The sequence below is a fragment of the Scophthalmus maximus genome, chromosome 15 (genome assembly GCF_022379125.1).
Source record: "Scophthalmus maximus strain ysfricsl-2021 chromosome 15, ASM2237912v1, whole genome shotgun sequence".
Lineage (NCBI taxonomy): Eukaryota > Metazoa > Chordata > Actinopteri > Pleuronectiformes > Scophthalmidae > Scophthalmus > Scophthalmus maximus.
In genome coordinates this window covers 4,831,907-4,883,816 of record NC_061529.1, presented here as the reverse complement: position 1 = coordinate 4,883,816, position 51,910 = coordinate 4,831,907, and the positions used below count along the sequence as shown (strand labels likewise).

At 43.0% G+C, this 51,910-nt stretch overlaps 1 protein-coding gene across 2 annotated transcripts; it reads right to left on the bottom strand.

Annotated features, from left to right (window-relative positions):
* Positions 1 to 2,868: 2,868 nt before the first annotated feature.
* On the bottom strand, positions 2,869 to 43,527 carry mta1 (metastasis associated 1). Of its 2 annotated transcripts, none has more exons than XM_035610499.2 (18): positions 42,935 to 43,527; positions 31,501 to 31,568; positions 27,958 to 28,051; positions 17,762 to 17,888; positions 15,849 to 15,912; positions 15,414 to 15,531; positions 14,137 to 14,239; positions 13,549 to 13,648; positions 12,858 to 13,046; positions 10,534 to 10,608; positions 10,072 to 10,130; positions 9,516 to 9,787; positions 8,766 to 8,917; positions 8,088 to 8,277; positions 7,850 to 7,939; positions 7,093 to 7,248; positions 4,472 to 4,622; positions 2,869 to 3,536 (listed from the first exon to the last, which is right to left on the bottom strand). In XM_035610499.2, exons 1-17 carry the CDS (start codon positions 42,960 to 42,962, stop codon positions 4,513 to 4,515), a joined length of 1,995 nt encoding a protein of 664 aa, XP_035466392.2. In that variant the 5' UTR covers positions 42,963 to 43,527; the 3' UTR covers positions 2,869 to 3,536; positions 4,472 to 4,512. The 2 variants fall into 2 exon arrangements, with proteins under 2 accessions (XP_035466392.2, XP_035466391.2); XM_035610498.2 differs by having other exon boundaries at positions 2,869 to 3,533; positions 42,935 to 43,526.
* Positions 43,528 to 51,910: the final 8,383 nt, after the last annotated feature.

Below are 51,910 nucleotides of genomic sequence, written 5' to 3'. Positions count from 1 at the left end.
TGAGATGAATATTTCAGTGAGTGTTGAGAAGGTGTGAACTCTCGGAACATATCCAGTGACACGAGGGGACACGACACCTGCACCGACGACAGACGTCAATCAGCGTTGTTAGTGCTGTCCACTTCTGTGACCTCACTATAATCTATACTTAGATATGTTTTCTGTTTCATTGTGCGCTTTTATTTGCATGATTTTATTTAGCTGTGTTCCTGCCAGGCTGTGATTCAAAAAACAAACACCTTCATTTCCCCTTTTTAACTTTGTTTTCTTAGGTCCCATATGAAAAATATATATTTAGATTTTTTTGACTACTAAAAAAAAATACATTCCATATGAAACATATTTTGAATATGATGTTGGAGTGTCAGATAGCGAAGCAGAATTTCCAGATTAAGTTAAAAGTTTATAACTTTCTTCAAGCCCAGACTACACGATAAGACTTTAACTAAGATCTGAGCAAACTCCTGGGACTCTGAAGACGATGCATCTAAGAGAAAGATAAGGAATATGAAAATATTACTTCGTCTTCATTCATTTTTTGAACTGGATTCATTCTTGAGTAACTGGACTGGGAAGGATTGTTCAACGTTCCCTTTTACCGTTTCGTATGTTGTTTTTAGTTTGTCTTTAAAAATCTGTCACTTCCCGAAAACTTTTCAACGTCCCGCATTCAGCTAATTTCCCAGGAGTATGGAAACAAATCAGACAACTTGATGATGTCAATATTGATAGTTTGGAATTCAGTCAAGACTAGATGCTGATGCTTTTTTCCAAATATGGTTTATTAGATTAGAGCCCGACCAAGTCATGGGGTCGCCCGATTTATCGATATGAGAAATTGTTTACTCCCTAATATTGGCATAGGCCCCCAACAATCCATATCGGTCAGGCTTTACTTTAAATATTGCAATTAAACAAATATTAAGGACCCCACACAAAAACAATAGATCCTTGGTTTCATACCTTACTGTGACACTTCACTGAGTCAGTCGACTTCATGGTGGATTCCAGCTGCACCGTCCGCTCTGATAAAGTCACGATGCAGTAAAAACGCACAGACCTGATGAAATATGATAATGTGAGACAGGATGTAAAACTGCATCTCGTTCTTCCAAATGGAAATGTCCTCAACAACAACAACAACAACAATAATGCACGAACGGCCCCCCGGTGATTTGAAGAGCACTGTAATAATGTTATGTTTGCTCGGGGCCATTTCACAATCCAGATATAACTGGACATTAATGTCGGATAACAAAGTACCGTCCACTTTCCGCTCGGCCCCTTCGAGAGACGAGAAGACGAGAAGAGGGACTCACTCAGAATCCTTTATGTCGCCGATCGGCGGAGATGAGTGGACTGGAATAGTTCCTCTGCTATAAGTAGGAGTTGAGATTGCAGATATGATGAATATTGATTTCCGTCCGATACACAAACAGCCAGAGATGGCCGTGAGGAGCAAAAAAATAAATAAATAATTACAAAAGTGCAAAGCTGCCGGAGACAAAGAGGATAAGAGAATTGAATTTAAAAATATCAGTTCTGTCAGTTCGTCTACTGACTTCAGCAAAGCACACTCATGATTTATTAGTGCCAATGTAAGAAACATATATAAATATATATTTTTTTATACTTTGGATTCAATAGAAAAAAGTTCTTAAAAATTTTAAATTGCATACGTGATTTATTTTGTTGCATCATTGATACGTTAAGGATCTATGGTGATTTGTTTGAAGGGTTATTGTTCACAAACCAAAATATACATGAGTATATATAAATATATACACGTGTTTGCATTTGCAATACAAACTATGCGTATATCCTATATATATTTAGTAATATTAAATTACTCCAGAGTGCACACGACGTGAAACCTTTCCATTGTTTTTTGTTGTCACCATTTGTATATTATTTTATTGTTTGGTGCTTTCGTCGTTTCATTCTCTGCGCTGTTGATATTCTGGTTGACATTGAATTTTCCTGCTGAATCGTTTCCATCTTGATTCACTAACGTAATGCACTCTGTAAACGTTTTTAAAAATAATTTAATAATATATGATTATTATTATCATAACTGCTGTTTCCAAAGATCGAGGACAAACCATCCAAGTCAACATCTAAATGGAAAGATACGGTCGCATCAAAAACAAAAGACCAAACTTTCCTCTTTAGCTCAATGAAGCTGCAGCGAACTGCACACACTCAGAGATATTGATCCCTTACATATGCCCGATTGTTTTCATCAAGGTCCATAAAATTTCCCCTGGGAAATCAAGGAAAATGTCAGGGGGGGGGGGGGTAGGGGGGGGGGAAATCTCCCTATCTTGCAATGTAAAAAAAAAGTGATGAAAAATACCTGGATCCATAGTAAAATTGAATGAGTTCTTTCTTGGCATATTTCCCAACATTCTACCAAGTGTTTCGGGAAAATCCGCTGAGTAGTTTTTGTGCAACCCTGCCAACAAACAACCAACCGACAGACAGACAGACAGACAGACAGACAGACAGACAGACAGACAGACAGACAGACAGACATACAGAGGTCAAAACATAACCTCCTTGGTGGAAGTTATTACCGTCGACAGCAGATTCGTTGAATATTGTCATATTTTCTCATAAAACTGACGCTGACAGATCCTCTGATGTTAGTTTCAGTCGTGTATCGTCAGGAGTTGTGTTGTGAAGACGATGCGCCTTTTTTACAGCTTTGTAGACTTTTACTAAAACATGTTTCTCTTTAAACCTTTTCTAATAAAGCAAAATTTTTGGGGGACTGAAACACTGTCGCTTTTTGTAAACACCCTCATTTGATACCGAGAGCAGCGGGCGCGAGATGGGACCTGCGAGCACAGACACCAAAAGAAGAGGGAAAATCAATTGTCTTTTTTAATTATATTATTGAAGCATAGATGCATTACTTGTGAAAAAGGTAGAAAAAACAGCAAGTCTTTCTCAATAAGTTAAACCTCTCTGGCCGAAGAGCAGGGGGCCGGCTCACAAAACCTAAGATTTCCCGTAAAGCGTTTCGAATTCGTCGAAAACAGAAAAAGACGAGGAGCTGACGTGTGTCACTGGAACAGAACAGAAGTGCGTCTCCTCGCTGAATTGAAATCGTTAAAGAAACAAAACAAAAACAAAGAACAAAACGAACAGAGAAGATGCGAGTGGCTTATGTTACAGTCCTTCGACCCTTTTCCACAGGGCGTTGCAAGCTATTTTTTCGCGAAACTTTAAAAGTTCCATCGTTTGATCGACAAACAATAAGCTGATTTATAGTTGGTAAAAAAAAAAAAGAGAGAGAAGAAATTATAATAACAATAACAATAATTACAATGACAGTAATAACAAGAAATGTGAGTAATAAACACAGTCCTGTACAGTCAGTCGTCAGATTGACCACGGCCGAGGTGATCGATTATCGGGCATCGGTCTGAACTGGCTGAAGACGCGTGGCCGATGATCTTGTCGTCGTCTCCCCTCAGCTGCCCTCGACTGTGGTTCACTGGAAAACGCCTTTTCCATTTCATCCCCCTCTGCTGGCGGAGACGAGAAAGAAAGGAAGACTTGTTTTGAAAAGTGGTAATAATCACGAGTACATTAACAAAACACTCACTAATATTAAACTTGGTCAAAAGTACAATAAATAACATAATAATACAATTCGTGATTCAACATGTTCAATGTCGCACCGGTTATCAGGTAAAATCGTGTGGGAAAACTTTTGCAGGGACGTAGTTAAATAATAAAAGACAGTTGATCACTGCTGCAGCAGTCGATCGATTATGAATCGACTACTAAATTAATCGCCAACTGTTTTGATATTCGATTGATCGATTCAAGTCGTTTTTATGGAAAAAATAAGTCAAAATTCCCTGATCTCAGCTTCTTAAATGTGAATATTTTCTGGTTTCTTTGCTCCTCTGTGACAGTAAACTGAACATCTCTGGTGTGTGGACGAAACAAAACATCATCTTTGAGTTTTGGGAAACACAACCAACGTTTTTCACCATTGTATGAACCAAACAACTCATCGATTAATCAACAGTTTAATCGATAATGGAAATAAACGTCAGTTGCAGCCCTAAAAGACAGATCAATAACAATAAGACAAATATGCAGAGTAGAATAAAATGAGAATTTACAAAATAAATATACTGATAAAACGCTCTTCCATTGTGATTTAAAAAAAAAGTAGTTATCTCCATTCTACAAAACAGAAAAATTGAAGAATGAGGAAATTGGTTCTTTATTCTCTATCAATTAATTTTTCTTTTAGAAACCTGGGGAACACCCGACAGTCTTAAGCTGTTTTTACACATGAACCTGCGCACGTGCACAACTGCAGGGACATCTCTGGAATATTCAGACGCAGGCGGCGCCTGAGGAGAGCGCTCCACACACTTGTCTTGAATATTCCGGGAAAACATTCTGCTGTGTTTTCACTCAGATACAATGTATTTGTGGGCGTTACCTGACTGGGGTTGTGCAGTAGAGGTTGTTGGCGCGGAGCGTTCAGTCCAGCTCGTGCACCTCGTCCTGCAGCGAAGCCGAGGGTCGGCCCACCTCGCTCATCCGTTTGGCCATGATGTCCCACTGCGGAGCCAGGATCTTGGATTTAGAGCCTGCGGAGGAGGAAGAGCACAGGATGAGGAGTCAGACCACTGCTGCCACCGGATACACATGGATGATCAAAAAATCTTCTGCCCTCTAGTGGCTACATTAAATACTTCTTATTTTTAGTATCTATAGATCTGCACTATTCTACTTTTATTCTATCCTTATTTCATTTGAAAAATATTTCTACATGTTCCTGAGCATATATAAGTTCATAGCACTTGAAGACATCAATGTCAATCAATTATTTCATTCTTTAATTATTATTAAACATTATGTGATTAGGAGAAAAATTAGTAAAAAATCTAATGCAAATGTTTCCCACACTCCCCCTCAGATGGCTCAACATTTGAAACAGTAAATAAACTCTCCTCAGACAAACTGCAGCCTGTGTTTGTCAAATACCAGTTAACAAATAAAATATTCAGCAAATGATCATGAATATCAAAACTGTTGACTCAGACAAAGCCGATGTTTAAACCATCTGGTTAATCGGCCACGAGGCTCGTTTGACAACAACTAATGCACCTAAATCGTTATTGCTCAAAGTCCAGTCGGGTCTGTTGTGTAAAACGCTGTGTGCTTTGAGTTTGACGTGATAACAAAAGATACAGATTCACAAACAGCGGACGTGGATCCGAACCAAGAGGAAGCAGACGATCTGCTACAATTACAGCAAAAGGCAGATCGACTGCCCCACAGCTGCTCTCAGACATGCACTGAGGTCCAGACATTTGACAGACATTTTTCCGGAGGGGCTGCATGAGAGAATGCAAATGTCTGCAAATGTTCCGGAAAATGTGAATGAGCCCATGTGAGAATAGAGCGGGGAAATCTCAGGGAGCGAGTGGGCGTGTTGATGTCTGTAAACTGAAAGCAAATGTTTTCCGCGGTGGAATTATATTTTTTGCCTCTTCCTGCTCTGCTCAGATGCCACAGAATGTTCTGCAAATGTTGCTGTTGGTGTGTGAACGTGTCTGACTCTGACAATCTGCTCCTGCGTTCGACATATGTCAAAAAGCAAACTCCAGAAAGTGTCCAGACAGAACGTCCAGAGATTTTTCATGTCTGAAAACAGGTTTAGTATCAAGAGATTTAAACAAACAAGTAAACTTTAGAGAGAGTTAACTATAGGTGGATTTCTGAAGCCAGGCTAGCCGTTTCCCCCTCCTTCCAGTGTTTATGCTAAGCTAAGCTAACTGCCTGTGGCTTCACACTTAAAGCACAGAAAGTGAATACGCATATTTCTCAAAATGATTCCTTTAACTTGCAGCCCCTTGTCCTGCAGAGTTGGTAGAAAAATAACGATCGATCAAACTCTAAATTGACATGAAAAAAAAGGAGACTGACATCGACGAAGATGTGAACGAACACTTATTCTTATAGGTGTGAAATTACTTTTTTTTAAAAAAACAGTTTATTTCATTTTCAAACAATAATCCGTGCGACGATATGACATGGGAGAGCTGCCTGGTAATTATCTGATTATTAATAAATAAACATTAGTTGCAGCCCTGCGCAGCTTATTGAACCAACAAGGTTAAATCTACTGATTTAACAACTGAAACAACAGAAATAATCCAACATTGTTACAATTAACACTTGAAGAATAATTTAAAAAATTAATGCCTTTCCACCCCCAGTAGAATTTACCATACTATGAATGACGACGTTGACAAGTTTGTGTTGACGTAAAAATAAAATTAAATAAAAACTGATCCCTGATCCTGGAGTTTGCCTCATTTTCAACCCACATCTGCTCCCGGCGTGTTATTCCCATCCTCGGCCCGAGGTGGACTCACAGACCAGTGGAGATGCTCTCCCCCGGGATACACTTACCCGGCCCTCTTCCTCCTCCTCTTCCTCATCCTCTCTGCAGTTACCATGACAACATAGACTGTAGCCTCCAGCTAAAGCAGCAAGGCCGATCCGATCCCCTCTCTCTCCGTCTTTCTCTGGCATACTCTCACTCTCTTGATCTCTCAGTCTGTCTCTTCCCCTCGCTCGTTTCACAGGGGAGAGGGAAAGTGGGACGTAACCCAAAAAAAAAAGGAGAACCACACTAACTCTTAACCCTTCAGCGGCGGACCTCAACTGTGACTATACTCTCCTCCTTAAATAGCATAATTACCCACGGATAGCAGAGATATTCAACCTTTAATATTTATGTGCAACATAATTTAAATTACGCCCCAATGATTGAAACAAAGTCAGGAAGAACAAATTAAAATCTGTTTAAAAGCTAATGATGTCATCTGTTGTTTTTCTCATCAAGCTGTTTGTGTAAAATTTACACGAGGAGTTCACTCACACACACACACACACACACACACACACACACACACACACACACACACACACACACACACACACACACACACACACACACACACACACACACACACACACACACACACACACACACACACACACACACACACAGTACTGTACTGTACTGTACGTCTTCAGCTCACTCACCATCCATTCCGTTGTGCTGTTCGTAGCTGCGCTTGCCCAGGATGGTGGGGGAGCCGTTGTTGAGGATGGGAGAGGACTTTATGGGCGTCAGGCTGGCTGTGGAGATGGAGCCCCCACGTGTCGGGGGGTCGGGCTTGGCTGGACGGGGATGTGCTTCTATAAAAACATGGAGAGAGAGAGAAGAAGACACAAGGCGGAGAACGGGTTGTTAAGCGGAGAGAGAGGATGACAAAGAGCATAAGAAGTACACACAAAAATAACCCCCCCACCAGACATTAAATCAACAGAAGTGACTCATTAATTTCAACTGCTGACTTGGAATGAGAGGAGAGAGTCATCCTGCAATGTGTTGTGCTGAGGCTCTTCTAAAATATGGAAATGCAGGCGTCAATTTACGGAATTAAACAGTTTCCTCTGATGCTGATTTTGATGGGGCATTTTTTTTTTTTTTTTAAATGTGACACCCTGAGGTCTTTGGGAGAAATGTTGAAATATCAAAAATGTTTCCAAATAATTCAAAATAAGAAATGACTTTTTGATTTTTACACTGGCATATTTCTAAAGGTTGTAAAAATATAGTATATTAACCTTAGTTTGACTCCTTTTAAGAGAGAAACCTGATAAATACTTTTCTGAAAACTTATGTGTTCACTTCAGGCACAAAGTATCACATTATAAAAGCAACAGACAAGAGCCACGTACAACCACACCCAGTTATAATTGACTGAAATGTTAAAACTTGTGAGCTTCCTCTCACCTAAATACCGCACCACAGACTCCAGAGGTTTACGTTCCACAGGTTTCAGTGGCAAAGTCTTTTTTGGCCTTTCTGGCAACCGCAGGGCACCTGGAGAAAATCATTACAGTGAATAAAAGTCCAATGGACGACACAGGAGGTGCAAGGAAAAATTAAAAACTGTGACCTTTGGTAACAAAAAAAGTGCCTCATATATAACACGTCACTGCTTCCTAGTATAGGTGTGAGACTGTCTTACACTCGGCCTTGATGGCTGCTGTGTTGAGGGGGAGGTAGGGGTGCCTGGCCAGATACCGCGGCCGTATCATATCCTGGCAGAGGCGGCGAGTCGTGCGCGTCACCGTGGTGGTCTGCAGGAAGAAGGCCTGTCGCGTCTTCACCGCAAACTTGGGGCTGCCGCTGTGGCGCAGGGGGAGGCCGTGGGGGCTCTGCACATATGACACACCACAACGTCTCCGTCAGACGCCTTGAACGTCGAGTGCTACCATGACTATGTATGTTAGACGTACATTAGAGCTGAAACGATTGTTCAATTAGTTGATTAGTCAACAGAAAACTACCGCTTTGATAACTAATTCATGTTTTAGTTATTAGTTTGAGTTATTTACTGGCCAGAAACCAAATTTGTGGCCGCTTCGAGCTTCTCAGACGTGTGGATTTGATTCTTTTCGTTGTCATGTGATTGCAAACTGAAAGTTCAGAGGCGACAAGTTACTGCCGCCTGGTGGACTGGAGTGGAACTGTTCGTTGTTCATACATCAGCAGGCCAATATGGCTGATCTAAGCCGGCCTTTAGACCGAGGTGGAAACCAGGGGGGACAACTGCCTGCAGGAACCTTTCTGATCCTTGAAAACAGTTCCCGGGTCGAATAGGTTCCCTGAACAGCAAGGTGTGTTCTCGTGCGTCGGTGTGTACCATGCTGCTGCGGTTGGGTCCGGGCCTCTCTCCGTCTAGCCGCGTGGGCATCTTCAGCCCTCCGTACTTCTTCCAGTATGTCCAGCATGAGGCGCACAGGCGACACTGCATGTTGGGAGGTCCCCACGAGTACCACTGGTAGGAGCTGCTGGCTACACACACACACAGACAGAAGAAAGAGAGTACACACTCATGATGATTCGTGATCCACATACAAGCGTGTTTGAGATCTGGTGAGCACAAGAGCGAGCGCACAACCTTTAATCATTCATCACTGAATTAACTACAACCACTAATATAACTTGAACAATTCGTTGCTGCGGGGCATGTAAAGCTGCAACGCTCTCCTCTCTCTCCTCTCCATTTTGAAAACTAATTAAAATGTGAGCCACGTGCAAGCTGTACAGAGTTCATCTGAGCTCGGTAAAGAAACTATTGCATACTGTAGATGAGTCGGAAAAAACAGATGAGGAGAATCCACTTTTAAGATTTATTGAAAAACATAAGTTGGCTGATACATTTATTGTTTAGTCTATTTTGTTGTTGCCAGAGATGTTTACTTATCACAAACACTCATAACTGAAGATACAAGTCTCTTTTATTCCCATTTTTACAATTATTGATGAAAAAAAAGAGGCATTTAATAGTTTTTTAGATTCTTGAATCTGATAATTTTCAATAATCTATTGATTCCAGAAGCAAAGAAACAAGCTGTCATATGATGGTTAGCGACATGTAGAAATGACTTACTGTAGCAGCTTTCACAGGCTCTGCCCAGGCCGGGGGTCTGTCCCGAGCCTGGAGGTCCTGGGACGGCTGTACCCGCGGGACCAACTGTACCCGCGGGACCCACTATACCCGCGGGACCCACTGTAGCTGCGGGACCCAATGTGCCCGCGGGACCCACTGGACCCACTGTACCCACTGGAGCCGCTGTAACCGGTGTACCCACGATACCTGCTGCTCCGTTCACCAGAGCTGGCTTTACGTTGTTACTCAGCTGGTTGGGGTTTGGCTTGTTACTGTCGGGGACACAGAAACAGAGACGGGGTCAGACTGGGTCACAGAGAGAACAGATAACATTCATCAGTCTGCTGCCACACTCCTTCATTCTGAACTGACAGAGAGAAAAGAGGGGTCTGCTCTCTGACAACATCAGCAGACGTCCAGACTTTGACAAAACAGATCAGAACAACTCTACACTTCTCTTTCTATCTCAGTGCAGTCCGATGAGAAAGTGTTGCACAAATGGCATCTGATGGACAGAATTAAACCCAGGCAGAAACTGGAATCTGAAACTACTCACTAGTTCGGGATGTAGACCTGCTTCAACTTGCTCTCTGCCTCGGCCGCTTTTAATCGTTTCTGGAGCGGGGACAGACGTAGAGGTGGAGGGAGAAGTTTGAGAATCTTTGAGTTTAAGACACCGTCGAACAACTGATATATTGATTTTCGACCATTTCAAAAAAAGAATAAATAGGTTTATGATAATGTGGAGAAACAAAGTAGGACAAGGGAAAACAAAAAAGGTGGTGATGCGATCATTTTTGGGGATGAAATGGGGTCATGAGACAGAAAAGGCTGAGAATCCCTTCGCTCAGTTAAGACTTCAGGATTTAAACTAAATCAGGCTTTCATAAAAAAAAAAATTGGAACAGTTATTGGGCTAAAAGCAAATTAAAATCATCATGAACAGATATAGGAAGTTATACATGACATTAAACGTTAGTTTTTTCTTAAACCTTTAGTGTGTAACTGATGTTGTTACCTGCTGTACGTATCTGTCTGTGGTCTTCCACATGTAGTAATACTCAATAATACTCGTCAGAGACTTCCAGGGCAACTAGAGGAGGAGGAGGAAATGGACAAAATAATCATTATTTCAGTGTGGTTGCTATGAAAAGTGGTGGCAGAGGACATCGCTGACAGGTCACCTATTTTCATTCTCCAGAAGAAGAAAAAAAGAAGAAAAAAATGTGGATCAAGGGAGTGAGCACAAAACGTTTTCAACACCGCAGCTCGTAAGTTGTCGACAGGCCTGTGACCACACCACGAAACCTTCACAACGCCTCTTTCAAAACCAAACTATGAATGAACTTTACAGGATCTAGTACAAAATGTATAAAAGCTCACGATTCATCTGCGACAAAAACACACTTTAAATATCAAGAGGATGTTTTTACTTCAAGGAAACATGGTCATTAACCATTAAACAAATGAAGTCAATAAATGATAATAATTTAGGGAATTAATCAAACAATCAAAAATAATTAAATGAATTAAAACCACCAACCCTAACCCTAAATGACATGTCAACGGCAGACTCGATCTACAAACTAAAGATTAAAAATACATTCAAAAACAAAAACATTTGCAATAACCACTTTTTTTTACTTCCTTCTTATTTATATTTATTAAGATTTCATATTTATTTTACTTGGCTGGAACAACTGTAACTAAACCCAATTTCCCTCCGTGGATGAATAAAGTATTTCTGATTCTGATTTGAGGTGTTTTTTTTAATCTGAATTAGTCAAATTGTCCCAGTCTGACGGAGCCTAAAATGTCTTTAGAGAAAAAAGATTCTTCGAATTTAGCCGAATGAAAGTTTCTGCGTAAACGTCCCTCTGAGAAGTTTGAAAAGGAAAATGAGCCGTCAAACGTAGTGGCCCCACCCATTAATGGTGGAGTCGTCCTGTTGTGTGTGAGCAAAGGCCTGAGTGGGGAGAGAGAGCGAGCGAGCGAGCAGCAGCACCGACGGCGTCCGGCCACCAGGTGGTGGAGTGATGCACACGTTGAAGTCGTCGCGTCCACAAAAGGCAGCAGCACCATTCTGCTCCCGCTGTAAGTGCAGAGGACGGCGAGGAGCTACAGCAGACGGGCGACCGTCTCTTGCTATTTAAGTAACGCTCACGCTTAGTTTTTCTATAAAAAATATGTTTGGAATGCTTTGAGAGTTCTCATTCTTGGCAATTTCCCTCTTTAGTTCAGCATTATATGCTTGGACGTTGTATAAAAAAACGGGTAAAATCAGCTAAATGAAGTCTGAGTGTCTGCTGCAGGGTTTCATCTCTAATTCTGTGGTTTCTGCAGCCATACGCAGCAGTAATGGCAGCAGCTGAATACTTACTGTACACATCTCTAAATTAGATTTCAGCGTCCACATAAAAAGCAGGCCGGCTTGATAAGCAGCAAACCGTACCGCGCTCAATATGTCCTCCGCGCATGACTACACTTCACTATTTGGTTAAGCAGAAAAAAGCCCTTTGAAAAGCCCACTACCACCACACAGAGATGAGGTATGTAAAATAAAGCTGTGGCATCTCACCACATTTTGGAAAATATGCTAATAAGTTTCCCTAAAATTAATTTTCAAATCTTTTCATGTGATTAATTAAAATGTCAGTTGTAATTTTTGTTTTTAAATTTCAAAACATATGCTTTTAAACTGGAGGTGGAACAATGAATTGATTAGTAATCGACTACCAACTATTTTGATAATCGATTAATGGGTTTAAGTAGATTTTGTGAAAACTACTTAAACTTAAGTGTGAATATTTTCTGGTTTCTTTGCTCCTCTATGACAGCAAACTCAATATCTTTGGTTTGTGGACAAAACTAAACATCACCTTGGAGTTTGGGAAACAGATCAAACAGATTAATCGATAACAAAAAATGATGCAGCCCTATATTAAATCATTTTCCCTCTCAGATTTACCTTAACACTTAGGGTAGTTCTCGATTGAGATTTTAGATCATTCATGGGCTTTAATGAAGAAAAGTTGTTTGAATAAACCCTAGAACGTTGATTTGGAAATATGCACAGCAGTACCTTAATAACTCTCTAATTAACATGTATTTCATTTGATTAATTTGAATAAATATGGAGAATGAGGGACTTTTTTCGTCAGCATGAGGACGGCTTTGTTTCCCTATGTCTAGTCCTTATACTAAGCCAACTGGCCTGTGGCGAACAGACGGACATGAGAGTGGTATCAATATTTTCATCCAATGCGCAGCAAGAAACCAAATAAGCACATTTCCTAAAATATCTATCGTTTTGTTACGTATGATTTTCTGTTTTTTACTCACAAAATCCTGCTGGATATCGGTGAAATCTTTGCCGTATTTCTCCAGCGCCTCCTCGAACAGGTTGGCCTCTGAGGCGCTCCACTCCTCCATCTCGTCCCTGCAGAGGACGGGCCCGCCCTGGGGCACCAGCGCCGCGATGGCTCGGGTCATGTCGTAGCCCGTGGCGTGGAGCGTGTCCATGGCGTGAAACTGCACACACACACAAAAAAGGAATAGTGAACACGTTTCGTCACGAGAGTTGGTTGTGTTTTTATGAAATTAGTTTTGGCCGAAATTGGTCCTGAAGTTCTGCAAATATTCTGCGGACGTCTTGGGGTGACAATTTTGTTGGCTGAATCCACGGTGTTTATGAGCAGACCCTTGTAAAATGCTTTGGGCTGTGTGTGTGTGTGTGTGGCTAGAAGGCTTCTCTCATCTATGTTTTATATATGAGGATGAGATCTAGGGCAGAACAGACCCACACCAGGCTTCTGGGGCCAAGTGCTTGTTAAGGATAACCAGACACAGGCCTCAGCGATCATTAACACACACACAAACACGCACACACATATGCACTAAAGGCATTTCTCTTTGGTTAACTGCCCCGCTCTTCTCCCCTTTGCTTTTCAACTACGGTGTGATGCCGATTCAACCCAAGGCCACTTTCATGTGTGTGTGTATGTGTGCACATATATATGTGTGTGTATCTCACCAAGGTGATGTCTCTGGAGGCTGCAGCAGCGCTCATGTGAAGGCTGGGCTGCCGCACTGAACTACTGCAGTCCAAGGCTCTGGCAAATGTGCCTACTGACCTATGGGACACAAACACGACCATAAAAGACACAGCGAGAGACGGGGGGTGAAGGAAACCTTGGTTTTGGTGTTCGATACAGTTGCATAGTCTTTTTTCTGAACTGTTTATGCAAAAATGTTGAAAGAAAAATCTGCCAAATTTCCTAAATCCAGTGCTTCCTGATAAAATATTCAGCAATATCGCATTTTCATGATAAACCTCCAGCCAGTGAGCTCTAGCACAAAACTGCTAAGCAACCATATTCAACCTTAAAAAAAGAATCAAGGCTACCTGTTTCCCTCTGTTTCCAGTCTTTGTGCTAAGCTAAGCTTAGCACCTCCTGGCAGAGTATTTACTAGACAGTCATGAGAGCGGTTTCAGTCATCAAGATCTAACTTTTGGCAAGAAGCAACTAAGCAAATTTCCCTAAAATGCCAATCTATTACTGAAGAAAATAATTCATATTTTTCAGTATTTGTATGTTTTTGCTCGTCTGTGTTGACTTACCGAGCAACAACTAAGAACTGGTCGATTTCTTTCTCCGTCAGTGAGCTGTTGGCGTCCCAGATCTTCTCCTCTAGTTTCTCCAACTCTCTGCCATCGCCCTCACCTACGTGGACCCAGAACACGCACAGATACAGACGGTTAGTTTTCTTTCTTTTTTTTAAAGCTTTCATGAGAAAAAGACGGTCTGCCTGCCTGAAACCAACCTGCCTGAGCTTCCAACGCGTGCAGGAATCACATTAACATATATTTGATTACAGAGTTTAGTGTCCCACAGAGCCCTAATTGGACTTTCAGGTTTTCTCGCCTGCTCAGAATAAAATTGAACGAACACAAAAACACCAAAGCCTAAATCTGGCAGAATAGTTGTCATAGTTTTGTCTGCGTAGTCTGGAATAATTCACTCCTCTGTTCCCTCAGACGTCCACGTGGTCGCACTGGGTGACGTGTGCCTACATTACGATGAACCCGGGCACTGTAGTTTATTTTGACTCGGTCCCACATGTGCAGTCCCCACTGCCATAAATACTCACTAAATATGCATAAATGCATGACTGAAAATAGTTTCCACAAAACACACTATTTACTCCGGTTTGAGTGACGTTTGCTAAAAACCTACAGTGCTCAGCTGTTTTAGGAAGTGATTTACTCTCCTTTGAAGAAAAAATGAAACTACATGTATATAGTATAGAGTTCCAGGTACCAAAGACAGGTAGTAAGTAAAGAAAATATTGAGGGATTAAGTTTGTTGGACTATTTTTTTAAATACTGGTTTCGTTCAGTGAGAAAAATAAAAGAATAACTTCATTGTTATCCTATAAAATAAGCTTCTATGTGAAAACTATCATTGTGTAATATCATATTTCTGTACATGTTGCATTATATTTAGCTGCCTGTATGCCTCAGCGTTTCTATATTCTGTTGGTGACAGTACAATGATCAGTCGTGCAGAACATAGACAGTAATCCGTTATTCTACATGCTCTTGATTATTGTCATGGAAACTTGGTTCAGTGGTATTTTTTTCCCTTTTCTTTACTTGTAAAGTTATCACTGGCTAGGGGCATGAAAAAAGTCGTCTAAAGTTCATGAAGTGTCCCTGAGAATTGAGCAGTTTGGAAACCATGAAAAGTTAAATCGTCTACAATGGATCAGACAGAAAAACTGCTGTAGATAAAAATAAATCTCAATGGGTTAAAAAATCCCCCTTAAAGAAGACGTGAATGTGCAAAACATCTCGAAAAACGTGTCAAATAAAACACAATTTCAGCGACAGTGTACCGTCTTTGAGGAGGTCGGTGATGTCGGCCTGGTACTTGTTCCCGACGCGGATCTCCCCCTTATCGGCCAGCAGAGTCTTCTGCTGAGGGTCATACACCAGCGAGTAGAAGAAGGCATCCTGGGAAATACAGATGGCAGGAAGAGGGGTAAGGATGCAATGAAAGGAACAGGAAGCGAGATTGGAGAACGAGAGAGACGAAAGAGGAGTGTATCTGTCTCGTCATGAGTGTGTGCGTGTGTGTGTGTGTGTGTGTGTGTGTGTGTGTGTGTGTGCGTTTCCCCTCTGCGAATCTCCCGTCTCCTCATTACTGTGTGTGAACAGAACAATCTGGGTCAACACGCTGAATAATTCATCTTGAAACAAGAATCTCCGAAGTCGTAACTCCGACACGTCTAATCACAGTTTAGGACACGGCATCGCGCTGTTGCACATACGTCTCTGTCCAGGTAGGACGTCAGGGCTTCTGTCTCGTTCAGCAGCGTCACGCAGCACTTCCCTCTGGAGTCCGGCGAAAAAAGACAGAAAGGAGGGAACGAAAGGAAAGGGTGAAGTGGCAAGAGAGGACAGAGGGTAAAAATAATTGAGTTGAGATGAAGATAGAGAGGCAAAGACAGGTGGGACAAGTCAAGAGAGAGAGTGAATATTTAACGTGAAACAGAATAAAACAGACAAAAATTAAAGTCCATGGGATAACTGGTTACATAAAGTACAAGATGAGAGTCTGGACCAAACTGCTCTCTGCTGGAGAAACTGTCTGAAAGCGAACTTTGATGTGAATACATCCCAAAATTCTGCAACGATGAAACTAATTCAGCTCCAGTTGGCACAGCCCGTTATTTGACGAATCCTGGTCCAGCACTCCTCTTCAGTCTGGATTCAAAATTGGTTACCAGCTAATTACTCAAACCTCGCTAGTGTGACGCAAATCCAATTGGCAGGGTGATAAAACTCACCGTGTGTAACCTCGCTGGTGTTCAGACTGAAAACTTTGGAGCTTGAATTTTGCACAAAAACAAACATCTCCGTCAGTTTCCTTGTCACAAATGTCAAGTAATAATGCGGTGATGATTATGTGGGATCGCCTGGAGCTCACTTATGAGCAACGGTAGTTCTATATGTAGAAATGTCTTTCAGCGCTCGACGTGCAAACCGTATATAAGTGCCCGACGAGGTTAGTTTGAACCACATGAAGTCGGTTTTCTGTGAAAATGGCTGCTTCGAAGCGCCACAGCAGACTGTGGGTGAAGCACTCCATGTCCTCATTTATCAAATTAGTCAAGGCACAGTTTTCGAAGCAACAGGTAGAAATAAGCTTTATAAACACGAAGATGGGTTCATGGGTAAAAAGTCTGTCTAACTGTTTGATTAAATCTCTGGACAAAAATAACAATAGGATCGGTGTCCAACATGTGAAACACTTTTTAGAAGCATTTAGTGCAAAGAAATAATGATGCTCCCTTCGAATACTTAGGGGTAAGTTCAAAGCAGGTGCTCTGCCACTGAGTTTCCTTTTTTACCTAAAACATTGAGTTTTAATGTGGTATTACTTGGAACAAGAAGCTCGTAAATAACAAGGCGTGTGAGATTAAGTGGTGTACGTGTCAGACACACTGGCCGTTTAATCAACGTTAAAGTGATGTAAATTAAGAGGGATCTGACTTTTCATTGGCAGATACCCAATTTTAAAAGCCTCAGATGGGAGACAAAAGAAATAAACGTAATTAACTTAATTACATGACTCCTATTAATTCATAAGTAATAAATATATTATGTTTAATGTTGTAGTAGAGACACTGAAATTACAGCGCGTCTCAGAGAATGTGCCTGGATGCCGGGGCTTCAACTTCATGACTTTCAGCCACCGGTGATAATACAATGACATTGTCCAACTCTAAGTCTAAATAATTATTCATAGGGGCATCACGACAGCAGAGTAGTTAAGGATCCAGCCAATCATGTCACTCTCTCGCCTTTTGTTTCCTGTCTGCCTCCATCCTCTCTGCTACTATATAATGATGCAAAAATAATGAAATATATATATATACACTTTGGACCAGTGGGGGAAAAAAATGCTGCAGTCGTTTTTGTATTAATTAAAGCAATTTCTTAGAAATCGGCTTTAGTTTTTTTTCTTGTTTTGAGAAAACTGGGATTTTTCAGACTCGACAGCAGCTCAAAGGAATCATTTGAGGCTTTATTCACAGCCTGAGATCTGTATTTGCTGTCAAAACAGTGCGCTGCGCGAGAACAAAAATTCTTTGTAGGGAAGACTTGCACAAAAAGCTGGAATCAAAAAGAAAGGGACTTAAAACTTCCAACACATCATTTAGTGGGATAATGTGTGTACCTGATGTGTGTGGCAGGTAAAGACTCCAGTTGGCGGGACAAGAAAAGCTCTCTGTGTCTGAGCTGGTGTTTCTGTTTCTCGGGGAGGTCGGCCATCTCGGGATTCTCCATCTCCTCCTCCAGCTCCCCTGGGTGGGGGGGGGGAGAGGGCAAAGGTCATACGTACATACGTACATCAGATGAGGCGGAACAATGGCGACCACGGGGGGAAACTGCCGAATGTATCGGCTCTAGCCACACACACACGTGCGGATGCACACTTGATGAGCCAGAACAATGACGTCCCCGGGGAGGAGGAGATTTTATGTAAACAGTACATACACAGGTATTTTACATCTCACCGATTCCCGTCCACATGATGCCTGCAGTATGAATTCTTCAGCACCAGGCTGCGGTTTCCTCTTAATTATGCTTTTCAAGCCTTGTTACAGAATTCTCTCAGGATTCTACATTATTCTAATGCTTCTCAAACACCTTTTCAATTGATTATTGTCTCTGTAAAAGAGAAGCTTACAAAAAAGAACCTGAAAGGAACATAATTCAGAGCTGAAACGACTCGTCAATTTATTGAATGCCAGAAAAATTCAGTAAAAATGCCAAACACAAATTTCCTGCAATTTAACCCAAAATGAAAATGTTTGTTATTTGCAACCCTGAGAGTTCACTCCCCTCTGCTGTCCCAATAGAGGACTAAAAAGACACAGTTGGCAAATCTATGGAGCCAATTTAGCAGGGAGGTCATGACCTCAGTATTTTTTTCTAGTATGTTTTATAATTCAAAGTTATAATGTTGGTTTTTAAAAGATGGATACTAGTATCTATGTAGATTCTCTCTTAAAATTTGATGAAAATACATACAAGAATGAATGTGACAGCTTCACAAAATGTACAGCCATAGCAAATTAGCTTTGACATTGTAAATCAGGTAAACTACTCTGACACAAAAAGCTGTTACCAAATAAAAAAATTTAAAATACAGAAGCAGAACTGATAAACAAGAACTTCTAAAACAAAATGTTGGGTCTTTCTTTTTCTTTGTTGTGATTCAGTAAACAAAAGAATTGTGGTGCAAAAAGTCAGTGCAGCAAGATTCGAGATATCCCAACTTTTAACTAATAGTATGGGCTAAGCGCTATAAAGGCTGGAGCCCACGTTTCCAATAACTCAACCAATGAGACATTTCCGTCACACAGCCTCCCGGCATGTTCTACACCCGTGTCTTTAGAACTGCTCACGCCCACTTTGTAAGGCCGCCCTCGTGCTGCGATGATAACATCACCGCTACGTCCTCAGACTTGACAAAGAGCCTCCGGAAGCACAGAAGACATAATACTATTGTTTATCGCAGGCTGAGTCGTAACACCGCTCGACAAAGTAAATCGACCTTTACGTGTCAAACTGCTGGAGTTTCTCTTTTGGGCTTGTGTTGTTGATTGAGCCGAGTCTGTTTTCGGCAGGTACGGGCACTGAGTCTGGGGAGAGCAGCGATGCAGATCCTTCAAGATTTTTTCCTTTCATCAAGCGTCTAACCTTGAGGACCCTTGGTGCCCTGGATTAAAAGGAAAATCTCGGAGAATCCCTGTGCCTCACGCACACACACAGAACACACGCACACACAGAACACGCGCACACAGATTACGTCCAGGAAAAAAAAAGTAAGATTTTTAAGGCACTGGGTGAAAAACAGTCCAATGAATGAATGGACAGAGCAACTGCTGAAGGGCTATCAGCACATTTGAGTAGGTCATGTGTCTGAGTCATTCTGAAGAATAGATTCAGCCGCTGCCGATCGGCAACATGTAGCTACTCTGCGTGGTTAAGGACGGAATTAAGGAGATGGGAGGAGAGAAGGTGGGGAGAAACAGATAAACAAAGAGACGAGATAAAATAGGCGCAAAAAAAGAGGGGGAGAGTGTGACAAAAGTGATAAAGAGCAAGGAAGCATGTGATGAAGACAGAGAGGACGTGAAGACAGACATTGAGCGGGAGGAGAGGAGGGGGAGAGGAGGAAGGGGAGCGATGAAGAAATCAGCAGGGAGAGCGAGAGGAAGAGAGACACTGACGGGCACAGAAAGTGGTAGAGAGAGTGAAAACGGCGATGAGAACAGAAGTTAAACGGGCAGAGAGAGAGAGAGAGAGAGAAAGACAGAGACAGAGAGAGAGAGAGAGAGAGTGAGAGAGTACGACACAGACAGAGAGAGAGAGAGAGAACGACACAGACAGAGAGAGAGAGAGAGAAAGACAGAGACAGAGAGAGAGAGAGAGTGAGAGAGAAAGACACAGAGAGAGAGAGAGAGAGAGAGAGAGAGAGAGAGAGAGAGAGAAAGACAGAGACAGAGACAGAGAGAGAGAGAGAGAGAGAGAGAGAGAGAGAGAGAGAGAGAGAGCAGTCAGTACGTGCTCCAATTCATTTGGAGTTTCATTAGAGGAAGCGAGACAGAAAGAGGGAGACGGGGAGCAGAACAAAAGCAATCAAGGGATTTTCAGGAGAAGAGATGTGTGGCCAAAATCAATAAGAACTCCTTCACTCCCTCACTCTGCCCAGCACTCAGCAGGCGCGCACGCACACACACGCACACACTCACACTCACACTCACACTCATCCTCTGCCGCGTAAAAGCAACAAAAAATATAGACTGAGATTATTAATACGAGGAAAACAAGATTAAAGGGAATATGAACCGAGCTGGGAAGTTGTAGGAAGGTGAGCGAGGAGAGACTAAAAAAGTGTGTGGATGTGTGTTATCATAACAAAAACAATATTCTCCAATATACCTCCGACATGGTGTGTATGTACATGTGTATTTTCTTTGACATCTTAATGATGCTCCAGTAGTAAAAGAAATAAAAGCGATGCTGCTGCTGCTGCTGACTGTGTATTGAAAAAAAGGGAAATGCATGTTTTTACTGTGAAAGAGAAAATACTCACTCACTGCAAAACAAAACTTCTTTGAACCAGGATATTTTTCACTGCAGATTGATCGAAAGGAGAAAAAAAATGACATACAATGAACTTGACAGCAACACGTTAAGGAGTGCAGAGGGAGGATTTTAAGAGCTGCCTTTAGAATAACAAGGTCAGGTAGGTAATAACTGGACAGACAATAAATAATATAGATATTTGGAAACAAAACAATAAATCTAATAAACACGTATTGGCTGATATTTTTTTAAACATAATGAATATATAAATAAACACAACATAACCAGTCTATACATTTTTTTTTCAAATTACTGCAACAAAGAAAGATACTAAGATGGAAAGATTTCGTAGTTAAAGTCAACCTGAAAGTTTCTCTCTGCTGAACCGAACTAACGGTGACTCCGTTTCTAAATGATCACAAAACTAGTTTAGCATTTCTGTGCAGCACTTAAAGTAACTGTACAGTAACTAACAGACCCACACCTACACAGGGATTATAATATAGCCACAATAAGCTCATATCAGCCTTTACATCAGCCTGGGCGATTAATCTGACTAGTAACATCACAGAAGCTGTTTGTGTTAGTTTTTTTGAGCTACACAAATCAAACCAAACCTCCAAAGCATTCACTGACTCGGACAATCTCCCGCTGCGTTCGTCATATGTGAAAGGAATACTCCGGAAAATATCTGGAATCAATTTCCCAGACATATTCCAAATTTCATGTCTGACGCCCCCAGGAAACTTGTTAGCGGGTGGTATTAAGTGCTGCCCACTTCTTGCAACTAATCAACTATCATTGTCCTTAGCAATTAATCTGCCAATTATCTTAATCAAGTTTATTCTAGCCTTTTTTAAGACATTTCAAGCCTTTATTTGATAGCGACAGTTAAAATGGGCAGGAAAAATGGAGAAGGCCACAAACAGTCCACTCGCTGCTCATTAGTGCCCATGTGGCTTTGCACCCTAACATTTCTTTTTAATTCAGTGGATGAAATGTCAAGAGGCCCATTCAATCTCCCCCCACAGCCTCGGGTGATGTTGTCCGGTGACGCAGCAGCTCTGCTTGTTATACCTGAAGCTTAACAAGCCTAATATTTGATTTCATAAAAATGTAATGAGGTGCACTTCTTTTTTCCCTCCCCTCCCGGGCAATGCAGTGTTCCTCCACTATACAGCACTGCAGGAATGTGGTCATCGGGTTCAATAGTTCGAGCGAGCTCTCAAAATATACAAATGACGAGGAGCTCTGGCATAAAACTAAACAAATGGAAGCTTAAGAGATGAAGGGGATATTATTCCAACATCCAGAGAAGACCTTATTAAAAAGCGAGGAAATGAAAGACACATGAAAAGGAGATATGATTTAGTGTACCAGTTTCTCTCCTAGGAAGAAATTAATTTTTAGGCTCCAACAAAAAAAAAAGTCACATGTTCTGTAAGAGGTTTAAAAAAAAAAAGTGAACTTGAATCCCTGCGAACCCTAACCAGGACTTGTCCAACCTTAACCCCTGACCCAAAACACACACGTGACTACGAAGTGGTCCATCAGCAGACCGGTACCTTCCACATGCCCCCCCCCCCCGGCTGTGTGTCCTTGAGGAGCAAGTCAACTCCCCAGCTTCAGTCCTCCTCGGAGCCAATCTCCTGGCAGTGCACCCACACCGTACTCTCTACAAATTGCCTCTCCATCTCACCTGTCCCAGCCAATTATCAATTATTGATGAATGGGTCGCCTTACTGGGCAGAGAGACGGTGGTGGCGGCGGCGGCAGGGAGGGGAAAAGCATGTGGAACGAGCAGGCCCGAGGGCGAGAAGAGAGCGCAGCGGACTGTTATTACCATAACAAACTGAGTACTCCTCTACGATCCAGAGTGTGTGTGTGTGTGTGTGTGTGTGTGTGTGTGTGTGTGTGTGTGTGTGTGTGTGTGTGTGTGTGTGTGTGTGTGTGTGTGTGTGTGTGTGTGTGTGTGTGTGTGCGCGCGTGCGTGCGGAGGCCGGAATGGAGGCTGAAGCCGACGAACATGTAGCTTCTCCTTAAAAAGTCTATGGTCAAAAGGAAAGTAACCGTTTTTTTTATGAGTAATTACCACTGAGATCAATCAATCAATCCAGAAAAATCAATACCGTGATGCGAGTTTGTTTGCGGTGATATTATGACATGACTTAAATATTGTGTATCTTAAAGGCTGCGTTACATGGAACTTTTTAATTTTTCTGAAATACCCAACTACCAACACGTCTTTCTTCTATATGATTAAATTACCAACCCCTATAAAAAAAAAATATGTAAAAAAACATCACCACAATAAACAGAGATAACAGTTTTGTCAATATTGTGTGTAATAATGCAACTGTGGCTTCGCATCTGTCGGCTAAACTAAAGTGCTTGCTGGTACAAGGACACGTTTTAAAAGAGAGGAGAAGAGGAAAATTATCTAAAGTGTGATGTCATTCCACCGCAGACAAGTGCATCAGGAAACATATTTACTCTTCATTCTCAGCACATTCCCCAACTAGAGTAAGAACAAGACCAGCACAGTCAGGGGAAAACAATAACAGCAAAACAAAACAATGTGGTGCTGTTTCGTTTTTTCGTGTATATGGCGCCAATGGGACTTAAGAGTCTCGTCTGCGTCGAGTTGTTGTCGTCCTGGAGTTGGAACCGCAGAGCTACACGGGATGTTGTTCAGTTCTCAGAGTGCTGGTATGAAGTTGTACCTAAAGGTAAAACCTTGTAAAGGAAGTGTAAAAAGTTCAGCAGTCGGTGCAGATCTACGAATTTAAAACAGTATATTGCAGTAGTACAATTCTTGACTGCCATAATAAGCAAAATCAAATAATTCTTTCTTTTGTTTTGGTTTGATTGCCCGTCCCAGTCTCAAAATAATATATCAATGAAGATTCTCATATTGAAAAATGTGTGTGATATAGGAGTCATATAAGTCAGCTTAATGGACAATTGTGTGTAAACATGAGTTTTAAAGTAAGTTGCCTCAGTTTGTGAACATGTTGTCAGATGTTGTTACTGACTATAACCAGGTTTCTTCAGTGCACATACACATAATCAAAAACCATAAGAGAGGTATCTCAGCATCAAAAAGCAATGACCGGTTAGGTTTCAAGCAAGTGCCAACACTTAATTAAACCTCACCGATGACGAGCACACTGTACTGTATGTTTGTACACTGGTACTTTTTTTTTGGTCCCCGGCATAATTTTCTCCGTTCCTCCCCGACTAACCGTGTACGTGAATGAATTTTCCAGAGGCCAAATGTAATAAGATCAATCAGCTGCTTCACATTTATCAGTAAGAAATCTGTGCTCCATAACGGGGACAACAGTTCAACACGGAGCGACACCAGGTGAGGCTGCATCAGCTCACAAAGGTCTGCAACCTGGGAAGAAAATGAAAAAAAGAAAAATCTATCCCCTCACTGTGGGTCCTAGTTCCACTCTTGCATATCAAGACTCCTGTCAAACAGTGGGTTGTGTAACTCAAGTGGTAAAACATGGCACTAATACAGGCAGGGTGAAGCACTTAAAGAACAGTTATCCGGAAAAAACAAAACAAGGAGTGTGACAGTGTGGACGCATGATCCGCTTCGGAGCACCGGGCAAAACACGACCAGCTTGACTCGAGCTACACCGATTCCGTGCACATCAGTTCTACTGGCAGCATTGTTGTCTATTGTTTATGGGAGCTAGGAGCCGCATGTCAAAAATAGGGTTTGAGTCACGGCAAAGGGTTTGAGTCATGGCAAATTCAAATGTCTAAAGGGAGGAGCCAAGGGAGTTGAAATGCCAAGTCCGCCGCCGAGGCCGACCACTCGGGAGGCTGCATCGCTCACAGGGGAGGGGCTAATGGTGGAGCTGGAGGCCCCAGTTGAGGGAGTATTCCGAATCTCTGCAAGCAAAATATTTTATCAATGACTCACAGCAGTCACGCATAAAGACACACAGGCTCATAAGCACACACACACACGACGGTCATTCTCCACTGATCCATAACAAAACTGAATTAAATGTACCCATCCAGCAATTCCTGTGGCAGGGCCCAAAGCTAAAAAAACTCAAGTTCATCAAGGAACACATATACACACACACAGACACATGCACATACACACGCACACACTGTGTGGCTGCAGCTACAGAAACAGGATATAGCCCACACCCATGCGGTGTGCAGCCATTCCTGCCATGCATTTTTTACATATTGCAAATGTCTGGAAGCCCCTCTCCGAACTGCAGCTGGCAGAGCGACACAAACATCATCCCAGGTCCAGAAACAAACGCCCGGCTGCAACATCCGTCAGTGTGCCGGTACGACCACGGGTTTATTGTATCCGCGTTTTAAGTTTTAGTGAAGTGAAATAGTCATGTTTACTTAGCAAGCAGACTTGCCACCAGCAGAATAACCAAAACTACAGAAAAAGGTCCTGTGCAGATAAAGCAGCATGTGTACAAACACTAGTCAAAAATAATCACAGACTTTCTTTTAAAAAAAAAAAGGGACATGCACAGGGGGAAACTGATGCTGTGTGGTCCAACAGAACAAACAATCCCCTCCTGGCACAGATACACACACACCCCTCAGGCCACCTCTATGGACTCTGTAGTTAAAACACACACACACACACACACACACACACACACACACACACACACACACACACACACACACACACACACACACACACACACACACACACACACACACACACACACACACACACACACACACACACACACACACACACACACACACACACACACACACACACACACACACACACACAGGCTAAGGTGAGGTTGGCCACACCCAAGCAAAGTCTAGTGGCTGGTTTCGCCTGGACTATATGACTGCAGTGGTTCTGCCTTTTAGAGTGACAACACTGCTGCTGGAGTGAGCTACATCAGGATGTACCAAAAATGTTTTTGGATTGATGCAATTAGGCTCATATCAGGGGGGAGGGGTTCTGTTTGGTTTAAGCAAACTTCAGATGTCAAACAGCGGGTCGACTCCTGGCGGCATGTTTGTGCACAGGTACAGGAACCGATTAACCACGGGTCAAAAGTGCCCTTTAAGCCTACATAACCATAAACTGTGTCTGTTGACATTTCTCGTGCAGCATCACACATCACAGACAGGCTGGTCATCTCAGAGCAGATGTGGAACAAGCACAGTGCGCTCGGTCGTGTCACTGTGAACTCGGTTATGTGATTTCAAAAAACAGCCGTGGCCCTTTTTTTCCCCCCCTTTTGCACCTGTGGTCTTTTAACTCTCACCATGCGACAAAGCCTTGTCGTCGTAGAACATCGTCATGTTCAGTGGATCGTGCAATGTGTTTTTAAAAAAAAGGCTCTGGTGTGCGTTTGATAATATCTGCAACGTTCTAAAACCATCAATCTGACAACCAGATCCAAAACTGTAAACTCAGTCAGAGAGTTCACACAGCTGACTAGGACACTTTTTGTGTGTGTTCAACACCATGAATCAGGAGAGAGTCTCTTTGAAAGTAATCATCACTATTCCTTCCATCCATCCATTTTCTTCCGCTTACCCGAGACCGGGTTGCTAAGGCAGCCAGCTGAGCAGGGTGTTCCAGACATCCCTTTCCCCAGCCACGCATTCAAGCTCCTCCTGGGGGATCCCGGGGGGGTTCCCAAGCCAGATAGGATATGCAGTCCCTCCAGCGAGTTCTGGGTCTACCTCTATAGGTCCCCTACCAGTTGGACGTGTCCGGTAAACCTCCGAAGGAAGGCGCCCAGGTGACATCCTGACAAGATGCCCAGACCAGCTCAACTGACCCCTTTCGACGCAAAGAAGCAGCAGCTCTACTCCGAGCTTCCTCCGGATGTCCTCACCCGATCACTAAGGCGGAGCCAAGCCACTCCGAAGCAAATTTCGGACGCTTGTATTTGCGATCTCGTTCTTCTAAATCTGAAGGTCATCTGAAAACATTCACTGCACGTCACACATAAAGAGGTCGTCCGACACTTTTAAATACACTCATTATACATCATTTTATGTGCACACTAGAGAGTCTGAGAAGAGCATTACGAAAGACAGGATTCACTCAAGGGTTTGTTTTTTAATCCTTTTCCAACTTTCATTACAGTAAAAAAAAAAGACGGAAAAATAAAAATGTGACTGGTGAGACTGGCGGTAAGATTATACTCCGGATGTAGCAGGGTATGGACAACCAATGAACAAATTCTGCCAATCTTCCATCAATTAAGAAATGCTGTTAAAATACATTAAAAACCTTCATTTCAGAATCAAATACCAAACATCTGGTGCACTTGTGGCAGGAAGACGAGGTTTACAATCCATCCACTGTGTAGAGTTTCATAAGAGTCACTTTTCAAAACGATCTTGATGCCTCCTTAAGTGAATGTCCTACAGTGGTAATAAAACCACAGCGTCCTTCCTTTACTTCTTTACTCTTTGAATTCTAGCGCTCTGGGCCCTGAAGGCATCATCTCTGAATCACCACTGGGGAGGCAAGTCAGGAGACTCTGGCTCTGGCCTATAAGCGACACACTTTAGTGACCTGGAAGTCAGTCTTTTTCCACCCACTTTCTTTTATCACTAACCATCTCAGTCGCTGTATTTTCCCCTCACCCTTTTCTTTCCAATTGCCATTTTTTAAAATCCATTGTTTCACTGTTTTTCTCCCTGAAAAAAAAAACATCCTGGTACCTTGAACGTTAAAAAAGTGCTGCCTGAGTCCATTCAAAGTCTGCCAGCTGTTCCAGATACTGCAGGGCCAAAGCTCCGAGCTCTTAAGAACAGCATCGCATTGGCGCGCGCGCACGCACGCACGCACGCACGCACACACGCACGCACGCACGCACGCACGCACACACGCACGCACACACAGGAAGAGCGCACATGCATAGACACATGCAGGTGTCGTCATATTGACACATCCAGCAAATCGAAGGCCGTCTGAAATCAGAACCTATCAGAGGAGGAGAGGGGCTGCAGTCTGGAAACGTTTCTCTCGGCTCGGTAACAGCAGACAAACTATTTAAATTTGTATGAATCCCTTGATATTTAAAAAAAAACGACTGGTTTGCAAACAAGCCTCATAAACAAATAGCTGTATTTTCCAGTTAAGAGGAATCCTCTTCGATTGGATGCCTGTGCAACGTTGCGGTTGAAGATAACTGCAGAGGTCTGCCAAATGAAACGTTTTTTTAAAAACATGGCTGGGGTGTTTTGGGGTGGTTTTTCGTGCTGCCTGGGTTATGGTTGGTCACTCACTTGCATGTTTGTCTGCCAGGGCGATGAGAGTGCTGGAGATGTCCCTGCGCCGGTAAAAACACACCACTTTGGCCTCCACGTTCCCATTGGCTGTCTGCAAAGCAGAGACAATCGGCGTTACCACGGCAACAAGTGGTGCTGCACACAGAGCACCCACACACACACACACACACACACACACACACACACACACACACACACACACACACACACACACACACACACACACACACACACACACACACACACACACACACACACACACACACACACACACACAAGCCTATTAATGAGGCTAGTTTTTCTTTGGCAAAAAAAAAACGCAGTGTGAGACTACAGCAGTGTTATCCCAAAATTACAATAAGTGTTGCAGTTGTCAGGACAGGGAAGGCGTGTTGGGAGTTGTCTGTGCCGAGTTTTTTTAAGATTAATTTCTTCCCAGTAATATTACGTTGGTATTTTGATGCAACGCTGCTTTTAAATTAGGAGCTTGCATGACAACGTTTTTGTCGAATACTAACTGAAAAAGGGGAGAAAGAATCGACCACTCTGGGTGAAATAACTCATTTAGAAATTGATTTGAAGCTTTTACCTCTTTTTTTCACTCCATACACATAAAGGAATAGGATAAATTTCAATATTGATATAACTGTGATTCTTTAAAGTGTTGCAATCATAATTGTACTCTATTATAAGCCGACCATATTGGATTAGGAAATCTCTCATAAATCCATCCAGTACTGTATAAAGTGAGAAGAAGTTGGGAGGAGGGATGATGGAGAACAAACGTAGTGAAAACATTTTTTTTTCTTCTAGATTCTGCAGACATTTTATTTCAGAGTTTCTAATTTGCCAATTATCAAATAATCAAAAACTAAATTTCGCACAATTACATGTTTGGAAAAAACAGGGCTCCAGAATAGGGGAATAAAAATGATTGTTTTTTTAGAGCAAACTAACACTTTCCTTACATATATATCATATTATAGTTTGTTGCATGACACACGTTGACATTTTTAAGCAAGTACTGCTGGAGCTGCAGCTAATCTGAGGATGAGGCAGAACGTATCAGAGGATAATGAGAAAAAGAAGCGACAATGGGAAAACTATTCACAGCACTTGAAATATGGGTGTAAGGAAAACAAAAGGCGTATGCTTATATCTACGAACATAAGGAGGCATCAAGGTCAATTTTAAATGTAGCAACCAAGCAGCAGAATTAAGAAATTTATAAAATTCTTGATAAAAAAATATTTTTAAGCACTGCCATTTTTCAAAACCACTTTCATGCAATTTGTTTCACAGTCATAGTGGCCGAAGATTGAAAGATATCAATTAAAACCAACATGTATGACTAACACTAACATTACTGCCTATGGCAGAAAGAAAAAAAAGACATTTGTAATTTCACTTTAATACATTTTATGTTCAAATGCATTTTTTGTTGTTGAGGAAACTGGAATAGACACATTTTAAGATTTTCCCGGGCCAACAGATACCTTCACTGCATGAGGTTTCCGATTTTATTTTTAGTTAAATCACATTTTTCGATTTTTTATATTTCAAAAAAAACCCAAGGCAATCTGACTGAATTGAATTAAGTCTGTGATTCCTTTAGCATTTCCATTGTCAGTTTATAAATATGTATATGTTACAAGTTAAAACTGTGAACCTAACTTTGTCTGCAACCCAACGGATACAGAGCAGAACAGAGAACGATATAGAGAGAAACTGCAGAGAAGGATCGAGGAAGGACGATGACGTGACTATAATGTCTATTATGATAAAATGGATGCATTAAGGTACTATAACCATGTGGCAGTCAAAGCACAAGGATGATTAATATTCTGTGAGAAATTTCCTGACCTATTTTAAGCAAGTGAACATTTTTTACATTTTTCTTTTAGACCTGAAACAAATGATTGATTCAAGTGAAATTAATCAAACTAATTTGACAACCAAGTAATTGTAAGAATACACCATTTCAATTGTGAGCATTTTATGCTTTTTTGGGGGTTTTATGATAATAAACTAAACTGGTCAGATAAAATAAATAATCTGACACCATCATCTTGCTTCGGAAAATCACTGAGCTATCTTTTTTTACTTTTGTCTTCAACGTTATGGACCTAAAGAGTGATCGATCAATAATCAGCAGTGTAATGAGGTGATGAAAGAATTATTAGCTGACTTTTAAATAATCATTTGCACTTGCTTGATTTTTAAAGTAGCCGTCTTTTACTTAGCATTGTATACACAGGCTGTTACAGCCTAACTCTTTTATTCCTCTATATTTCTGAGCAGCTGGTGGTTGTCAACATTTTTCCTTTAAAACTGTTCTATACTTTCTAGACATTTTTTTTCAATCTCAAAACTTGCTGCGGAGAAACCTCAGTGGTATCAGAGGAGCAGAGAGGCTGACAGTGACAGGCAGAATAGAGGTCTCACTCTGAGCTCCGTGTCAATCACATTAAACAGCCTCCACATTATCCAGCAGCGGCCTGGGACAGACGAGCACCTGTGACTAGTCTGCCGAGACGCGACTGTCTCTCTGATCCTTGGACTTGAACAATGTACCAGGGTGCATGCTGGGATTTTTCAGACACCTTCTGCAGCAACAGTACCATCACACTTATGTGATAATACAATTGAGTATTTACTCCCTCCAGAGCAATAGGGATGTACATTATTTGAGCCACATATTTCACATTTCAAATTCCAGCAACTACCAATTATCATTATTGTATTAATATATTAGCAATTGTCAATGCTGGATTCATGATAGCCGTGTCGTGTAAAAAATATTGTTTCTTACAAAAATAATAATCTCATCATTAACTCATTTACTTTTTTCTTTCTAAAAATTGAAGAAGTTTCCCACAGACCAAACTGAAATTGTCAAACTTCTTGTTTTGACAGATCAATACTCTACAACCAAAAGATATTCAGTTTCAAAGCAACAGTTGGCAGTTTCCTAGAAAGTATCTTAATTTATAAACTGACTATCAAAATCGCTGTCTACTAATTTTCTTTTCTTCAACAAATCAATTAAATAGATTATTTATTTTTAGGACTACACTGGACTGAATTCTAGAACTTTTGAACAAGCACAAAGCAGAATTGTTTAACCATATTCATTCCATTTATATGAGCATATTGTTTAACGAAATCTGTTTTTAATAACCTTCACAGTGATAAATATAATGATGCTGAGCCTCATAGTACACATGAAGCAACTGAAAAAGATTAGTATTAATATTTTACCTTCAGATGAATGGAAAGGTTTTTTTAATGAATAACGGAGGATGTAGAAATTGTAAAGTAGCCTCCAATTATGACAAAAAACAGCCAAAATAAGGCTAAAAGCTACATTTAGATTTTTGCTTTAAAGATGAAATCAGGCACATATCTAAGAGTTAAATGAATATCAAGAATAAAACTGATCTCGTTGTTTTAAGTCAGACTGAAGACGGGTGGGTGTGTAGGCCGGATCTGTGCTGCATTCAAGGGTACAAATTTAACCTCAGACACGCACACACTCACCTTGTTTAACTCCTCTATCCTCCTGATCAGCAGTGGGTTACTGGACGAGTTCTCAAAATAAACATAATCTGCAGAGGAACAGCGAGAGGGAGGAAGAGGAAGAGAGAGAGAGCGGAGAATGGAAAGAGAAAGAAAAAGAAATGTCAGTCAACATTGCAAGGTCGTCCAAATATTCAGTTGGCATTTAGTTGGCATCGAGCACAAAAAACATTTTTGCTTGGGAGAGGTGGAAAAGTCAGATTATTGATAAAAGGTAAATGGGACTGAGTGCAATGGAAACAGATTTATGACGATATGTCACATGACATATATAACTCAAGCTTTTGCTCCACGAGAGAGAAAAAATGGAGGCGAACGAAAACATCAGCTATGTGTGGACCAATGAGAACACTGCACCGCCCTCTGAATTAATACAAGAAACATACATGTGCCCACATATTAAAACAAGCAGGGGTTTTATCTTTTTGAGGCTTGATTGGTGCTTTTTTAATCTAGCTGCTTTATCTTCCACTGACCCACGAAATTTGAATTTGCATATTTTCAGAAATTTGGGTTGAAATGAAAGCTTTGTCAATCGAAACAGACATCCGCAAAATGTTGGTTTAACACGATGAGGCTAATTTCATACACACGAGATGGAGTTGTAGTTGGGAGGTCTGACCAATACACCCCCGCCCAAACACACGCACACACAAACACACACGACCTTCCATTCAGACCACAGCCTCGGACTTCCTCAGCCCATCACGCTTTCTTTGTCTTATTTCTCCGCTCATCCACCCCCGTGTGTGTGTGTTGTTTGCATGCCTGTGTGTGTGTGTGTGTGTGTGTGTGTGTGTGTGTGTGTGTGTGTGTGTGTGTGTGTGTGTGTGTGTGTGTGTGTGTGTGTGTGTGTGTGTGTGTGTGTGTGTGTGTGTGTGTGTGTGTGTGTGTGTGTGTGAGAGAGAGACTACAGAAGCTTCACCACGCATGTGTGGCTTTATGATGCGTGTGTGTGGCTCCTGGTGCTGCTCCAGGCCTATTGGAGGATTAGCTCTCACCAGGATATCCCCACAGGCCCCGGTCTTGGTAGGGTGCCTGGTCTTAGCCCTGCATGTGTCTTGGCTGAGTGCTGTCAGATTATACCCCACACTTGGTCGGCTGCCTGGAGCCGGAGCTATCCTCCCTTCACGCTTCACCCTCCCCCCTCACTCCCAATCCCCGATAAATGCCTCAGGCCCCCATCTCCTTGACCAACTAGCCAAACACTGTCCGAAATTCCACCGGCATCACCGCAATGCACACCAACTCCTTTTCTTCATTTCCTGCGCGCCCGGTGTCCAACAATAACTGGTTTGGGCTTTCACCAATCATGTTAGAACACCCAGGTTCTGCACCAACCTCCAAATCTGTCATGCATTTCTATAACTGGCAGAGTTAAAGGAAAAACCCACCGACAAATCACTTTGTTCAACATCTATCTGTCATGTTTCTGGACCGTTTTGCTGATTTGTCTCTCTGTTTTTCCCACAGATAGCTGCAGAATATAGATACTGTTAGTTCAGGGAATAATACTATAACATAAAAATTCAGAGAGAATTAGCAAATCTCTTTTGACAGCTATTGTGGTAGTTGTGGAAATACCAAACATTCCCCGTTTCCAGCTTCTCAAATCTAAATTTCAAACATTTTCAATATCTTTACAAGGCTTCAGTACTCAAGTCTTAATTAAGGTTGCAACCAACCATTCAAAAACCTTCCAAACCCTATTTTCAAAGATATCATACTGGGGAAGAACACAACAAATGGACCTGGATAATGTTTGGTATCATCCTTTAATAACTGAAACAACTGATCAACTAAGATATTTTTGTCTGTCAAAAAGTCAATTTGTCAACAAGTTTGTTTCAGCTTTTGTCTCGAATTCAGTGTTGAGACCATATTTTGGTCACGTCTCCTCTTATACAGTCCTTCGTCCTTTTTTTTTTTTGCTGTTGTTGTTTTTTGAATATGAAAATGACAATTGGTACTATGCAAGAATATTTTGTTTGAGCCAAATCACCATATATTCTTGGTAATATGCAAAATCAATTAATTTAAGATGGCCCAAGAAAATGAGGACAAAACTGATGGGTAGATTAATTCATTACTGAAATGATTATATTAATTTAAGTTCTTGCTAACATTGACACTTGTCCATTATGATTAGAAAACTTCCTTAGCTAACATGACTAACAGTAATTCTAATGTTCACGCACAATCAACTCATTTTTGACACCAAATATATATTCAAAGAGCAAAAATATGTCATAACTGATGTGACTGTCCAGAGAAGGGAAGAAAAGCTATTCAAAGACCTTTGTAAAAGACATTCAAGGCTTTTTAATACCTCAAAAGGCCTTTTGACGGAGGTGAATCTATCGCTTTTTAAGACTTTTTCAAGACCCCGCAGATGCCGACTGAAGAAGCTAGATGCAGGGCAGTAGGAAGTAAACTCAATTAAATAATTCCTAGATATTTTATACAAAAGATGTAAGGACTTCACATTTCTTCTCGTGCTTCAACCAAAGCAGCAGCAGAAGTAACAGAAGCCCGTAGAGTGTAATTTTCTACGACAGCTTCCTCCGGCGACGGCAGAAACACATTCACTGCTGCGCGTCGCTACGAGGCGGGAAGGGATCGTCACGTCACGCCCATCCACTCTTCTGTATCAGCTTGTTACTAGACTCCGCTGCCACTGTGACATCGTCGTCCCGCTGCTGAATATCAAATAGGCCAAGTGCTTTCTGTCTCAAGGCCGGCGCTGAGACAGAAAATGATGAGGAGATATTTGACTTGCTTGTTTTCGAAAACACGCTGGGGAAGACCGTGGCCGGGGGCTGAGAGGTCAGAGGAAAGGGGCTTGTGACTCGTCGTGAAACTCCAGACTGGTTATTAAAGTGTGGACTGGCAAAGTTATTCGGACTCTATCCCTTTATTGAGCATAGCTGAAGCAATCTCAAGCAACAAACTAGATTGGAGCTCATCAATTAGTCGATTCATTGATTGATCAATCAGGAGATGAGCAATCTGCAACTTTTTATTCCTCTTTGTTTTATCTTCAAAGAGAAAAAAAGCAAGGCTATCAATCAGTCAAATAACAAAACCTCCACCAAAATCTACAATTACTTTGAATTAAATGTCAATTTTTGATACGAATTATATGTTTGTTTGTAATATATTTGTTGTATCGTGCCATATGTGAAATTTTTCTACAAAACATAAAGTTCAGCATAAACAAATAAGAAAGTAGACTACACTAAAATTGAAGTCTCAGAACTTAGTGGTTCTTTCCAGAAGTTTAAATAATTTAATAAGATATGGCAGGAATATAAAATAAAGCACAAAGATGTCTTTGAATTCAATCCTAACACTTGATGAATTGGAATCAGTACAACATTTGCTGAAAAATGTAAATGACTATCAAAACAATTCATTATTATCAAAACAGTTTGGCCTTTAATTCAACATTAGCAGGACTTTAGGTACTGTACCTGGGATACTAAGATTCTGTTTTTCTTTTATGTTCCTGGAGACATAGGGGTCCAAAAAAGAATCTCTTCACAATCAGCCTGATCTAATGACAAACCACGGCGAGACATGTTGACGTTTGATGCTGGCGGCCTTTTCTTTTTTAAACTTTTGCCAGTTCTTAGGGACCCATTAGGCAAGGGCCAAATTCGCACCGTGACCGTTTCAACCAGAAGCAGAACGACAAGTCCCACAGTCAGTTTTGGTGCGGCGCTGGGTGTGAATTTGCCGCCACACGTGGGGATGGTGACGGCACGTCTCGCCGCACATTTATATTCACTGTTAAGGTTCGGATACTGAGCACAGATCACCGTCTTCCTTTTCCCGGCTCGAACGGAGGCACTTTTAAGTTCAAGCCGTGTCCCCTCCGGCCAGAAAAAACAGGAGGAAGTGACAGTCGGGAGTGGGATGGGGACCAAGTGTTGGAGTTTCCACCATGTGAGGAGCTGAGGCCTGGTAGAGAGCGAGCTGGAGACGAACTCAAAATGAGAGCAACACAGAGAGAGAGAGAAACAGGGGGCCTGTAGGCACCAGGCAGCGTCACTCCGTCTCTCCGTTTCCCATCAGCCCTCCCGCCACCTCAACCCGCGTATAACCCCCCCTCATCCATCCATCCACCCAACCCACCCACCCACCCACCCACCCACCGTCATGCTCTCCATCCCCCGCTCCCAGCGTCAGCCAATAGGCTGGCTCCGGAGCCTGTGATGTCATAGTGCAGTCGAATTTAGCGCGAGCCAATCAAGGCATGTTACTGAGCCCCAAAAGAGAGAGAGAGTCCGCTGGGCAGATTCAAACCAGGCCAGAGAGAGAGAGGGGGAAAGGGAGAGAGAGGGAGAGGGAGAGAGGCAATGATGTGAAAGGGAAAACATGAGATAAGTGATGGAGTCTGGGTACAAACAGGCAGAGAGAGAGAGACTGGAGGCTGTCACACACTCAGATAAGTGCACCGCTTCACAGAGACGCAACTGTGCAAAAGTGAAACAATGCAAAAAAGAATATTAATTTACGCTCAAAGTGGAGGACTAATTTGAAAATCATACCAACTTGAAAATCAATCTGGCACTAATTTTTAATCATCGATTAATCGCTTCTGAGTGTTTTGTTTTTTTTAAAGCCAAAGTTCCCAACGTTTGCCAGTTAAAAGCTTTTCCAATGAGATGATTGGCAGCTTCTCTTTGTCAGAAGTGACTGTTAACTGAATATGTTGGCGATTTAGAGGGTTGGCAAAGTAAAACTAGCAATTTGAATACATCATCTTGGTCTTAGGGGAAATCACAGTGGGCAATTTTCACCATTTTATGACATTTTATGGACAAAATGATGAAGCAAGAAAAATAATCTGGGGTAGCAGTCCTCCTGGCATGGTACACAACCTACTCACGGATCCCCATTTTTAACTGCTAGGCTTGTCAGCTAAACTGAAAAAGACCAGATTCCTACTTTGGTATCGGTGTCAACTTTTCAATTTGGGATAATCTGATTTGTCAAAAGTTTATAGAAATGATTAACATTACAGTGTTCTTTAAAAAAAACAAACAGATTCAGTGTTTTGGCACATATTAAATTCAGCAGAGAAAACAGTATGTGCCACCTGTGCCTTCCTGAGAAACACAGCAGAGGCTGCGATGACGACAGACATCTTGTGTGGATCAGCAGGGAAAATGCAATTTATCTTCCAAAATGAGCAATGATGTCTGAAGATGAATTTCAAGTCTAGTCTCAATGTTTCACCACATGCTGTCATAGCTGATACTGATATAACTGATAGTAATCAGAAGTCTTATAAAGACACTCAAGAGATACAACTATGATGTTTTTTCTTCTCAAAGCGCTGCTTTTTTTTAGTGAAATGTTGAATAGTTTTACCTCTTCATGAAAATGAAAACTAATGAATTGAAACTATTTGAGAAGGGAGCCACTTACTGGTCGTCCATCTGTTCACAGCTTGTCGTCGTTGTATCCAACCTGTCGGGACGGGTTTGGAGGAGGAACAGTCACAAAAGCAAAGAGTCTGGGAACCTGTGCATCAGTGATATTTCAATTTTTGATAATTGATTAATCCATTTTCGTTTTGTTTACGGCGAGGATTTGCTGCTTTTCTTTATTTAGCATCTTTGCAAATTGAACCTTTTTTTGGGGCTTTGAACTTTTGAAAATCTTGAACATTACGAGACGACTTTCAGACTATTTGCCAACATTTTGGTGATCGCCTGAGAGAAACCAACTGTTTTTGGTGCTGGCCTGAGTAAAGCCAGCAGCAGCAGTCGTTCCCTCCCCACCCTCGCCGCCATGCAATATGCATTATGCCAGAAGCAAAAGTCGTATGGGAGTACACCCAGTGCTAGAGACAAATAGCATCCCTAGCAAACCTCATGTTGGGTGATTTACACACCTTTGTGTGACAGGAAAACCTCCACAATTTACACCAAATCTTCCAAAAAGCGTTGATGCTTAATGTTATCTCTACAAACATTTGTGCAGTCCATTGCCTGAATAAAATTTACACAAAAAAATCTAATCTGAATTTACCGAGCCAATTTTATGTGCTTGACAATTCTCAATGCACGGACACAGTTAATTTGGGATTCAGAAACTACTGAGGTTCCTCACACAGCCTTTAGTAAGTACAGGGGTGGTGACTATAAACAGTATAATGAAAAGGGATGAACGTCTACAGCAAAGATGGGAGAGAGAGAGGCAGGAAACGGAGAACGTGAACATCTGCCCACGCATGTCCACGGCGCACACATACCCACTCCACAGCTCGAACCCCATCCAGTACTTACACACACGCACACGTACTAGCAAACGTACACACACACACACGGGTAAACATGCTGAAAGACGTGTCACGTTGGACTCGCTAAAAAAGCATCACGTTCGAACTCGTCAAGTGCGAGGAGGGGTGTGTCCGTCATTGTGAGCAGCAACTGTGGAAGAGATTATGACTCACAGATGGACGTTTCTATGGCAATAGTACGTGATCTAATCATCGGAATCAACCCCGCACCTCTTTTTTCACACTTCTGCTATAAACTTACTTTCATGGGTCGAACCTCGACATGCTGCTCACCTCTGTACGTAGAGACGCAAGCATTTTTCTAGTCGTCAATTTCTCCCTTCATTCCTGCACGAAGACGCCGAACGCGGGTTAACGGTCTTATACTTAATGCTCTGCAATTCTTTTCTAACCTGGGAGGCAATCTTGATTCAACACAAGAATGTAAAAGCATAAAGTACGCATTGTTCAAAAAATATCAGTTTAGTCTGTTCAATGAAGCGGGGATGGAATTGTTTGAATAAAAAGTAAGAGCCACTTCATGTGTCTGTCCTGCGTCTTACACTGCAGCAACCTCTGCAGCTTGTTCCTGTTTAAATTTGATTAAGGAGCAAACGTGCGCAGGTTTTAATTTCAACATACTCGCATCAGATCTTAAATTTCCGAATAACTGTGGTCCTACAAAAAGATACCACAACGCAGCCAGCTTGTAGCAAATCCTGCCTTATTGTGATGGATGCGCAGTATGTGTGCCTCTAAGGACAAGTAATGATAGATTCATTCCACAAAGCGTCCCTAATAGCAGTCAATGTATCCGTTCAAATTGAGCGTCCGGTATTGGTCTGGGCGGCGGCGACGACATAAAACAAGCCTTGAGATCTTCACTCTGCAAGTTCACCCACCAGCTCTGCGAGAGAAGTGAACTGCCAGCGTGGGCAATTAACGCCAGGCACCAGCCAAACAAAGTGTGGGCGCTGTCAAAGAGTTGATAGAGTTTGTCAGTTTGCAGATTAGTAAACAGTGCGACACCTTTGAGCGTGGCTCTGAATCAGTCCCTGACAAGTGCGGAGAAAACCGCTCACCGCTCAGCAGCCAAAAGAAATGTGGGCATTGACACCAACGTTTGTCACTTTTTAGGTTAGCAAACACCACAGCACTTTTTAGCACATTGTGCACGAGACCTTTCACAGCCCCAACAGCCTCAGTAAAAATGATCCATTCAGAGGATCGGTGCACCAATCATCATGTTAAATCTTAAAAACATGCTTGTTATAATCATTCCTCCTGTCTACACGAGCTTCTCATTATGTGCTTTCAGTGTGCTGATGAGGATGCAGAAGCTACAGTCCTAATTTTCCTGACGCTAATAACGAGCTTTAAGAGCTTCTCAATAATAACACTTCAAAGTTACAGTTGCTTTTTCATTAAAAAGAATAAATCCCCTCTACTGTCCTCCACTGTAGCTCAGCATAGAAGCATCGTTTAGAGAAATAAAATGTATTATTTTTATTTGGGACAAAAAGTCCTTCATTTTTTAGATTTTAGACATTAGATTAGTCAAACTAAGGGCATTCCTTGAAATGTGGACAGGCCAATGTTGCAGCTGAGATGCAAACACGAGGGGCTCCTGCAGAAAAACAACCTGACCTGGCTTCAGGGCTGAGGTCAAACCAAAGAAAATCTTGGTCGACTTCAATCGTCGCTGCCTTTCGTATTAACATACGTCTCGAGTGACCCAATCACAAGTTCAGGGGTGAACTCGCCCAAGATGTTTTCCCCCATACATTGATTTATTTGTGGTATCACCATAATATTAACACTGACGGACAATTATTAGATTTTTTTTTCAAATCTTATTTTATAATTGCTCAGCCTAACCTGACCTGGCTTGGCTCTCTCTCACACACACACACGACACACACTGATGACGGACAAAACTGTGTTGTCGTTCTGGTTAAAAACAACATCATTTGATTTTTGTGAAACAGAACATGACACTTGCTTTCATTTTGCCTGTGGAACGGGGGAAGTGAGATATGATCACAAAGTGGTCACCGGAAAGACAGGTGTAAACTGACAAACTTTTAGTTGTCCGCTTTAGGACGGATCCCCGGAGATGCATGTTAATACCAGGCCAGAACAAAAGAATTATGGATTAATCCTGGAAGGCTGTAGATTTAACACTAGTGATTGTACGACTAATGAGAATTTGGTAGGACGGGAGCGTATTGACCACCCAGTTGACCCTGAGACCACAACCCTGCCTGGTACAACCTTTGCTGCAGCGTGGTGCTACATGCCGTATTTCCCCTGTTCACCTTGCAATCATTCTGAACAACAGTCATCATGATAACTTTCCAGTTTGTAAAATCTTGCCTCACAGCACCATAAAACCGCTGCGCAGTGTTTTGGCATCTGAGAAGCCTTAAAATTTACAGAGCCGTTGCTCAAACTGGACTTTGTGGATCATATTACACGTCTCAGTGGTACGTCGAGCAAAACACGCCCCCAACAACACAAAGCCCCCCCCCCCGTGTTGTTTTAACACAGGGATGATTCTCAGCCTGAACGCCTGCTACAGCCTGATATTAGCTTCAGATGAACTTCGAAAAATATTTTTTGCACAGACAGTGACTGGGGATGTTGTCCTTGCATCACTTTACAGTGGAAGTGCATTAGGGATGAGATCTTCTAATGACTGCACCAAAGCTAACCCTGTTTCCATGTTCATATGGTCACTAGACGGTTGCTTTAAGACAGACTTGAAACATTGAGGACCTCTCCTTTAAAGTGTTCAAATCCACATTTCTTTTCTCAATATCTTATGAGAGAGTCATTATTATTTAGGGCAATAAATTTGCAGCAAGTTCAGGTGACTCTTTGCAGGCTCAGACTTTTAAACTTCTGTAGCCTCCTCTCATAAAACTCGGGGCTAGTTTTTCCTCCCTTTCCACCACTGAGATGATAAGACTCATGGTTCAGCTTATACTTTCCAGTGAACAGGGGTAAAGTACAAGGAAAGAAGCGCTGCAGGCGCCGGAAGAGCGGCTTGTGGCCTGCGTGGTAAAAACAAAGACATCAAGGCCTACAAAGCCAGCTTTTGTCCAGGGGGTTCATTCACAAGGGAAGTCATTGCTTTTCCAAGATGATCCTGCATTGTCTTGCAAAGTGGCGGCCATCTTTTCCAAGGGTCCTTGCTTTGTTCTGAATGTTGGGCTGAACTGGTCCCAGGAGAAGATTCAGTCAATTATGAGACTAGTTTTTAGACTAAATTGTGCTTGTTCTTTTGCTATTAATTGTTAAGCTGACTGTAGAACAACAGTCTAATAGTATGTTTATCCAGTCATGTGATTTTTATGCTTTGTGATTTCAGATTAGTTTAGGTTTCCGACACAATTAGGCCTATGTGTAACGTCTCGACTTTGCCTTCCGAGAGGGGGGGGGGGGGTAACTCGTATGGTGGTTTGCGCTCAAAAAGAACCATGTTCTGGTGTTAACGTGAATATTTTCATTCCTTTTGATTAATTAAATTTCAGTTACAACTGCCGAGAGCTGCACCACGGGGACCAAAACACACCGTCCCGAAGCTACGATTAGCATAAATCACTCGTTGTTACTATTTTGCAAGCACGTAACCTTGGATGGTCGGTCTCTCGGCGCAAGAGGCCGACGGAGGGGAAAGAGACGCAACAATTTTTCCAACAACATTTGCCTGGTGGAGTGTTAACTTTGTGCCCTGCTCCGGGCGTATTCCTGTCCTCGCTCAGGTACTGCAGGCCTTGTTTCATGTGATTAAAGAAGAGGGGGCTGTGACGTTCACTACAGGCTATTTTTTGACACAGGTACCAGGAGAGCCTCGGCATTCCCATTTTTGTCCTGCACTGAACTGTCAGTCATCACGTGGAAATATATCTTTAAAATGTCCATCAATCGCTCCCGCTGCCCTCGCTCTTTGACATGCACGCGCCTAACGGAAGCGAGACAATTCGTCTACAGTACGAGGAGAGCGTTGCACTACACGTTGTGCGTGAATGAAAGAAAAAATGATGGTCGACGGGAAAGCAGACGGACCAGCTCACACGGGCTTACACCTGTGATCTGTAATGTGACCGTCAGGGTTGACGGACGCAACGTAATTTCGGACAAATTTGCAGTGAACAATTTCATCCGTGGCCCGACAAAACCTCAGGTCGAGAGGGAAATTCTGCAGGACTGATCTGAGCATCTGAGTCCCCCCCCCCACACACACACACACACACTACTGCCAAAACACACTATATCCACGTCTTTATTTAAGCCGAACACCAAGAGCAGAAAATGAGTGGGAGGGGGGAAAACAGGAATCTTAATTAGGTATTAACTGGAGTTGCATGCATGCATGCAAAAAAGGAGGGTGGGGGGTAAAGAAAACCCTTGGTTAAAGATGTGACAAATTCATCTCGGCTTACATTTTGACATCTCACTTCTATAAGGGATAAGTAACCTTTTAACTTCTTTCTATCCGAGGACTTTCTCTGCAAACAAAGCATCAACTCCTTGCAGCCTCCCTGCAAAGTCTGCCGGTGAAATGCATGTGATTGTTGTGAGCTGATTTTTGCCTAACAACACGCAAAACTTTTTTTCTTTTCAAATATATGTTCGCCCCCCCCCCCCACACCTCTTTTTTTCTTCTTCTTTTTTTTGTTAAACCATAAAACGCGTAGAAAAACACAACGCACGTCACTTGAGGTGCATCTTCACCCCTGAAGTGGGTTTAATCTAAGTTACAACAGAAAGAAAGAAAGAAAGAAGAGGAGAAACGAGGGAGCAGTTCGGTGAGCGAACCACTCACTCGCTCCTCTTCATCACCATCCTCCTCTTCTTCACCACCACCACCATCATCATCATCATCATCATCTGGTGAAGCACAGGGCTTGTTTAGCTTGAAGGGGGAAGGAAAAAACAGACGGACCACGCAGAGAAGACCCGCGGGGAACCATGGCGACTCCGCCATAAAGAGGAGAAGAAGAAGAAGAAGAAGAGGAAAACACATAAGACTTCTTCACGACTAAAGGTGGCGGGGGAAATGTTGTCCCCGCCGCCCGCCCGCCGCCGCCTCCTTACCTCCAACCCGGTACATGTTCGCTGCCATGGCTGCCCCCCGGTCCCTGGCTTCCTCTCCGGGTAGAGGGGTGGCTCGCTCGTCGCTCTCTCTCCCTCCCTCGCTCGCTCGCTCGCTCGCTCGCTCTCGTCGCTCGTCGCTCTCCCTCCTCTCGCCGCCGGAGCTGTGCTCGCGCTGCCGCCGCGGTGTGTTGGAAAATGGAGGATTGATCAATACGGAGCGCAGGCACCGCCGAGCGGCCCTTAAAGAGACAGTGCGCGTTTAACCGTCGGCCGCTCGCTCGACTGGCGACATGTGGCGGCAGAATTAAAAAAAAGAAGAACGAGTGAAGTCAAAGACCAGCGGGGACAGAGAGAAGTCGTCGACTTTTTTTTTTTTTTTTTTTGCGACCGTTAGCTAAAAAGTAGCGTTTTCAACAGCAACCCCCCAAAAAATCCAACGACGCCATTGCTGCTGCTGTATGAACCGACATGGAAATGGGACTGGTCTGCACGGTGGCGTAGTGGTTAGCACTTCCGCCTCACAGCAAGAAGGTTCTGGGTTCGAGTCCCGGTCCAGACCAATCAGTGTCTTGGAGTTTGCTTGGAGCTCCCGTGAATGGCTGGTCGTCTCTGTGTCGTCTCTGTATCGTCTCTGTATGTGGCCCTGTGATAGGCTGGTGAACCCCGCCTCTCGCCCAATGTTAGCTGGGATTGTCTCCAGCCCCCCCCCCTCCACCCTTAAGTAGATAAAGAGGTCGACAATGGATGGAAATCTGACTTGTATGAAGTTATAGATTTGCTGCAAACAGCCTTTGATCTTCTGTCATATTTTTAGGGCTTGATCATATGTTTGATCAAGCCCTAAACTAGAACCAAAACAGGCGTAGGTTTTAAAACTGCTGCTCGTTCGTCCAAAAACCAATGGTTATACTATAACTTTATACAAGTTACATTCCCATGTCAGTTCAAATGTTGTTGTTTTTCTCTTGTAAGTGCTAGTTTATACAATGATTCAAGACTAAATTTAAAAAAAAATCTTGGTAGTGGACTAAAACTGATGCTGGTGTAGCAAGTCAAGAGAACATGGACCTGTGACTCAGACAAGTTGGGTCTACACATCATATGATTATTCTGAAAATTTGTTTTGAAATCAGATGAAAAAAAAACAATCTAACTCTAAAATATGACACATGATCAAAGGCTCCTTGCAGCCACACAGATAGTCAGTAATGTGATTCACATACTCACCAGTAAAGTTGATAAAGCTGTAATCTGTCCTGCAACAAAACTATCAGGAGAGATCACATACCAAAAAAAAACAGTGCAATATAATAACTTGTCCACACAAAATTTCAAATTGGGCAAATAAGACTTTCATCTTTCAGAACCTTGGCAGCTCCAAGCTGCTTTTACTTTGCAAACTTCGCCATCTACATTCTTCTGATAATAATTATGTAATTTTTCTCAATTATAATTTTGAATGCATTTCTTTGCATTTGAGTATATTTATCATCATCATGGTATTAGATCAATATAACTCTTGTGATATTTTAAGGTTAAACCCTACTTGTGCAGCTTTAGGGAGTCGACTAATGAAACAGAATAAGCAGCCGCATCCACGTGGGAGTGTCTCAACCACTGCGTCTCCCACACACTGTACCCTTGCACAGTGTGGACGAGCCCCAAAGATAATATACATTAATCACTTTACCTGGAACTTGATGCACTAGCAAACTAAGCATACCCTTGACTCACCGTATCCCATGTCAACGCTGGGATCCTAAATCCCTTCGTCCAGTGGTGTCGGTTGACATCTGTGGACTAGATCTACGTATGGGCAGGGCCCCACGGGGCCGGTTGCAAAGAGGAGTAGCCTCAGTTCAGTTGAATTAATGTATGGAAGAACGGTCCCCCACCATGGAGACAGTAACCAGACAAAAGTTAAAGATATGGTCACGTAAAGGCATCTAGTCTACTGTTTAGGGTGCTTATGCATGTATAGTTTGTACTAATTCTGTGTGTGCTGGTTCATGTTGGCTCAAAGCATTTCCTTTTAGGGCTATCTAGATAAGATGTAAAGTTTAATAAAGTTCTAGATGTCTATTAATATCACTAAAAGATATGCAGAAATGCACAGTGACTGATCGTATCGTACTTGAGGATTCACAGAAATCTGGCAGCAACACAGAAAGGTTAAGGACAACCGAGCATATTACAGCAACGTTCTTGGTTAATTGTATGAACCTGCATGTATGTGGGCAAATAGAAAGTGGGCAGGGTTTTGTTTTGTTTGGCATAATCCACCATAGTAAAATTGGGACATTTTGTACTGCAACAAAGACCAGCAGCACGATTTTTCTCTTACACCTACCACAAATACAGCTAAGATTCTATTTCCAGTACACTGTATTATAATGAAAAGTGCATTTGCCTCTGAAAAAAAAATCAAACAGAGTAGTACTGCTTTTGATTTGAGTAACTAGAGTGTTTTAGGAGACGGTGTCTGATAATTGAGACATAGTATGACGAGAAGGGGGCCAGAGATGGTGTCGTCTCCCCGTGGCAGTCGTTTGATTCGCCCAGTTTTTTCAATCGTGGAAATAAAGAGCAGCGTGGAGCCTCGGCGACGAAGGAATGCTGTGGCGAAGGCTACATCTGATCTATACCATATGGAAGCCTCAGTCACTGTGGCCCAACACAGGGGACTACTAGGCTGCAGTCACGTGACCGCCGTGGGCCAATCGCGTGCGCTTACAGCATGCACTCCTGCTCAAGTGTGCAGTCTCGGTGTTGGAGCGCTGCTGCATCGGAGGGATTGTGTCTCAGGGCTCTCCCTTGAAAAAGAACGAGACTGTGTGTGTGTGTGTGTATGTGTGTGTGTTCAACCCTTTATGTCATTTAGACATAGTGAATTTGAGAACCGACTAACTCTTCTTTTCCTGCAGTACACCATAGTAAAAATATGTACAGTATATTACAGTAAATCCCAGTGCAATTTGGGTGTTATGTATCATTCATCAGCGGTCACGTGTGAGCGTTCCCCGGTAAGCCGGGAGGAGAGCTGTGCCAACACATAATGTGGTCTTGATTAAAGGTAAATAGGTGGTCAACAGTGAAGCCTTGTATAGCTGGGAACTGTGACGACTTTCATTGGAGCAGTGTGTTTATTTGGCCTGCTCGCCACTGTGCAGATGTTTCTGTTTGAATCCACTTGCTCCTCTGCCAAATGTCAGAAAGGCGAAGGCAGGACTCGTCCGCACAGCACAGCGCAGTGCAGGTGTTCTCCCCGATGACTCTCGGCCTGTGGGGATGGATCGGCTGAAAGACGCGGCGTGTCTCTGCGGAGACTCCCCGCAGTTCGGTTGCAGCCCTGGAGGATGACCTCTGATGGCCTCAGCTTTCTCTTCCTCCGTCCTCTCTCTTTCCTCCGCTCCTCCGTGTATAGCAGTTGCACAGGAGAGACACGGAGACACAAAGGAAATCAATTGGGGCCTGTTTTCCTGGCAGAAGCCATCCCATATCTTTGATTGTGGCTCCTCATTACAAGGGGGAGGACACTAGGCGAGGCACAGAAGGGGACTACTGTTTCAGCGCTCTCTCCTCTGAACAGTCAAACTGTGCATGGGTGTATTTTTTACATCAACAGTGGTTAAACAGAGGTTTCACTCAATTATCTTTAATAGGAAACAATACGATGACAGTGCTCTGAGGCTGACGCAGGAACACTGAAAACAGGAGATGCCACGTCCCGTCGACTCACTGTCCGCCTGGTTCCTGACAGTGATGCGCCACAGTCTTCAAGCCGTACAACTCAGGCTTTGACTCGTGATGTAGGTACAAAGCAGGGTGAATATTGCTCATACCCACAAGTATTGAGCTGCAGTATACCAACGGTAATCCCAAAGAGACCCCCAGAGACTTTGGTGAATGCAAACAGCCTCGAACCTGCTCCTCCCCGAGACGGCATCCACAAGTTCCTATGCGAGGAAAATATACACAAGAATTGTATCTCGCAAGAATCATTGTTTTTGGATTGTCTGACTTGATTGAATAGAAGACCCCTGGATGTGATAGTTCTCTGTTGCAGACTTCACCATAGTGATGGTCATTTTTTTGGTTGAAAAGTATTGGCACCAGGCTGCACCGGCTCTTTTAATTGGGAGCCGCTGCTGTAGGGGGATCTGCCGGACGGATTTCACATCAGCTAAAAATATCAGTAACTGGAGAGAGGCAGTCCCTCTGTGGGAAAACACGCCGAGGACACACAGCTTGTAATTATACACATTCGACGTTAGGGGGAGCTATTGTCCTGCTTTTGACGCAATGAGCAGTTGGTACAAAGAGATGGACGCCTTAAAGGTCATGCACAGTCTGATGTTTTCATATCGATAATGGTAAGATTACGTAAAAGCACACATCAAAGCTCCAAAAACATTGACGAAACAGCAGGTTGGACAAACGCCAGCGGAGGAACGCGATGGTCCAGGTCGGGTGCGGTTACCCGAGTGTACCAGAGGGAGGCATCACTCGCTCAGACTTTTCCATTGTCCTCAGTTGCTCTCTGAAAAAGCATCATGAAGTGGGAGGAGGGAGGGAAAAAAGGCCATGTCTGATGCAGACATCCCGACGAGTGGACATGACACTTCAGCGGTTTGGGAAGATGCTCAACGAGGAGCATTTTGGGCTGAATGTAGAACGCGAGCGTAACACAAATCAGACGTTGTCGTTGTGTCCTCATCATGTCTTTCAGTGTGTCATCTGTTACCGCAGACATGGCTCAGATGTGGAAACAGTCTTTCAAAAGCCTCTCAAGAAACCCTGGCCCCGATCCAAAGGGATTAAGCCATATTGCACAGTGGTGTGGCTGTGGATACTGTGACCTTCACCGAATCAAAAAAGGGGAGGACTGACAAGAGAGACATGTGTCGGATGTGGACGCAGTCAGAAGAATATGTGGCACCGGCAAAGACGCCCCTCGGCCGGCCCTTGGCCCCACCTCGCGAGGGAATCCTGCAGCCGAGCGTCCAGGATCGTGTGCCGCCAGACGAGAGCAACACATCTTTGAAAAAAATTGTGTGTGAAACAGCTGGTGACCCTCCAAATGTGTCCGCGTCTTCAGTGCGAGGCCCTGGCAGTTGGTGTGGGGACGGTGTCCTGTGTGTGTCGGGGGGGGGGGGGGGGGGGGGGGGGGGGGGGGGGGGGGGGGGGGGGAACCCACAGCAGTCAGACTTTACAAAGGGGGAATCGGTGGAACGGCATATGGCTTCAAAAAGTCACGTACTGAATTTCAGCCTCTCTCCGGCGAGAATGCTTGTGATTTCATTGGTTGACATCGCCACACCCGAGCTGCACCAGCTGATGCCAAGAATGAAGATTGAGCAGCTTGTGGCGTGTGCTCAATTTTTCGCACCACCAACAGGCATAAAGTGAACAGCGTGTACGTTTCTCCATCCAATTAACCCTATAGATATAGTGCAATAATTCGATTTCTGGATGATCAATGCTTCTGACTGATAACTGGCGATGTAACAAGGTGCTACATAGTGTAAATACTCAAATAGTACACATCATTAAACGCCTTGTGAGCTTCATCCGACATACAGCAGACAGGAAACTCGAGATATATATACTAATCAAGTCACAGTCAAAACAAAAAGATAATATAGCTGACTCTCAGGTCATTTATCAATGCACTTTTTTATCATCTGCAAATGTTTGTTTTTTTCCCTTCTCGTGAGCTGATTAGATGTTTCACCATAGGTTCGTGGTTTGGGGGGGAATTTGGGCCTGTGTTTACGAAACACCTAAGAAGGAAACAACTGAAGAAATTTTTTTTTTAAAGTTCAAATAAGGTATAAGAGCAAGTCTCAAGTGATCGCGACCGATCACATTCATGCTCGGACAAGGATCAGAGACATAGATTGGATATGAATCTGTCCATCTGTACAGTCCTGTCCATCCTGGACAGATCGCCATTACTCCACTGGGCTGAAATGTAGTGACAAACCACCACTCACGCGCACATTCACACCTATGTGCCATGTAGAATCTCCAACCTGCATGTCTTTGGACTGTGGCAGGAAGCCAGAGAGTGCCCGGAGGAAACCCACGCAGACACGGCGAGAAGACAAACCCCCTCCCCTCAGAAAGGCCGTGGTCGGCCTGCGGGTTCACACTCAGAACGGTCTTCCTGTGACGTGACATTGTCATTGAAAGGGATCATTAATAACCTTATTATTGCACTATGAGGTGAGAGCATATGCCTGGGACGTTGACACATCTCGCACTCCACTGACTGAGACATTAAAATCGATTACACGCGACGGATATGCCGGTTTGCCTCACCCTGAGCGGTGATCTACTGAGAGGTGCGAGAGAGCCCCCCCCACCTTTTTTTTTCTCCTGCAGAGAACAAACGAAGGCCTGTCTTAATAAAGACCCTTCACAAACACCTGAGCCAAGGGTGGGGACCTGGTGGAGCGCGCTTTGTTTTTTCCACCGCGGCACCGCCCGCGTCGAGAGGGGCCTAATTAGACACCGCAAGAGCTCAACTCAAGGTTTTCTTTTTCCTACATCAAGTGGAACAAAATGTTTTACAGTCAGTTTGACTTGGACCAAAAGCTGCGAAAGCGCAGTTACATCTAGAAAAAAAAGAAAGAAAAGAAACAGTCCCTGGCGGTGAGGACGAAACAGACAGGCTTTGTTTGATACTGAGCAAACGGAAGATTTTCCAGCGCTGAGATATTCATTTTCTCACTTGTGAAATTTGGGCTTGAGCGAGGGGCCAAGCAGACGAGACCCTGTCACAGGGACTGGTATTGTCCGTGGGCAGACTTCTCGCAGATGAAAGGTGGTTTTCCAGCGAGTATCACTTCAAATACTTCTGTCTTCGAGTGTTAACTGAACTCGAAAGAGCTGTTGGAAAAACAAAGGCCGCCAAAATTGTTGTCCATTACAAAGAATGTAAAACATGTGCTGTTAAACTACCAGCATGCTGGAGGCCGGAGCCAAAACAATAATTTTTGCATGAGTAGGTGTTGTTGTTTTTCCGCCGAACGCTGCACTGTACTTCAAGTGCTCCTCTCGGTAGGAAATTTCCAAAATGCTGCATGGAAAGAAAAGAATATAGCATAAGTAATTAACGTGGCTTCAATCGAACTCCTTCTAATACTCGTGTCAAACTCTTTGGACACTTTGGACACGCACATCACGCTGTGGGCCTGACAGCTGACCGCTTGTCAGTCTGTGGCAGTATTGGATGACTCACCCTGCTCACACAGCACAATCGCCGCGGATATATCTGCTGGGTAAGACGGAGTGTTTAGAACGTATCGATCGTTGATCGGATACACTTCAACGGCATGCTGCCGCACGAGCGGAAAAGACTTCGTTAGTCAGACACATAACTGTGTGGTAAGCAATGTCACCGCACAGCGGGAAGGTTCCGGGTTTGAATTTGACCTGGCGACCTGTCCAGGGTGAACCCCGTCTCGCCCAATAGCAACTGGGATTGGCTCCACCCCCTCCCGTGACCCTTAAAGAATAAGCGATATAGATAATGGATGGACACATAACTGATCACACCAGGGTCTTAAGTGTGATTTAACCAAGGCCAAGCCAATTTTTCTCCGTTATTTCAGATATTGGTTTAAATTGCTTATGTCGCAGTGGTTCAGTCGTCTTCAAATCACCTCTGAGTTAATATTTCATCGGCTAATTATCCTGTTATCCAGTTTGCCTTTGTGTCTGCAGTCTAAATCTTTTGGAGCGACACAGAGAGACTCCCTCGGAAATGGGAGGGAGCTCTGCGAGAGGGAGGATCACAGGACGTATGTAGATAGCGAGATCAAAAACGTCCGGAAACTCCCGCCAGCTGGCTCTTTACCACACCCTCCCTCCACACAGGGGCCCCCGCCTGGGACTCAAGGGTTGCAGCGTCACTTTTACATGTGCCCCCCCCCCCCCCAAAAAAAATGATAGATTCATTGAATGCATACAGTATATGCATCCGCTAAAAATAGGCTGCTTATATTAGACAAGGGAGCAGCGAAAGTGCAAACAGTGGAACCAGTGACCGGTGGAGTTATATGCCAAGTAAAACAATACACCCACATCACTGAGAATGGCATTCGGTGGAGTCTAAACTCCGCTACGGTCCCACTGGGGGGTGAAGAACCCCAAAAAAAGAGCGCCCGCCCGTTTGCACTTAGAAATACTGTATTGGGGCAACAAACAGGCGGTGATTTTGTCTGTCAAAGCCCCCTCCCCCCCAGGGCTGGGTCAAAAGACCAGCAGTGTACTGTACTGTATGCAATGTGTCAGGGGTGAAGAGGTCACCGAGGCTGCGACCAAGAGGCCGGATGTGATGTGTCGACCTGAGGATGGGAATTAAAAAAAACGAAACATCGAGCCCCATTTTAGTCAGATAGATGATGAATATCGGGGGAGATGGTTTTTCCAAAACAGCTTCCTGTGAAATTGTTTTTAATGAGTTGCTCATGAGACGTTCAGGCACTTCAAAAGAGGCCGGATTATCCACCTGCCAAAGCGGGTTAATCCAAACGCTGCATGACATTAAAAGACTCTGAGGAATTAGGAGTATAATTAGAGTGATATACTTTGGGTATGAAATCTTGAATTATGGACAAAATAAAAAAGGGGGTCACAAAAGGGGCGGCTGTGGCTCAGGAGTTAGAGCGGGTCGTCCGAGAAGTGAAGGGGCCGGTGGTTTGATTCCGCGTTCATCCACTTCACATCAGCTGGCCCTGGCTGAGTCATTCTTACCAAATCATACCATTCATTTGATAAACACGTGTACACATGTCCCATTCCAAAACTCTCTGTGGATGTATATATCTATATATGTCTTTTAATAGTATACGTATACATATACAAAGTGCGTTTGCATATTTACACAATCCTTCTGTGGCTTCTGGGGGTTCGCGTCGCTCAACATTTACAGAACCCACTTTAGACTTGGTCTTACTCAAACAAAAG

Bases quoted from the DNA above. Each gene is read 5' to 3' on its own strand.
- mta1 (XM_035610499.2), bottom strand. From the start codon at position 42,962: ATGGCAGCGAACATGTACCGGGTTGGAG. The intron at 14,240-15,413 runs GTACACTGTCGC...GGGTCCACGTAG, and splicing joins CACCGACCTCCTCAAAGACG to GTGAGGGCGATGGCAGAGAG. The intron at 7,249-7,849 runs GTGAGAGGAAGC...ATGTTTTTATAG, and splicing joins GTCTGTGGTGCGGTATTTAG to AAGCACATCCCCGTCCAGCC.